General features: G+C 44.9%; 6 protein-coding genes and 1 long non-coding RNA gene across 17 annotated transcripts; 4 read left to right on the top strand and 3 right to left on the bottom strand.

The window, feature by feature from the left end:
* The first annotated feature begins 4,823 nt into the window (after positions 1 to 4,823).
* LOC127339326 (DEAD-box ATP-dependent RNA helicase 52A-like) lies at positions 4,824 to 10,004 on the top strand. Its single transcript, XM_051365192.1, has 6 exons — positions 4,824 to 5,201; positions 7,347 to 7,430; positions 7,581 to 7,823; positions 8,155 to 8,322; positions 8,427 to 8,540; positions 8,949 to 10,004. Exons 1-6 carry the CDS (start codon positions 4,824 to 4,826, stop codon positions 10,002 to 10,004), a joined length of 2,043 nt encoding a protein of 680 aa, XP_051221152.1.
* Positions 10,005 to 13,253: 3,249 nt separating this feature from the next.
* Positions 13,254 to 13,862, bottom strand: LOC127327451 (non-specific lipid-transfer protein 2). Its single transcript, XM_051354223.2, has one exon. It carries the CDS (start codon positions 13,758 to 13,760, stop codon positions 13,470 to 13,472), a length of 291 nt encoding a protein of 96 aa, XP_051210183.1. The 5' UTR covers positions 13,761 to 13,862; the 3' UTR covers positions 13,254 to 13,469.
* A 1,534-nt stretch (positions 13,863 to 15,396) lies between these two features.
* Positions 15,397 to 17,103, top strand: LOC127327450 (reticulon-like protein B9). The gene is made up of 5 exons (XM_051354222.2): positions 15,397 to 15,597; positions 15,704 to 15,884; positions 15,978 to 16,119; positions 16,240 to 16,309; positions 16,663 to 17,103. The coding sequence occupies exons 1-5, from the start codon at positions 15,450 to 15,452 to the stop codon at positions 16,827 to 16,829; spliced, it is 708 nt and encodes a 235-aa protein (XP_051210182.1). The 5' UTR covers positions 15,397 to 15,449; the 3' UTR covers positions 16,830 to 17,103.
* Positions 17,104 to 25,914: 8,811 nt separating this feature from the next.
* LOC127327449 (phytochrome-associated serine/threonine-protein phosphatase) lies at positions 25,915 to 31,167 on the top strand. Its single transcript, XM_051354221.2, has 10 exons — positions 25,915 to 26,195; positions 26,411 to 26,557; positions 26,652 to 26,719; positions 27,406 to 27,463; positions 27,661 to 27,771; positions 27,851 to 27,901; positions 29,408 to 29,551; positions 29,631 to 29,726; positions 29,809 to 29,880; positions 30,594 to 31,167. Exons 1-10 carry the CDS (start codon positions 26,115 to 26,117, stop codon positions 30,675 to 30,677), a joined length of 912 nt encoding a protein of 303 aa, XP_051210181.1. The 5' UTR covers positions 25,915 to 26,114; the 3' UTR covers positions 30,678 to 31,167.
* Positions 31,168 to 31,621: 454 nt separating this feature from the next.
* Positions 31,622 to 33,517, top strand: LOC127339318 (uncharacterized). Its single transcript, XM_051365186.2, has 2 exons — positions 31,622 to 31,763; positions 31,838 to 33,517. The coding sequence occupies exons 1-2, from the start codon at positions 31,626 to 31,628 to the stop codon at positions 33,515 to 33,517; spliced, it is 1,818 nt and encodes a 605-aa protein (XP_051221146.1). The 5' UTR covers positions 31,622 to 31,625.
* A 16-nt stretch (positions 33,518 to 33,533) lies between these two features.
* On the bottom strand, positions 33,534 to 38,747 carry LOC127327448 (probable E3 ubiquitin-protein ligase HIP1). Of its 2 annotated transcripts, none has more exons than XM_051354220.2 (5): positions 38,522 to 38,747; positions 35,554 to 35,727; positions 34,245 to 34,340; positions 33,990 to 34,139; positions 33,534 to 33,881 (listed from the first exon to the last, which is right to left on the bottom strand). In XM_051354220.2, exons 2-5 carry the CDS (start codon positions 35,692 to 35,694, stop codon positions 33,750 to 33,752), a joined length of 519 nt encoding a protein of 172 aa, XP_051210180.1. In that variant the 5' UTR covers positions 35,695 to 35,727; positions 38,522 to 38,747; the 3' UTR covers positions 33,534 to 33,749. The 2 variants fall into 2 exon arrangements, with proteins under 2 accessions (XP_051210180.1, XP_051210179.1); XM_051354219.2 differs by lacking the exon at positions 38,522 to 38,747 and adding an exon at positions 35,952 to 36,485.
* A 3,132-nt stretch (positions 38,748 to 41,879) lies between these two features.
* On the bottom strand, positions 41,880 to 47,578 carry LOC127327446 (uncharacterized). Of its 10 annotated transcripts, XR_011750722.1 has the most exons (6): positions 46,509 to 47,578; positions 45,963 to 46,293; positions 44,809 to 45,235; positions 44,658 to 44,719; positions 42,247 to 44,533; positions 41,880 to 42,139 (listed from the first exon to the last, which is right to left on the bottom strand). It is a non-coding gene; the product is annotated as an uncharacterized lncRNA (long non-coding RNA). The 10 variants fall into 10 exon arrangements; XR_007868553.1 differs by having other exon boundaries at positions 42,247 to 42,307; positions 44,466 to 45,235; XR_011750719.1 differs by having other exon boundaries at positions 44,658 to 45,235.
* Positions 47,579 to 70,011: the final 22,433 nt, after the last annotated feature.

The following is a 70,011-nucleotide window of genomic DNA, read 5'->3' as shown; positions in this document are numbered from 1 at the left end:
GTGTGGCTCGGACACTTCATATCATGTTTGTTTCATGCTCTTGAGCATTTCATCGAACACCTTGTGTGCATAAGAGGAACCAAAAGCAAACCCACCACCCCCTTGTGAATATTGTGAATAGAAGTAACACCAAATAGCTAAGTGAAGTGTGCTGAACCGCATTTATAGGGATGTGCCTTTAGTCCCGGTTGGCCTGGCCAACGGCCAACCGCGACTAAAGCCCCTCCCGTCCCCCAGCTGTCGACCGATCCCGCTGGGCCCAGACATTTGGTCGCGGGTCGCCTCCCGAACCGCGACTAAAGACCTCTTTAGTCGCGGTTCGATTATTTTGGGGACTAATGGGGGCGTATGGAAGCCTTTTTTTTACTAGTGATGTTACCATAACATCACACTTTTCAAGATAGAATAAGTCTACAAACTAATTAATACACTCATGCATGATACTACATCTAAATTAGTATGCATTATGAATGTACTAACATAGAGTAGTGTCATATGCATGACACTACTATATGTTACTCCCTACTATGACTAGTCTTACCATGCGGTAGCCAGCAGGAACGAGACACCCTCAGATAATAAATACCATACGTGTTTGATTTTTGAAGGAGAAGCCACTTCATCATTAATTAATGCCTACATCTTTCATTGCTACTCTAGTTGATCCATCGCGGCCCAGGCGATCGCGCGCTATCTATTAATTGATCCATCTTTAGCCGCTACTCCTAATACGACACATCTCTAGCTACAGAACTACTCTTAATTAATTGTACTACGGAGTACTGAAAACGCACAACAAGATACATACATGTACGTATACGTAAGTGCTGCATTACTCATACGTCTAATTAGAGCATCTCTAGCCGCGAGCCGCGTCCCCAAAGCGTTCCCAAAGTTATTTGGGACGTGTCGGACAAATTTTAGTTCCCAGCCGCGCCCCAAGGTTTTTCCTTCCGACGCGGTCCAGTATGGCGTCCGACGCCCTGAGCCCGTCCCGGTCCACAGGAGACGGTTCGGGCGCGTCGGACGCAACGAAAAGTGGGGCGCGAAGTGGCGGGACCGATGCGTCAGTAGGGCTGGAATTCGAGCCGAGCCGAGCCAGCTCTTATAAATTCGACCCTCTCCCGCCACATCGCGCCTCTCCCGCCACATCGTGCCTCTCCCGCTACGCATTTCTGCCCTCCCAAAAGAGTTCATCGCCTCTCTCGCCGAATCATTTCTCTCCCCCATCGTCACTACTCCCCCCCCCCCCCGCCGCCGCTACCCTCTCCCATCCATGGCGCCACCGACGGGCCCCAAAATAATGGCCAAGAAAGCGACCACCAAGCCACCGGGGAATGAGGCAACGACGAAAGGGCCAAAGGCGCCCTTCGCCCAAAGGGGACGGCGGGTGGTGCAGCAGGAGAAGAAGTCGGTGGCAGCGCGTGCGCACCAGAAGGCGTTGGCGGCGCGTATCGTCGCTACCAACGCGAGCCCATGGAGTGCACACATGTTGGGGGAATACATGGGGTTGTCACCGTTGCATGATGATAGAGATTGGGACAATTAGAGCTTGACAGAAACTATGTCCTAATTCTTAGGTATGCATGTAGTATTAATTCATGATTAATCAACGGTCCGGGTCTATAACTATGGAGATCTTTAAACTTGCATCGGTGGTTGGACTTTATGTCTTAATAATTCCCTTGTTTTCTCTTAATTGGCCTTGGGATCAATCATTAGTGGTGTAGTTGCTCATATACATGGCTGCACCTATCTATGGCTCCTCCACTCTAAAAGAAACACTAAAAATACTATACTAAGATTTACTCAGTGTGACAACCACACAAATGAAAAAGTAATTTGCCAAGACACTTACTCCCTTGAGTTACTTCCTTTTACTCCACCTCACCTCACTTTACTTATCTTGCATTAGTTTTACTTCTTGCATTTTATTTTAAGCACTTATAGTTTATAGTAAAAATCACTTCAAACACATACACACACCATATTTCTTAGCTTTGCATAGAAGGCCATATAAGTGGGTTATAGGAATTTAGAGAATATATAGTTTACCTCCAGCTCCTTGTGTGTTCGACACTCAAATACTTATCGAATTGTACTACGGTGATCGCCTGCACTTGGGGGTTATCAGTATGTAAGGTCAATGTGTAGAAACTCCGGTTGAACATCCTCCAAATGCGGTAACACAAAAACTCCAACTTGTGAGACGACCATGATGTCTATCTCATGTAGAAATTTATTTTCATTATTTCACTCAAGGCATCAGAAAAGAGAAATTGTTTGACATCCTTGAAGCAACAAGAGAAAAATTAGGCAAAAACACATAAGGAAGATTGTACAAAATATCATCCATATGTGTGCACACAAACCATTGGAAATAGAAACCGGTCCGCATATTTGTGGCAACACAAAACACATTCGTCCAAAAGATCAACAAAATATCATTTACACAACCGTGATTGCCAACAAACCAAATGAAAGAGAAATTGTTCAACTTATTTGAGGCAACAACAACGGTAAGAATCACATCATCATGCTTGCAAAGAAACCACAAGAAAGATAAATTGTTTGGCATGTTCAATGCAAAGCATGAGAAAGATATTAGAGCCAGACCTGATCTTATACTTACTTGTATTATGCTCTCAAGAGCTTTTTTGGTCAACTCGTGCTCAATCGAGATTGACCTTGTCTTTCTTGTACCTACACACAATAGGCAAATCAAAGAACATGTGTGCATGGTATATGAACACATCATCCATCATGATGTTCCATTTCTTTTGCTCATCACCATTAGCGTTAAGCAAAGCATCATAGTAGATATGGCGAATATGCGGGGTGAATATATGAACATGCTCAACATGGACAAATGCAAAATCTCCAAAATTTTAGAGAGCTAGGGGGAAATCTCATTCACAAGAATATTAACATTATTACAAACCAAGCATTGGAAAGAGAAAATTTTCATAATTTTGGTTGCACTAATGGGAGAATATTGCAAGCATGTAGTACAAAACATGTTTAAAGTTTTATCATTGGTGTGACATACCTAGGGAAAGAGAAATTGTTCGAAAAGGTTGATCAACAATATTATCAAGCAAAGCATCACATGGGAGAATGAAAGAAGCATATGGCATGACAATAGGATCGTCACTTTCATGCAAGCACTCACAAATCATCATGTCCACTAGTGGGATCATGACATCATCAACATCCATATATGTATCTTTGTAGTCTCGCTAATGTGAGGTAGGTGTTGTGGAAGTGGTAGGCTCCAAGTGGCCACCATGTTTATCTCCTTGCAAGCATGGTTTGGTATTATCATCTTTATGCACTATGTACAACTTCTCCATGTTCGGCGTCTCGTCATCCATGGAACCTATTTAAACACAAGAGAACACACTAGAGATAGAGGGTGAGTTGTTAGAAATCGAAGTGGCCTAACTTGACCTATCAATTACCACTCTCAACTCACTCGGTGTATCTGTCATGTCGGCAAAGTGTTGGCTCTTAATCTCACATATAGTGGATTCACTCATCTCACATATGGTGGGGGTCCCTCATCTCCATGGGAATGACATCGTTGATGTCCGAGCAACCTAGCAAAGAGGAGGACAACACAAGAAGAGCAGAAGTTAAGTTGTTAGAATCAAAATATCCACATTCAACTCATGTTGTTAGACACTGCGCTCACGAGGAAAGATGTATGTGTATGGTGGAAGAAAAAGTACACAAGTATCCGACCTTTAAAGGTAGTATCGGAAAATGGTTCAAATCAAGAGTAAAATTAAAATTATACCGGGGCGCACACACATACTCAAAGCACAAACAAAAGGCAAAAATCTATATATGATGGTAGGTAAGGACTTGGATAGCAAACCAAAAGAAAAGTCTATGCAAGGTTTTCTCTTGGAACAATAAAAAAGACCGATGTAGTGATGGATGCATGGTTAAAGCAGGAGTCCCAGCTTAGGGCAGTTTTCAAAACTTAATCCGCTCGTATTGTAGTATATCTTCTCCTGTAATACAATACAATACTTAATTAATTAAAGCAGAAGAAAACCCCAAGTTAAACAGAGGTGTTTGGGTCATCTACAACCCCAAACGGCAGGCCCTAATTGGATGGGTACACAACTTTGGAGTACCCATAGCGAGCTCTGGGGGTGTCAGAAAAGCTGTGAAGGGCCCCACCCCCACACCACGCCCCGCGCGGGAAGCCCAGCGCCGCGTCCACCAAAATCCGCGGCCGCGGCCGCCGCCACCGCTCCACAATCGCACGCGTTAATCCCATATCTGACGGGTAGGAACTACCACCAGTCCATACACCGAGTCTACACCAACTCCTGTACCTTCCCAGTACAGCTCATATCTCGACCATAACGAGACGATCGTACGGCTTGTATCACTAACCGGTTCATAGACCGGGTGTGCCTGTCTACGTTGCCAACCACTCACCCCACCCAGGCGGAACGGAATACAAATTCACCACGCCGGCCTAGTCGCCTTCTTCATCCCCTCCCTTCCCTTCCCTTCCCTTCCCATCTCCTTTCCCCATCCCCCCTTCTTCTCCGCGGAGTAACTAGGGTTTAGCGCAAGGAAGATACCCCGTGCACATGGCGATGGCTGTGCCCTTCGGGGTGGTCGACGACCCGACCGCCGGCGAGTGGACCACCATCAGTCGCTCCGGCCGCTCCAGCCGCTCGACAGGGCTTTACCCCAACACCGCCCCGGCCGCGCCCCGCCGCCCCGCGCTGACGTCGACAATCGAGTTCGCCAACGCCTTCTCAAGGCTCCAGATCCACGCCGACGGGGGCCGCAGCCCAATGGACAAGTACGACATCCTGGTGGAGGAGAGCGGCGAGGGCGCGCCCGCGCCGGCCGACGGGTTCGAGGAGGCAGGCCTCGTCGAGCCCGTGCTCCGGAACGTCGCGCGCTGCGGCTACGACATCCCCACCCCCTTCCAGCGCTACTGCATTCCTATCGTGCTCTCCGGAAGGGACCTCATGGCGTGCGCTCAGACCGGGTCTGGGAAGACGGCTGGCTTCTGCATCCCGCTGGTGAGCGCGCTTGTGGCGGCGGGAGGAGGGAAAGGATCCGGTGGTGGCCGCGCCGACAGGGACGCGTCCAGCTGCAACCACCACAACCGCGCCGTCAGGCCGCGCGCCCTCGTGCTCGCGCCCACAAGAGAACTCGCCGCGCAGGTATGGGCCTCGCCCTCTCTCTCCCTCCCTTCCTGTGCGCGTTCCGTAGGACGCCGTGTTGCTTTCGGGGACGCGTTGCTGTGCGCAGAGTCCATGTCCCCATGGTACGCGCGCGCCGAAAATTTCGCGTACATGTCTCTTGATCTTGGCGCGGCCGTTGTTAGTCCGTCGTGTTCCAGCCCGTGTTCGTGCTTTGCTTATGCGATTGGGCTTCCCTATGTATCAACTGTGTTCCATTTGTTAATTTTTCGTTGAACTGCGCGGGATTTGTGTCCGATTTTGTGCCATGTAGGGTCTGAACTCTGAAGTGGAATCCCACCCAAATCCCATTTGTAGTACTATTCGACTTTTGTGGTGTAGATTTTTGTCGCAGCATGTGTTCGTGGTTTGCGTATGCGATTGGGCTTGCATATGTAGAAATTGTGTTTCATTTTGTACATTTCTCACTACAAATGGGAGTGGGTAGTATGGACTTAGCGGGATCACACACTTGACACCTTAGTGCAATGGCCAGCATCCAAATGGGAGTGGATGTCTCTTGGTCTTGGCGCGGCCGTTGTTAGTCCGTCGTGTTCCAGCCTGTGTTCGTGCTTTGCTTATGCGATTGGGCTTCCCTATGTATCAATTGTGTTCTATTTGTTAGTTTCTGATTGAACTGTCCGCGATTTGTGTCCGATTTTGTGCCATGTAGGGTCTGAACTCTGAAGTGGAATCCCACCCAAATCCCATTTGTAGTACTATTCGACTTTTGTGGTGTAGATTTTTGTCGCAGCATGTGTTCGTGGTTTGCGTATGCGATTGGGCTTGCATATGTAGAAATTGTGTTTCATTTTGTACATTTCTCACTACAAATGGGAGTGGGTAGTATGGACTTAGCGGGATCACACACTTGACACCTTAGTGCAATGGCCAGCATCCAAATGGGAGTGGATGTCTCTTGGTCTTGGCGCGGCCGTTGTTAGTCCGTCGTGTTCCAGCCTGTGTTCGTGCTTTGCTTATGCGATTGGGCTTCCCTATGTATCAATTGTGTTCTATTTGTTAGTTTCTGATTGAACTGTCCGCGATTTGTGTCCGATTTTGTGCCATGTAGGGTCTGAACTCTGAAGTGGAATCCCACCCAAATCCCATTTGTAGTACTATTCGACTTTTGTGGTGTAGATTTTTGTCGCAGCATGTGTTCGTGGTTTGCGTATGCGATTGGGCTTGCATATGTAGAAATTGTGTTTCATTTTGTACATTTCTCACTACAAATGGGAGTGGGTAGTATGGACTTAGCGGGATCACACACTTGACACCTTAGTGCAATGGCCAGCATCCAAATGGGAGTGGATGTCTCTTGGTCTTGGCGCGGCCGTTGTTAGTCCGTCGTGTTCCAGCCTGTGTTCGTGCTTTGCTTATGCGATTGGGCTTCCCTATGTATCAATTGTGTTCTATTTGTTAGTTTCTGATTGAACTGTCCGCGATTTGTGTCCGATTTTGTGCCATGTAGGGTCTGAACTCTGAAGTGGAATCCCACCCAAATCCCATTTGTAGTACAATTCGACTTTTGTGGTGTAGATTTTGTCCCAGCATGTGTTCGTGGTGTAGATTTCGTGGTTTGCGCTTGCCTATGTACCAATTGTGTCCTCTGGAAGCTTTTGTTTCATTTTTATTAGTTGTATGAAATACACAGGAACAGCAGCATTTCAGAGGATATAATTGTCCACAATTGCGTATGTTTGGAAGCTTTTGTCCTCTGGGTTTGCATGGCCAATCTTGTTCTGTAGATTTTCTTTTGGCATATTAGTTGTATTGTGCTTAAGCTCTCTTGGACCATATATGTGGCCTGTGCTGTGCAGAATTGCTTCGTTCAATTTATTTTGCCCACTTTGTTATTTGGGGCACAGATTTGCTAAGATCTTGTCGTTGTATAGGATCCTGATTCATTCCCTCTTCTATTTTTTTCATGTTACAGTTTAATTGCACGTTTTAGAGGTACACATTTGTCTGTTGTTGAGTAAATCTGTCTGTGGTGTTACTTGCTGACTCATTTTACTGTTTTGTGTATCATATCCTCTGAAACGCTGCTGTTCCTGTTATTTCATTTTTTTTTTCAAATCTGGAGCATGTTAATATTCCTTTTGCTAATGATATCACCTTTTTTAGATCTATGAGGAGGCCAAGAAGTTCTCTCAGCAAACGGGAATTAATGTTAAGGTGTCATACGGAGGAACTCCAATAATTCAACAGGTGATTGCCAATTGTATGCTTCTCTATGTGAAGACTTTTTCTTAACTCTATAATGATTGTCTTTTCTTGATAGACCAATCAGTCTAACACTGATGTATGTTAATCTCATCTGTCTGTTTGCGTTGGTTTCTGTGCCTGCTTGTTTAGCAGCTACGTGATATAGAAAGAGGCGTGGACATTCTTGTTGCTACACCCGGACGCCTGATAGATCTTGCTGAAAGATCAAAGGTTTCTCTTCAATCAATCAAGTACCTGGTAATGGACGAGGCTGACAGGATGCTGGATATGGGGTTTGAGCCTCATATAAGAAAGATTGTCGATGCGATGGGTATGCCTGGCAAATCAGCAAGACAAACTGTGCTTTTCAGTGCAACCTTTCCACCACAAATGGAGGTAATGAATTTGTTCATTTACTTTTCATGAATAAACATGGATATGATTTAAGAATGGAACAACTGAATATTTTCATGTCTCTGTTTTCTGCAATACCAGAATGCTGAGTGCTGACTTCCTGTAACATACATTGCCACAAACATATGAGCAAGTGGATAGCACTTAGAATTTGTATGAAAAAATTATGTGATTCATTGATAAATTTTACCACCTCAGTGAATAATTGCATATGTATCAGCTTAGCATTATCTACATGGAAAAAATTGAACTGATGATATCCACTTGATTATGTCTATTTTGATATATGTGGCTAACAATTGCTTTTATCCAGATGCTGGCATTAGACTTCTTGTCAAATTACATACTTGTCACTGTTCGGAGGGTGGTTTCCGGTACTGATCTAATTACCCAGAAACTTGAGTTTGTCACTCACGATGAGAAAAAAACCTACCTGCTAAATCTCCTACAGGAGCAATCTTTCTGTTCATCTGACGGCAAGGTATCATTTGTTCCATTTTTGATGTAACAATTGGACTAGTTAATTGGAAGCCTGTCATGTGAGATTTATTCTGACATTAGTTTTTATTGTTTGTTTATCTGCAGCAGCCTCTAACACTAGTTTTCGTGGAGACAAAACGAGATGCTGATTCATTGAGGTATTGGCTATACAATAAAGGTTTCCCTTCAACTGTTATCCATGGTGACAAAACACAAGAGGTAAATTGTGTATGGATTGTTCTGTAATGGCCTAACTTGTTCCTTAGCAGCAATGTCAAACTGCAATGTCTACACATTATAATCAATATTTTCGTCTGAAATATATGCCATGATATGTCAGCATTGTGTGACTAGGACCAAGATTCAATTTCCATGAACACACTATATTCTTGCTTGAGTTACAAATTTTGTCCTATCTCTTGAGGACATATATCTATAGGTTATGCATATGTATGCCTCTTGTCAGGCTTTAAGTCTTTGCTGAAAATTTAAATCGTTTCATCTGCCTCTTGTGTTCAGTTGTTTCATCTAATTGTATAAATGAGCAAATAGTTTGTATCTATCATTACTGTATGAATGGTTATCTGTCTTATTGTAGACTGATATTTGTATCCTTGTTCTCTGAAGGAGAGGGAAAACTCGTTGATATCCTTCAAGTCTGGCTTGACTCCTATCATGGTCGCCACTGATGTAGTTTCATGTGGCCTGGATGTCCCAAATGTTAGTCATGTGATCAACTTTGATCTTCCGAAGAACAAAGAGGACTACGTCCACAGGATTGGAAGGATTGGAAGAACCGGGAGGGCTGGAAATGCTGGGTCTGCCACTTCGTTTTTCACTGAAAAGAATCACCCCATGGCAAAGGGACTGCTGGAACTGATGATTGAGGCCAAACAGAATGTTCCTGGCTGGCTAGAGGATTACGCAGGGAGGCCACAGATGAGCCATGGTACAAGACGTAGTTTCGCTGACATTGGAGGAAGCAGATTTGGCAGCGGAGATTATCGCAGCAGTGGGGATTATTCTGGCTACTCAGGTGGTGGTGGTGGCGGTGACAGCTACTCAGGTGGTGGTGGTGGCCGTGGCGGTTATGGTGGTGGTGGCGGCGGTGGCAGGAGCTACTCTGGCGGCGGTGGCGGCGGTGGCGGTGGTGGCTGGAGCTATTCTGGTGGTGGTGGCAACAACAGCTACTCCCGTGATGGTGGTGCGGGGGGCTGTAGCGGTGGTGGAGCCGGCCGGGGCGGCTCTGGAGCTGACCCACAAGGCATTCCCTTCACAAGGTGCTCCAGGCGTCGGTATGTTGGTTGTGCATTGGTTTGTTGCTGGCGCCTGGCAACCAGATACTGCACAAGCTGCGAAATGATTTTGTGTGACCAGTGCAAGTGTTGTTGCAACGAGGGCAAGGAAGATCTGAGGCAGTTACCTGTCCCTGTGGTGTCTGGAGACCACGCATCATATCAAGTCAACAAACGCTTCAAATTTCCCAGTGCCCCTGACATCCTTGTGGGGGTCTCTCGCAAGGAAAGCTCAATTAGGTACTGCTTTGCTGATGTTGGTGACGCCATTCACGCAGCTGATTCTGTGCTCTGCTCGCACATTTACGACATTGAAGTGGACGGGGAGGACGTGGTGGGCGTCCATTATACCGCCAACATGCAGGTTTCAAGCGACCAGCTGTTTTGAACAGCTTGATTTGATCATGTTCGTCTTTGGACTAGTAGAACATCGTCCCCCCTTTATTCTGTATTCCTCTTGGTATACCTGAACTGTGTTGTAGTAAGTTTGTATCCCTGATGACACTTATTTTTCTTTCGCTGCTATCGAATGATTGAGATTTCTGTTATTTGCTTCATATGGATCACGCTCCAAAACGAAGTCTACATGGTTTTTCTGTATATTTGGTGAAACCTCTGGTCCTGCGTACTTCTAAGATATTTTTCTACTCAATATCTTTTGTGTCTATTTTGTGAAGTCTTGACTACAATTCTCCTGTATGTATTCGCAAAAAAAAAAACTTCTCTTGTATGGTTGAGGGGTAGGGGAATTAATTAGGGATGAGGAAAGGGGATTGAGAGGCCCAACTTCCACATTTCTCTTCCCGGAGAGCAGGTAGCGGACGCTTTGGACGCCTAGGTGCCTAAGGCGGGCGTTTTTCTAAGGTGGAGGGGGAGCGCTTGGACGCTTAGGCGTCCCTAAGGCGACGCCTTTAAAACCATGGATACACAACTTAAGATCAATTTGCGTGTGCTTTACGGCGTTTGCCTTGCTAGCGTAATGATTCCCATCATTTTCCGTCCCAAAGAGGTCCATTACCACACTGAAAATATATACCAATGGAAAATTGTGAAACAATGGCTCCAAGCGCATGGCTATCTGCTCAAGAGCATGGCGTAGTGCTGTCTTCTTGATTTCAATTCGGATGTTATTGAATCCTTGCTTTTTTCTATAAATTTATCTCCGTGAAAATAGTGATGTCTCACTTCTACTTTGTACTTTTTCTAGAACTTTTTTATTTTATTTGTGATCACATGAATTTTGATTGTTCAGTGTTTAAGACAAATACATACACACCGGTGCCAAATAAATCCAAATGCAAAAGAATAGATGGATTTAGTTCTAATAACAAGATTCATGCTTAAAAATTGAGTAATCCAAACAGGTGGCCTGCATCATCATCCATGTAAGCAATCCAGGCCGCTGAGTTCTTTTGTGTGTGTGTGTGTGTGTGTGCATATTTTATATAAATAAAAGCAACTATTCAGGGCCAATTGGTTTCAAGCTGCACAGGTTAATTATGTTGCTCGTGATGCCTGACATTTCAGAAATATTAATACATGTATCTATCATTGTCTTTTGTTTCTCATATGCAGTTCCTTTCGTGACTGGTTTTGTTGCTCTTCACTCTTTCTGCAATGGAGAAGTAAAGCTGGTAAGACCCCTGACCTGACCAGCTTCCTACCTTGCTCTTTAGTTTCAACTTTAGTGTAATATAATAAATGTTGTTCCTGGATGGTCAACACGCACACTGGTATTTATGCTAGGAAGTTTTGATGTTGCTCTTAATACTTTACTGTAAAACGTGGTAATGTATCAAATACTTGGACATGGCGACTTGCAAGGAAGGAGTTATATGATAGAAATATTAGATCACAGTATGATGATCCACATTCCAGAGTTAACCGTTCCTAGAGTTAGGGAAAATAGTTGAGAATCTGGAGCTTACTTGTGGGGTTGCTATAGTGCGTAAAAGTCATTCTACCGGTGTTCACAGAGTGTTTGTGTTGATGCGGTCAGCCATGCTAAAGAATTCTCAATGAACCAACTGAGCTTTTTGAGCTCGCAAGTCTGGACTCCCTTAGCCCGTGATAAATAATCCTCGTACCGGCATGTGCAACATTAATACTCCCTCCGGTTCATATTACTTGCCGCTAATATGGATGTATCTAGAACTAAAATGTATCTAGATACATCTATATTGGAGGCAAGTAATATGAATCGGAGGAAGTACCAGTAAATTGCTTCTTCCTTTGTCGTGCTCAACTCCATAATAGTTACTTCCTTTTATTTAAGCGTAGAAAGTTTTGATGTTGCTCTTAATACTTTACTGTATGACGTGGTAATGTATCAAATACTTGGACATGATGTCCTAAACTCCATATGATTCTTTTACCATGCCAAAAAGATACACTTAGTTGATTCCAAAAAAAATCTGTTTAGTTAGGTTTGTGTTGCAATGCCATCTTGATGTGAAGTGAACTGGCAAGATTATTGTTCAAAGCATCAGATCAGGATTGAAACAAAAATTAGAGACTGCTAAACGTATCCGCATCTTTTTTTTACCATCAACTGAATATCTTCTCGCGGGCAATAAAAAACATACTATATTTCTTTCTTGAACATGTACCTACAAAAATCACATTTTCATTTCTGCAGGAAAGTATTATATACGCTCTTCTTCTCCGACAAACTTAAGTTATTACTTATCTGCTTACATGAATATTGTCATAAAGATGGAAAGAGACTTTCAGGTATCACATTCATAAAGAGTTCCTTAACCTGGGATTTTTTTTAAAATTTTACATGACAAGTAACACCTGTATTGCCTTGCATATTCATCTTACACAAAGAATACACTAAAAGTTTGCAGTAATCCCTCTTCCCAAATAAGAATTCTCACTATCATGGGAGCTCTGGCACTTTCTATTTCTGGTACTTGTGGAACTCATATGCAGATCAGTGACAACCTTGATGATCAACAAGTATGTAGCATGTCCCTCCCAGCAAAAGAACTTGCAAAGTGCCACTACATAAGTAGGTCTACTAAAAAAAGGTCAGTTGGTTGAGAAATGTGGGCCTGAAAAATTGTAGGAGTACCTTAGTTGAAATGATCTTGTAATATCATCTTCTCATAACCGAAGAAGTCCAGTGCACCAAAGTCTTCAATTTATTAACCAAGTGGTGATTCAGAGCTGATAGCGGTGCTTCTAAAGGTCCAGTAAAATAAGTTGTGAATTTTGACCTTGGTAATTTTTGTTGTTGTAATGGAAACCCAATTTGTCTATAGAGTAATATAGTGATAGAGGGGCGATAATGGCAACACGTATTCAGCTTGCTACACTGATCGTAGTTATCGCTTGGTGGTCCATTATAATTTTTATTAGTACTTTTGATGTTTTTGCAGTGCTGTTGATAATTATAGATCCGCGGTCGTTTTCGCAAAAAAAGAAAAAAACTGGGTACATCTTGAAGCAACGAAAATTTGAACCAACTGATGTAGTTCTGTCCAAAAACATATCTAGTGATCCATGTCGTTTCAAGGGACGATTGTTTCTCAAGTTAGCGGATAAAAATACCCAGCTTGTAAGCGCGTGGGATCACCATCAGAGAACATATCTAGCAGTACTGTACCGTGGTTTGGGAGTTTTTCCTACATAAATCGCACACATCATCATTGTTGCTGCATTTATTCAGGTACATACCGGTCTAGATACATCGATCGGGTAGCTAGACAGGGTGCTGGAGTACTGCTACTACAGCTGCAGCAACGACACGGATTCAGAAACAGGCAAACACTCACACATCAACACATGCGGCCGGCCAGTGGCGCGCTGTGCTAGCTCTCGTCTCGTCTCGACGGATCACGTCGACTTAGCAGGATGGGATGGGCACCTTGCAGGCGGCCATGACCTTCTTGCCGTTGGCGGAGTCGACGTACTGCTTCAGGTTGGGGTCGCGCGCGTACTGGCACATGCACGGCTGCTGGGCCTTCAACCTGCTGCAGCACGCCGCGCTCGGCGCCGCGTTCCCGACGATGGCGCCCGCGCACGGCGTCAGCTGCATCGCGTTGCACGTCGCCGCCTGCGCGCCCGCCGGCGCCACCATCAGCACCACCACCGCCCAGACGGCCAGGAAGGCTAGCAGGAGCTGAGCTGGCTTCATGTCGCCCCTCCCTGAAACTTTGACAGAAAAGAACACTAACGACCGACTAGCTAGTGGTGGTTTGTAGGATGCTGGCTTCAGATGGTGTGAGTGTTTGGACTGAGATGAGCGGTATTTATAGGCTTTCGATGAAGGGGGTGTCAGCGTTGCATTGTGAGCTCAGTGCAAGTGTAGACATGCCATGGCTAGTGCAATACAAGTGTGACCACTTGGCAAGAGCGCATTGCGTTTATGGAAGACATGATGATGAGCAGAAATGGTCCGCGCACTGCAATGCCACTCAGCAGTGCCAATTTTAGTCGCGCTGAAAGCAACTCAACTAGCACAACAAAGCTTTGCGCACTAGCTCTGCAACACACTGCAAGTGTCACACGTACGTAACAACCCCAGCAGAAAGCAGGTTATTAGGTGGAGTGCCCGTGATAAGGTTTTGTTAAGTTGGGCTGCCGGTGGTGTGATTATACCAGATTGTTAAGCTGGTTAAAGAACAGCGAAACGGTTGAGTTACTTTGGTAGTTTTGGTTACTCTGCAAAGCCAAGGAACATAAAACATCTGGCTAGGATGATAACCCCACGTGGGCTGGCTGCGCACTCGCATGTCTTGCCACTGAGTTAGAACTCAGTTCTCAAACATCTGGTAAAGAAGAGTTCAGTGTAAGAGTAAAAAGTGAAGTGATTAGTGATAGTAGGGTTTCAGGGCTTGGCATGTCCGCCTCACTGTTATGCTAAGTTGAGGACAAGCTTAAAGAAACTATACTTAAAAAATTAGTGTTCCTTTTTTGGCGAGAAAAATATGTAATTTGAACTGGCTTGTGCTGAGTGTATTATTTGTGATGAGCAGATATACGTGTTCAGAATGCTATAGAAAGAAAGTTCAAAGCGTGACTCATCAAGTGCTCCATTCTATTAAGCCAACAACCTGTCGGTAGTGGCGATGGCACTTCCTCAGCTCCTCTTATTAGGATCACATTCGGGGACACATAGGCCAAGCAATGCTTTGACAGGTACTTTTGTTGTGAAACCATCCAGTCGTAGTGGTTATAACCAAGGAAAAAAATAGCGCGCTATAGCAAAATAGCGTGGGTCTAAAAATACGCTATTAGCATGTTATAGCGTGCTATTAACGCGAATAGCGCGTTATAGCGCTGAAATAGCGTACCGTCGGCTCTCCAGATATGCTATAGCGTGCTATTGCGTTGGAATAGCGCGCTATTTTTTTCCATGGTTATAACTCAAGAACAAAGATCGAACAAACTGAACTCGGAATCCAGTTAAGTAGACATGCCCTGTCAGAGGCCAGACCCTGCATGAGAACCATCTCGTCTAAGTAAAGTAGAAATGCTTTGACAGAGCTGCACGGATGACAGATGTACAAATTAACAAGGTGCAAATGCAAGATATTGACAAAAAAAAGTTATCTGTCACTTCAAAATGAACAATAAAAAAATTGTGACTGTACGAGTGTGGCTTCAGGGCTCTAGCAAGGGATCTCATCGGTTCCTAGGAAACCTCTGTCGGAAGCAAATCTTGCCTCGGCATCCCCTCATTCCCCTGTGTCCTCTGCACGAAGCGATCCCTTCCTTCCCCGCCTAATTGTTCTAGCATCGATCAGAGTGCATATAAGATCAAGAACTTTTGCAACCTGCATGTCCAACATTAACCAGCCAGCAGAGACCTGCAAAATACCAGATGAAGAGCAGCAAGATGTCCGGAGCCGTGGTTCCTCACGTCCGGAGCGACTCCGAGTCCGACGATGACCGCCGGCCAGCGCCGGCGACGACGGTCAGGACGATCCGCAGGCAGCGGTCGATCCACAGGCTCCTCGGCGGCAGGAAAGGTGCGGCATTCGACGCACTGTCACCTGCACTTGTGGAGCTTTTCACTCTGAACCGGCTTCACTTGCCATGATCTCTGAACCGTTTAAATTCGGCATTTGTTTGCAGTGGCGGACGTGCTGCTGTGGAGGAACAGGAACCTGTCGGCGGGAATCCTCGCCGGCGCCGCGTTGACATGGTTCCTCTTCGACGTTGCCGAGTACAACGCCGTGACGCTGCTCTGCCACGCCGTGCTCCTCGGGATGCTCCTCCTCTTCCTGTGGAACGTCGCCGCGCCGCTCGTCGACAGGTCGCGATCACCACATATACACTGTCAAAAACATCGTAGTTTCGTGTCATGAAGAATTAGAGAATACCAATCTGAAAACTCGTGGTTTTCCAGGGCTCCTCCGCGTATCCCAGAGGTGATCGTCTCCGAGCACGCCTTCAGGGAAGCCGCTCTGACGGTGCACCGCAAACTGGAGCACTCTGTGGCGGTGCTCTATGACATCGCGTGTGGGAAGGATCTCAAGAAGTTCCTCACGGTACGTGACAGTAGCAGCTATTTTGATGTTAGCATATTCATTTTTTTTTTTGATGTTAGCATATTCAGCCCAGTGAATTACTCCTAATTAAGTCCATTTTTTCTTCTTCTGAAATGCAAGGTGGTTGGATCTCTGTGGGTGCTGGCCGTGATCGGAGACAACTGCAGCTTCACATCTCTGTTGTTCGTTGGTAAGTACCACCGAAAAGTTAACAAAAATAGAGATTAAACACATGATCAACAACTTTGTTGAATATAATGGTTGGTCTCTTGCATGAGATCGGTCTTTTGACTAAATTAGCTGGAGCATGCAATTTCACATGGTACCAGAGTTACAAGGTCCTGAATTTAAATACAAGGTTCTAGGTTTAAATCATGGCCCGTGCGAGAGCTTTAAAAAAAGATCCACCAACCTAGACGTGAGAGTAGGTGTTAAATATAATTGCCTAATCTCTTAGATAAGATTGGCCTTTTAGTTAAACTGGCTAGAGCATGCAATTTCACAAGATTAACATTTTGTGCCATGTCTCCCTTTCATGTTCAGGGTTTCTCTGCGCTCTCACAATTCCTGCGTTGTACGAGAGGTACGAGACCGAAGTGGACCATCTGGTGGCCAAGGGCGGTGAGGACCTAAAGAAGTTCTACAGGAAGGTGGACTCCAATGTGCTCAACAAGATACCAAGAGGCCCTATTAAGAGAAGAGTTAACTAGTACTCCCTCTGATTATCTTTAATCGATGTGATATATGCACGTACATAAATTACTCATGTGCATCACGCGTGTTAATCTATATATTCCGATCGGAGGGAGTACTAGGGTGTTTCATACGTTGCGTTCGGATGGAGTTTGGTTAACGGTTTGAGGGGGATTTGGACTCAGATGTCCTGTTCAGTTACAAGTTCGTGAGAACACTTGTGGTTGTTGATGAACTGTAAATGTGCGGATATGCTTGACGTAATGAGAGTTGAGTGATGTTCTTGAGGTATATTACTTTCATTTGTACATATAATACGAGTTTGGGAGTTCAAATCAAACTCCCACATTGTCTTATATTTAGTACTAGAAGAGCTTTGAGGTGTGGTGGCTTTATTTCTCTTATTTTTCTTGAAAAGAAGCTGAAGCGAAAAAAAATAGGTAGATAAAAATGTGTATGGATGCCGCTAAGTTTGTCGCGCCATATGCTTATGGTGCGATCGCCACGGTCGTTACGACATCCTCTGAATCTCCTCCTCTGGCCATCCATAGACCAATGTTGCCCCCCCTCTCCTACTGCCCAAATGCCACCTCCCAAATTTCCAGTCATCCATCGCAACCAGCGGTCCAATTGCGCTTTTCTCAAGCTTATGATGATCATCAATTGCCATCTCTGATTGTATCAGATAATAACAGCTTTCTTTCTCAAAAGATGCGGCGGGTAGCACTATCTATTAATTTGAGTCAAGAAGATATTGTGTTTACAATATGTACATGTGTGACATATTTATAGGCACACCCTTGTAGGGCCGGACCATCCTCGTGTGAACTGCTTCTCAAAACCTATCCTACTAGCAACTCATGGACCGACCACTCTATATTAAAATGTACATTTCCTTTGGAAACCGAGAAGGAGACCTATCAATTGGTAAGCTTTTGCCTTTTCTTCCAAGCATTCCGGCAAATAGACACAACTTTTCACTCATGTCTCTCTTCTCCTACTTAGAAGGGCGAGATTGGAGTAACATGTTCCATACTGCCCAATTGACGTAAAATCGTGCAGCCTTAGCATTGACATGCCACTTGACCATAAATTTACAAGCTCCCATACTGCATGTGTGGAGGGGTGGTCCTTGACTTCTTGCATAGTTGGTAGTTTACCGTCTCTAGTCATGCAAAGCTGACATGAAGGTTCATCGGGCTAGCCATGAATGGCCAACATGTGATGCTACGAGAATGTGCTTGTGTCGAAGGATCTAGGAGAAGTATTTGCATTCTAGAGCCACAACCTCTCGCTAGACCGCTTTCGGTTTAAACGTTTTATGGCATCCCATAAATTGGATCTTGTAGGCTAAACTTGCAGAGTAACTCCTGTACGGATTCGTAGCATAGAAAACGAAAAATTTCCTACCGTAAGAACTAATAACAAACCAAGATCTAATCTAGTGGATGGTAGCAACGAGATGAGATCATCATACCATCGAAGATCGCTAAGCGTTAACGAGATAAATCTAGTGGCTGATGTAGTCGATCACTTGCCGCTTTCAAAAGCGCGTAGAAGATCTTGACGGTGCCACAATCGGGCAGCACCTCCGCACTCAGTCACACATACTGTGTCGATGAAGATGTCCTCCTCCCTGTTCCAGCGGGCAGCGGATGTAGTAGATCCTCCTTGGAATCCCGGTAGCACGACGGAGTGGTGACGGTGGTGGTGGAGAACTCCGGCAGGGCTTCGCCAAAACCTTGCGGGAGATATGAGGAGGAAGGGCTAGGGTTTGGGAGAGAGGGGGACTTGGGACGCCGGCCTTGGGTGCCCAGGGTGGTGCGGCTGCTTGTGGTGGTCGGTCCCCTCCCCTCTCCTCCTCTATATATAGGTGAAAAACCTAGGGTTCCCCCAAAAACCACTTTGGAGTCCAACTCCGACACTTACCAAAATTGGAAACCTAGAGGAAGAGGGATTTCTCCCTTTCCTTACTACGTGGCCGGCCAAGGTAGTGGAGTCCACCATGGACTCCACCTTCCCACTTGGTGGCTCGGCCAGGGCTGGTGGAGTCCCCACCTGCCATAGTGAATTGTTCCGGATGATTCTAGAACCTTCTGATACCTTCCATAAATTCACCGGACCATTCCAAAATTTGGAATGTGACTTCCTATATATGAATCGTATTCTACAAACCATTCCGGAACTCCTCGTGATGTCATGGATCCCATCCGAGACTCTGCGCAATATTCGAACTCCATTCCATATTCCATATCTATTTAAAACGACATCGAACCTTAAGTGTGTCATCCTACGGTTCGTGAACTATACATACATGATCAAGACACTTCTCCGATCAATAACCAATAGCGGGACCTGGAGATCCATAATGGCTCCCACATATTCAACGATGACTTCGTGATCGAAAGAACCATTAACATACGATACTGATTCCCTTTGTCGCGCGATATTTTACTTATCCGAAGTTTGATCGTCGGTATCTCTATACCTAGTTCAATATCGTTACCGATAAGTACTCTTTACTCGTACCTTGATATGATGTCCCTTGTGAGCCAGTCACATGCTTGCAAGCTAGTTGGATGACATTCCACCGAGAGGGTCCAGTGTATATCTATCCATCATTTGGATGGAAAAATCCCACTATTGATCCACGCGCTTCAACCTATACTTTTCGAACACTTAATACCACCTTTATAACTACCCATTTACGAAGTAGTGTTTGATATCATCAAAGCATCCATCCAGTGTAGGTCATTAACATGATCTCATGGTCTAAGGATTAGGTTATTATGTATCTTAAAGCTTGTAGCAAAACAAACTTAATGACTTGATCATATGCTACGCTTACTATGGGTGTATGTCCATCACATCATTCACCTAATGGTATGATCTTGTTATTAATAATATCCAATATTCATGATCAGGAAACCATGATCATCTATTAATCAACAAGTTAGTTTAACAAGAGGCTTAGGGCTCCTTTGATTTGAAGGATAGGAAAAACATAGGAATAGGAAAGGTATAGGATTGGAATGGCATGTCTACTTGAATCCTATAGGAAAATGAAGTTTGTTTGATTGTAGCAAAGGAATTTTTCCATGAGGTATGAGCTAATGCTTTTTTCCTATAGGAATTACACTACAAGATTTCTATAGGAATTTTTCCTATAGGCTATGTTCCTATGAATCAAACAACATGTATAGGAAATTTTCCCATAGGAACCAAATCCTACACAATTCCTATGCAAATCCTTTGAATCAAAGGAGACCTTACTAGGGACTCTTTTATGTTTACAAAACACACAAGTATTAATGTTTCCGGTTAATACAATTATAGCATGGGATGTAAACATTTATCATGAACACTAAGATATAACAATAAAAGCTTCTATTATTACCTCTTGGGCATATCTCCAACAACTCCCACAGGAAATCCACAACAATGAATACATGTTGTCATGTCGGAAACCAACAACACCCCGTTCAACACCTTCCAAAAGGTCCACAAAATTCCAATAGTTGTGTAGGATTATCCATTTGTGTACTAAATTGAATCAAGTTGTTGTTCAACACGTCCTTTACCAAATATTTGTTCCATGTCGCAATCTTGAACAACCCAGGGCTAGAAAATGGAGCAATCCATCAATCATCTAGTTGCTAAATTAAAGGGATGTGTTCAACCATGACCCAACTCTATCTTGGTGGATGCATAAAGAGGATCATATCATTTTATTCACAAAAAAAAGGAGTTATGAGCCTACCCATGGGCACTGAGGATTGGTCCAATGGAAGCATGGCTATTGAAAGCGAAGCGCCCTTCCAAATCGATCTCTCAAAGTTAGGAATGCCAAGATCACCCAATTATTTTGGGGTACCACAATGTCTTCAAATTAACCAGAGCAAACAGTGTCCACCCCCCCTCTCAAAACATTGTTGTCCCCCTTCTATATTAATACACGTGAGATACAATCAAACCTATTGCCAGGCAATTTAGTTAGACACTTGAATAATCGAAAATATTGTAGGTCACCACGATAGACAAAGACTACTATAGGTAGGACATATCCTAGTGGATTTTTTCCTTCCCATCTATCCGAGAATCTTATGCAACTGATGAGATGTTGAAAGTCCACCTTTATAAGACATTTGAAGTATATCGGTAGGCCCACATAATGTCTTGGGAATCGTAACATGTTACCTAGGAAGACACTCAAAATGTTGGCAAGATCAATGTCCTCATATCTGATCAGGAATTACGTCGACTTCACCAAGTTCGAAGTGAGGTCGGTAACAACCCAAAGACCGGAATAGTGAAATTCAAGGCATGCAACCCTCCCCGACTAGGTTGTCACAAATGGCAACACTATATGTATAGATAGAAAACAAGAGACGTTGACACTTGATAAGTAAGTTGTTCATGACATCCTCTCTCGCAATGAGATTGAAGTTCTCCCTAAAAAGATCACTCTTTATTCATGAATCGCACGAGTTTCTTAACTCCTCCACCAACACTTGCACATTCCCTTATTCTCCTCTCCATCTCCTTATCCATTGTGGTTTCTTCCTCGTCTTCCTCCTTCACACACATCGATGTTGGAGCCTTCCTCTTCGTTGGTTAGTTTAGTGTCTATAGTCATACAAAGTTGGGATGAAAGTTCATGGGTCTAGCCACAAATGGCTAACATGTGTTGATACGCGAATGTGTTTGTCTAGAGGATCTAGGAGAAGTTTTTAGCATTTTAGAGCCACAAACCGCTCACTAAACTGCTTTCGGTTTAAACTTTATATGGCATTCCATGAACTGGACCTTGTAGGCTGAACTTGCGGAGTAATTTCCACTGGCAATTGACAACAATGAATATGTGTCTGCCATGTCGGAAACCAACAACACCCCGTTCAACACCTCCCAAAGGTCCAAAAAAATCCCAATAGTTGTGTAGGGTTTTTCATTTGTGTACTCAATTAAATCAAGTTGTTGTTCAAAACATCCTTTATCACATCTATTTTCCATGTCGCAATCTTGAACAACTCAGGGCCACAAAATGGAGCAATCCATTAATCATCTAGTTGCTAAATTGGAAGGGATGTGTTCAACCATGACCCAATTGTATCATCGTGGATGCAGAAAGAGGATCATATATTGTTTTTGCAAAAAAAAGGAGTTATGAGCATACCCATGGCCACTGAGGATTGGGCCAATGGAAGCATGGCTAGGGAACGCGAAGCCCCCCCAAATCGATATCTCAAAGTTAGAAATGCCAAGACCACCCAATTATTTTGGGGTGTCACAGTGTCTTCAAATTGACCAGGCCAAGCACTGTCCACCCCCTCCTCTCAAAATATCGTTGCCCCCTTCCATATTAATATACGTGAGATGCGATCAAGCCTACCGCCGGACAATTTAGTTAGGCATTTGAATGATCGAAAATACCGTAGGTCACCACGATAGACAATGTTGCTATAGGAAGGTCATATCCAAGTGGATTTTTCCCTTTACATCTATTGGCCGAGAACCTTATGCAACTGATGAGATGTTGAATGTCCACCTTCCTAAAACATTTGAAGTACAACGATTGGACCACGTAATGTCTTGGGAATCATAACACGTTGCCTAGGAAGACATTCAAAATATCAGAAATTACTCTGACTTCACCAAGTTCTAAGTATGGTTGCTAACAACTCGAACACCAGAATGATGAAATTCAAGGCATGCAACCCTCCCTGATGCGTAGAGAGAAAACAACACACAGTGACACTCGATAAGCAAGTTGTTCATGTCATTCTCTTTGGCAATGAGATTGAAGTCCCCCGAAAGGATCACTCTTTATTTTTGTTCATGAATAGCATGAGTTGCTTAACTCCTCCACCAACCCTTGTTCATTCCCTCATTCTCCTCGCCATCTCCTTATCCATTGTGCTTTCGTTCTCATCTTCCTCCTTCACACACATCGATGTTGGGGCCTTCCTCTTTTTTCGTATCAAACGATTTCTAAGCATTCACTCTCTATGGCTAGGGACGCACATACGAAACATGTATTTCTCGAAGGGAAATTCTTTTTTTTTTTGCAGGTAACTCGATTCAAAATTCAACATATGGGTATTTCAAAAGTAAGAAAAATCTATATCTATATCTATATCTATACCTAATAATAAAGGAGCTAACGTTTCCGTGGTTCGGTCCGTTGGTTTCTGCCAAAAATTTCGTCAACGCTTTTTTATGGACCGTTTTGCCCTCCCACCAAATTCCTTTATACTGCACTTGCCACGTACCGGTTGGTTGACCCTCAGACCCGATGGAATAGCTCATGCCGAACTCCCGTGGAGGAGCTTCCGCCCGACAGGACAAGCGGGCGCGCGGAGGAGACCGGCTCGATCTGGCGCCGCTGAAGCCTAGGACGGACAGGGATGTGGGCCACATCTTCGGCGGTGCTCTAGGACGGCGTCTTCATGCCGGAGGTGTCCTCGCGCCGAAGATCGGCTGGTGGTCTCTTTAGGTGGTAGGGCAGGAGCGTGCGACAATTCTTGGCCGGAATCCCATCGGTCTTGGCCATGATAGATGGGCGAAGAGGCAGGGATGACCTGGCCGTGAGGAATCGGAACGGGGCAGCGCCGGCTCGCCGAATTTTCCAAGCAGTGATGTACACGGAGGATAGAGAAGGGTGACCGGGGGTCGGACTGTCGGAGGAGTTGGCGGCTCACCTACCGTTGGAGGGGAGAGCGCGGGGGGCGTGGGTCTGATGTGAGGTGTGTACCGGTAGTCTGGCGATCGGACCTCATGGAGAAGACGAATTTGGGAGGGGCTCGTCGGATCTGGCCTGGTTGACTTTTTCTTAGACATGGCATGGTTGATTTGGGAAAGTAGATGCAGAGAGATTCGGGCTGGGGAAGGAAAAAATCACGAGGAGAACACCACGCCGGCGAGAATCACACGCACTGCTTCCATTCTTCTTCTCCAGCCGCTGCACCCGATCTCCAACTCCAAGTCGGTGAGAGCAATGAGCAGCTCAGCGGCCTGCCATCATGCCGCGGCCATGCTGTGTGTGCACGCGCACGAAGCTCGAAGATCAGCCGAGCTACTGCTCTATTCCGTTTGCAATTTGCTAGCTAGCTGATGTCGTTTGCTGCTAGGATGTTTGTAGCATTGTTTACTGCTAGCTAATGGTATTTTCATCAATTTTTGTTCTTGTCAATTTGCAGTGTCCCAATTAAATTATATATTTGGTAAATTTAATTTTTCGCTTCAAAGCTAGAAAATGAAATTTAAAAATTGAATTATATATTTGGAAAATTCAATCGATTATTGAATTTATTTATGTGCCAATGTTTATTTGTTATACGCATTACAGGGAGGAGCACTTCTCCCCATTGTTTCGTCTATTTTTGTTTCTACTCATATTTTTAAATAAAATTATAGCCATTGTCAGTAAAATATTTCCAACAAAATTATAGCATCTGCCACTACTTTAGTGAAAAAAAATCGCACTGTTCTTATCTCACAAATGCGAGAGCAGAGGGCTAACACCTCAGACGATACAGGTCGACGATTGGTAATAAGAAAGATAGAGAAATCATGGGGAGATACGTGAAGACGCCTCATCGTGTCGTTCTCATTCGATGGCTAAGCTCGGCTCCAAGTCAACGAAAACAACATGAGAGAACATGAAAATAACGATGCGTTCAGGAATGACTGAATGAGCAACCTAGGGAATGGAGGAAAAAGAAAAAGGTTGTACTGGTTCGCTTTTTTGCATTTGGTATTTTTGTTGACACGGAATTATCGTGCGAGCTGGGCGATGTGGGCCGGCCAAACAGCCCAATACACCAGCAAGAATCAATAGAGCCAATTCACGAGCATCAACTCGGTTCCTTTCGTAATTCCTATGTCTCGTGTCTTCTTATGTATAGTCCCACCTCGGTTTATCATAGGGACTTCACCGGTTCATATCCCAACAAATTGGCGTATTATCAGCAAGGTGTGTCTCCTTGATTAACAGATATATTTGGGTGTGAGCTATGAGCCCAAGGAGAAGAAACAAGCTCGCCCGTAGAGCGTGAGAGAGATGAGCAGTCGACTGATAACAGATGCCGCCGTGATGGAAAGCGAAATTCGCAGACGCAGACCGGCCCAGTAGAAATTTTAGAGAGGGAATGGAAAAAAGGAAGCTCCAAGTTTCGCTCGGGCCTACTAAGTATCTGGGCCTGTCTGGTCTAGCTGGGCCCGACACAGGTCCTAGGGCTAATCTGGAGGTGGTTGGGGATTAGATCCTGCTCTAGAGCGTGAGCACGGTACCAAGCGGTGGTTAACGAGAAGCTTGTTCTTGCTTCCATGGACGAAGGAGATGGAGTTGGCTATGTTAGCCAATCCCCTTATCAAGCGTGGCCATCGGCCTTTTGGTTGCCTACATGTTATCTTTTTCTCTTGGTCGGCCGTCGTGGCGAGGGTGAGGACATTGTTGGTCTGGGGCGTCGATCTTACAAATGGCATCGGGGGATTCCGGAGTCCACGAAAAGTGTGACTTCATCAACGAATCCTAACCGTCGGCGAGCGGCCGCCGCTATCTTAGGCCACGGGCTTGGCCCAGCTGCGGTCAAGTATGGTCATCTCGAGTTGGTTCGTCCGCCATCCAAGGTTCTTCTTCAGCACCGGCACGTTGGAGTCCGTTGTCTCCAATGCCCAAAGTGGTTTCGTCCCTCGCGGTGTTTGGAACGACTGCACCTAGCGGCAGAGCACAAGGACTCGATCGTGTTTCACGGGCCGACGCGATTTATCCTGGGGTGCAATTCATAAAAACCAAGGACATGTGCCTACATATTCGTGATTCGCTTAGGGACTTTCTATAAAATTGTACCATCCGCCTTTTTAATACAGTTTCCTGATCCTTCGACACCTTTTATCGTTTAAAAAAGTTATTACATGTTAATTTTCTTAGAATTAACATGTTTCACCGTTGATTCACTGGGAGTGTTCGAGTTTTTTTTCTCCCGGTGCAACGCACGGGCACTTTAGCTAGTATATATAAGGGAGAGCTGATTCATCTGACATGTCGGGACACATAGGATTTTATTTCGGGGACATGTGGGGAATTCCAAGCCGAAGATTTCGAAAGAAAAAACAATCCAAACCGAGAACTTCTCTTCTTCTTCTTAAAAGAAATTCCCACTCGCCGCCCGCCCTGTGCACACTCCGATCGAGTCAAATCGTCTCCTTCCACCAAAATCCAATCTCCAGTCCCGTCCATCCCGTCCGCCAAACCCTAGCCGGGAGCCGGAGTCGGCGCCGGAGATTCCCAGCCGCCGGGCGAGATGGATTTGGATCTGTGGATCGTCAAGGTCAAGGAGGGGCAGCACCTCGCCGAGCACGAGCTCCAGTCCCTCTGCGAATACGTACGACACTCTCTCTCCCCTCGCGATAGCCCCCCTCGTCTCCCAGTATAGCCTAGGTCTCGGGGTTCTCAGTGGTGCGCGTCTGCGTGTTGTTCAACGAGCTGAGCTGGGGGCGCGAATCCGTGGGGAGTAGAGGGGTGCGAGTAGTTGCATTTGCTGATTGATTTGGGTGTGCAGCTGTGGATAAATATGTAACCCGTGATGAAACCATTCAGGTGAAGGAGATCCTCATCGAGGAGTCCAACGTGCAGCCGGTCAACAGCCCCGTGACGGTGTGCGGGGACATCCACGGCCAGTTCCACGACCTGATGAAGCTCTTCGCCACGGGAGGCCATGTCCCCGAGACCAACTACATATTTATGGTCTCTGGCTCTGCTGGTCGTTTGGTGTCTTTGGGTTGGTTGGTTGTGGCCTCTCCCTGATTTCCTGAACTGAGTTTGTATCGCCTTCTTGCAGGGTGACTTTGTCGATCGCGGGTTCAACAGCCTTGAGGTCTTCACCATTCTTTTGCTCCTAAAAGCCAGGTATGCCATTGAATGTATGCTTGACCTAGCTGATGCAATGAAGTTTGAGCATGTTGGAGACTAAGTGCTGATGCAATGTCCACTTTGTTTCCTTGCTGTAACCAATTAAATGAATAAGATTTTCTCCGCAGATTTATCATTTATGGCTACTGATTTGTCTTGCACATATGTTGATTGAATTAGTTGATGAATGACGTTGTTTTAGCTTGTTGTCGTCTGTAATTCAGTATGCCGTAGTCAGTGATTCAATGCATGATAGTTCATGTGCAACTTGCTTTGCTAGAAGGGCTGTCTCTATAATTGCTAGCGCCTAAGTGACATTAGAATATTCAGGTAACTATACTTGATTGTCCTTTACTGTAGAACAGAACCACCGATTCATGCTTAATAATTTGCCCCGGCAGTAACATAATTGCTGACTCCATCTTGGTAAAACAACTGTTAGTACCGATTACCGAATACTCTGTTCAAACCCAGATTGGTTTGCTTTGTGCTCAAGGACTTAATTTCAGTTACCTCTGTATCAGAATAATTTCCCCTTTTTTGGCATCACAAGTTCCTTAGCACTTCCACATTCTGTGCCCCTGTTCCACCATACCTAACCAGTAGTCTTTGATTGTAAGCTCTAACCATTTGTTCAGGATAATTTATTTAGTATATTTATTGAATGTCATGACTGTCATTAGGTATCCTGGCCACATAACCCTTCTGCGAGGGAACCATGAAAGCAGACAGTTGACGCAGGTATACTCCTGTAGTCCTATACCAATAAACATATACTATTTTCTTAGTTTGTAGTTTGCCTCGTGTGCTTCCTTTCTAACTAGAACTAGAATATCACTTGTACTATATACATTGAAGGTTTATACAGGTTAACCTATACTATTGCAACTAAACTAATCCTATCGTGCATGTATCCTAATAGTTGTTTATTTCCTTAGGTGTATGGTTTTTATGATGAGTGTCAGAGGAAGTATGGGAATGCGAACGCATGGCGGTATTGCACTGACGTTTTTGATTACCTTACTCTTTCGGCAATCATTAATGGCTCGGTAAGTTTCTTTGGTCAAAGAAGCGAATGGCAAGTTCATATGATGCCAAGTCATACTTAGTGACATCTTGAATTGTCAGGTCCTCTGTGTTCATGGTGGCCTTTCACCTGATGTACGAACGATTGATCAGGTTAGGGAGTTGCTTCACTTTCGGCTCATATTTCATATGAAATCACAATTTAAGATATAGTTATTCACATTTTCCTGTGCTAAATTAATTCTTGTACTGCCTTTATTCAATGTCCCTTTGAGTAACTTTCTATGTTGTTCGAAGGGTGTACTAAACTACTAATCAGTAGCATCATCAGAAAAATATGGCTCTTAATGGACTGTGATATTCCGTGAGTTTTCTTCGTGTACTGGGTCCTGTTGTGGGCTTAGATCTACAACGGCTAACTATCGTGCAGAAGATAGCCAGGCAGTGTGGATGAGAGGGATTGAGTAGACATGGGTTGAGAAGAGAGAATAATCAGGGATAGATTAGATTGATTGTTCTTGCTTGTTTCAATCTTAGATTCATGACATCCTTATATAGTGGATGCTTAGACCCTTGACCTCTCCTAATACGATTGGACTTATTAGACCTTCCCTTATACAAGTGCACTCTTTCTTAATCCTATACCTTCCTAAAAGATTCTCCTCCTTTCTGCTGCAAGTCCATGCCAACCAGGTGACCATCTCCTTCTGCAATACAGAAGGAGAACTAGTGTTGCTTTGATGTCATGTACTCACGTCCACAACACTACACCCCTCTCAGACAAGCAGCTTGTCCTCAAGCTGCAGGGTGGCAGCCATGGCTGCAGTCCTAGATTATCCCATGTTATGAGAGATTGTATTGAGTCACAAATAATTACTTCAAAAAATATTTCTTGATAAGGATCCTGATTCTATTCTGTCCCTGTATCCAGAATCTAAACCCTGCTGAAAATGTGTACTTGGTGTCCTTGTAGATCAAATACATGGAAACATACATACACAGAAATTTCTCCCAACCATAATCGTCTCCAATTTGGATAAGAATTCCTTTGCCATGCAGTCCCCTTTCTGTTTCTTGCTTGAATTCCACTTTAGACATTTCAAGTACCCTTTCATCCCTCCAGGACCCTATCACAAGTTGATGCTTCATTCTCTGCATAAAGGGAAGGGATACCCGATGCAGCCAAAAAGTACAACCTAATTGATTTGTTGACCCAACATTATGGCCCAATTCAGAACAGGCCATCGAGTCAGCCCTCTGTGCTGTAGATAACAGGGGCGGCTTTGCTAGGGTTGGTACCGCCGCCATTCTTGCTCCTGTGCATAGCTTGTGCCATCTTGCATCTCCGGCTTAACCAAACTATGAGACAAATGCGTATGGCACGGCTGCTGCAATGAAGATATTGCTGCTTTGATGTCATGTACTGACGGCCACAACACTTCCGGTCAAGTCATCTTTGGTGAACTCATTTCTCTTCGCGTGATAAAAATAGACTTGTCATCCTTAGGTGGAAAGCGGTAGTTTCGTGATACTAATTATTGAGTACAACTGCCTGATTATGTGATTTTGCTTTCCTTGTTATATAGTTTGCCCAATGAAGTTCCAAACCAAAATTGGAGATCTCATTAATAGTTTTACAATTTCTTTTGTTGCATCCAGATGCGGATAATTGATCGAAATTGCGAAATTCCTCATGAAGGACCTTTCTGTGATCTAATGTGGAGTGATCCAGAAGAGATAGAGACATGGGGTGTTAGTCCCCGTGGAGCAGGTTGGCTTTTTGGATCACGGGTGACAACAGAGGTATATTGATGTTTTTTTTATTCTTGATTATCTATATGATGTTTTCACCCAGTACTGACTGCCTGTTGTTCTGATGCAGTTCAACCATGTTAACAATCTTGAGTTAGTTTGTCGGGCTCATCAACTAGTCCAGGAAGGCCTAAAATACATGTTCCAAGACAAGGGTCTTGTAACTGTGAGCTCTGAGTTTTCATATATTGACATGTTCTTGAACTTGTAACCAGTTCCGGGTGCTCATTTTTTTACTTATTTTCCAGGTGTGGTCTGCACCTAATTATTGTTACAGATGTGGCAACGTTGCTTCTATACTGAGCTTTGGTGAAAACATGGTAGGTCATTCGGTATTTCTATGTCTTTATGATTTTGTCTAGTTCAGTTAATATCTTCAACCTGCAATAATTTGCTATAGATATTTCATTTGCCTTCAAAACTTCAAAGAAATTGTTCCTGCTAAGGCTTTGATAGGTGTCAGTGGAAACTTTTACGGATAATATCAGTGAGATATACAGTAGCAATTCAATTGTTTTGTATATGAACTTAGGAGCTCCTAATAGCGTAGCCAGATAGAGAAAGCTTGGCAACTTAGTTTACTTCCTATTTTGTTCCTGGTTAATACATAGTAGTGTTGTAGTGAAATTCACAACAGTTGCTGTTATGATTGATGGAAGCCAGTTCTGTGTACTCTTGATATTGACAAACTAACAGTAATGATAATCTGGAAAAGGAATTAGTGCTGGGTAAGCAAATGAATATGGCATGACAAGAATAAATAAACCATTGGGCTACCAGCTTCCAAGCTGTACACTTGCCAACAAATGAACTGGTGCCTGCTATCTTTCCTTGATGAAGAGAACATAAATTACATAACAATAAAAATTTGCGACGACCTTCATTCAATTCACTTGTGTTACTGTAGTCTGTAGCCGATGTGTTAGTCTGTGCATACCATAATCTGAGTTATCTCATGAAAAATAGGGATTGGTTATGTTTTTTTTTTGTATTTCATAATTTAATTCTACCCTTTTTTTTACTCCATTGGCAGGAAAGAGAGGTCAAGTTCTTCACAGAGACCGACGAGAACAACCAAATGCGAGGGCCTAGGACCTCAGTCCCATATTTTCTTTGACCTCTTTTGTACATTGTGTTTTATGGTTTCTATTTTTCGTGGGCTAAAGATCAATCCAATAGGTGTGTTCATTGTTGTAGCTTCAGCTCATAGTGCAGTCTGATTATCTGATGCAATTGATGTCACCGGTTAATTTAACCCACTGTAAGATAGATTATTGGGCGCGTAGCTGGCAATGCCACCTGTTTTTTTTCATTCCTTCATCACCTATCTGCCCCTAAGTTAGGTTCAGTCTGCTGGAAGCCTGAACACATGGAGGAAGAGGAAGGGAAACTGAAAGAATACTGGAAACTGAAAGAAACACATGGAGGAAGAGGCAGGGTCATTGTGTGATTGTATCTTTGTTAGCATTCAGCTCAGGAACTCTGTTGATGTAGTTAAATTTTGTGATGAATGGTGAACATTCCGAGTTCTGTGACGCTGTTCTGTTTCTGTGGGATGAAGCATAATACTCATTCAGTAAAATGGTTGAAGGTGTTCTTTTCGTTCATACTGAATCTGATTGTGGGGCAGGGCTTGGCAATGCAAATTCATTGGAACGTAAGTAAGACCAAACTGAAAGGTATCTGACTGAGACGAATTTCCCTAGTTCACGCTTTTGCTTTGCAAAATCTTCTGGAAGCCTAGAAGTATGACAAACTGCTAATTTGTCTGAAGCTGTTACATTTCCAAATGCAACCTAGATCTCTTCTCCTAATTTCGTTGTCCATGTAATGCACGCTGTCAGCAAAGTAAAAAAAAAAAAATCGCCGCAGCGACACTGTCGTCTGAGTGAACAAGAAATGCTTGGTGCTGTAGCGAGTTCCTCTAGACTTTGCCGGACAGAAAGGTTTGGAATCGCCGTGCCTCTTTGTCACCACGTACCAGCACACCAACAAAGACGAAGTATTTAACCTGGCCACCATTGTTCCAAGCAAGAGAGTTTCATAGGAAGCTAGGAAAGTAGCAATGGAGAAAGCAAAAATAATGGAGCAACGCTATGGAGGCAATGATTCAGTGTCGGTTGGAGACGGCATGAGCATCTTCGGCGGCCAGAGCATCGACGTGAGGCGGCGAAGCAAGCTCAGGAGACGAGCTACACACAAGGTAAAACTTGTTCTCGAAGACTTCATCTTGCCAATCTCAGGAGACTGTATTGACATCCACTGTGGTACATGCAGAATGTTTCATATGACGTCGTGGATGTGGCAAGAGTCAGCTTGGACTGGATGCACCCACGTCCGGTCACGCCGGAGAAGGAGATGGCCAAGAAGCTGGAGCGGCAGGTCGACGTCAAGGCGGCGAGGCCTCGCAGGCCGGAGCTCCAGGGAACGCGCGGCAGCGGCAGAAGGGCGAACGGCCTCGTTGTCGACGTCGAGGGGGCGCCCGGCGACGGCGCTACGCCACGGCAGAGCAGCGGTGGCGCGAGCTACGCCGACGTGATGCAGGAGCTGGACCGCGTCAGGAGGGAGCTCCGAGAGCTGCAGCGCGAGGTGAAGGCCGCGAGGGAGGGAGGCACGCCGTTGGTGCCGGTGTCGGCGTCGCCATCGTCCACCACGACGAGCTCCGGTTCGGTCGTCGCTGGCAACGTGAAGGAACGTGACGCCGGCGAAGCGCACGAGGTGCCTGCCGCGGTTGAGGTCGCCGGAGCCGGCAGGGAGACGGAGGAGGCCACGAGGCGGACGGCGCGCGCCATGGTGCCCCGGCAAGGCGCGACCAGGGGCCGCGCGAGCGTGTCGAGCGAAGTCGAAGCGTGGCTCACCGCGGGGAGCTCCGAGTCGGAGTCGGACGAAGGGCACGAATACTCCTCTTCCTTGGGGTCGGTAGCCGTGGCCAGGAGACATGGACATGAGGTGCACGACGGTTGGCCGCCGCTGCAGGCGGCGGAGGCCGAGCTGGACATGGCGCGGGCAGAGCTGGAGTCGTTCAAGGAGGAGAGCCAGAGCCTCCAGTTCACGGCGCCCATGCTGCGCGCGCGCGCGGAGATGGAGCGCATCGCCGAGGAGATGGGCCGGCTGGAGGGGCAGGAGAAGAAGGCCGGCGCGCAGGTGCGGCAGCTGGACGCCGTGCTGGGCGACGCCAAGTCCCGGCTGGCGGCCGTGACGGCGGCCGACGAGATGGCCGGCGAGATCCTGTCGGACCTGAAGGCGGCGTTGCGGCGGGTGGACGAGGAGACGGAGGCGGCGGAGAAGGAGAGGGCGCTGACGGAGCTGGAGAACGGGTGCGCCGTAGCCGACGCGGAGAGCGTGGCCGCGGAGATCGCCGCGGCGGAGAAGAGGATCAGGGCGGCGGTCAGGGAGCTCGAAGCGGCGAGAGCGGGCGAGGCCGCCGCGACGGGGAAGCTGAGGGAAGTCGTGGAGAGCGAGAGGTGGGCGCGGGCGTCCACGGTGTCGCAGAGGTCCGGGAACGTGACGATCCCGAGGTTCGAGTACGAGTACCTGGCCGGCCGTGCCGAGGTGGTCCGAGCGGTGGCCGACAAGAAGGTGGCGGCGGCGGAGGCGTGGGTGGAGGCGCGGCGGGCCGGCGAGAAGGAGATGATAATGCGGGCCGAGGCGATCGAGAGGGAGCTCGGAGAAGACGATGGTGTTGCCGTAGCTCAGGCTGTGAACGACGACGAGGAGCAGCAGAGGCCGCGCGAAGGGCTGCAGCGCGCCCCGTCGACGAGACCCGTGAGGGCAACCGGCTCGTCGGCGGTGACATCAAGGAGGAAGACGATGGCGGCGGTGCTATCCACTTCGTCGTCACCAATGCATCGGAATCCACGAGCGCCGCCGTCGATCCGCGTCGAGAACAAGAAGATGAGGGTACTGATACCAAACTACCTGAAGCTCATCAGCGGGAAATTTACAGGTCGGAAATGAGACGCATTACAGGAGATGCCATCATGCCCAACAGACGGCACGAAGAACAAAAAACGTAGTTTCTATATGCACATGTGTGCCTGTATTTTTTTTACATCAACAATGTTTATATGCAGAGGCAGCAGAGGGCTGTACAAGTACAACTACACGGAAGAACAAACATGACACACCTTTCAGACATGAATGCATACAAGTACTGTACCGGAACAAAAAGTATGTGGCCAAGGGAATCTCATGGTTTTGAGACGGCCATCTTGCAAATTGGGCAAGCGTTCTTCCGAGAGAGCCACTGCTTGATGCAGTGCACGTGGTAGCCGTGCCCACAGTTCAGCCTCCCTATTTCGTCGCTAGCTTCATACTCTTCCTGAAAATTGAAATGGAATACATGTTCAGATTAGCTTGTCAAGCACCGATGCCAATGCTCATGTGAGAATACAAGCTGCCAAAACAGACGGGAGGAAGTTCATCGTACTTGACAAATGCTGCAGCTCCTATCTGCATCTGTCGAACAATGCTTGCGGTCGAACGCGGAGTGCTTGACCATCCTAAGGCCGCGAACGATCTCATCTTCACGTAGCCCTGTGCTCACATATCCAATCCTTTCCTCAAGGGCGAGTAGCTCCTGTCAAATGATGCAGTTGAGAGACAATGTACACTCCCCAAAATTAACATGGCAATGTGCAAATTAAAAAGACCTGTTGCACATGATGGACAGAGAAAGGTGTACCTCATAATTCATGTTATCAACGTCAAGGCGCCAATCCTGGTATTGATCATACATGCCCATTCTTCCCAACAATAGTCTCGTTCGGAACATCATTATCTGAATGTTGTAACAGACATCATGAGTTCATAGATGTTGGAGGAATGCATGCAGCGTATATTCAGCAACAGAAAAACTTGATGTAAAGAGCTCATGAGTGGGCTGGCAGTAGTGAAATTAAATGGGCCATCAAATCCAACATCCAGAGTAGAGCAAATTTGAAAGTCCAGAACTTATTAGTACTCAATTTTGAGTGAAATTTTTCCAAAGAGAAAAATTGTAATGACATTTCTCTGAATCAGCACAGCTGCAGTGGCATTTATCTAATTTAACATTTTATGAGCAGCACACTAGCAAAAAAAAAAGTAACACATTTCTCTGAACAAGAACCAGTTGGTATTATGGTGTATCTTAACACATTTCTCTGAACAAGAACCACTTGGTATTATGGTGTATCTTAACTTCCCGAAACCTAACACACCGGAAGCCAACCTTTTTTAACTCATACACATGCCAGTTCAACGTATCATCAGATCCACTTGAACAAAGAACAGGGTGGCAGATTCTTATAATCCTTGCTCTCAATTAAAATCCTTTGTTGAGCCTGCGCCATGCCAGAGGATCACGGTAAACAACAAAAATAACCGTGCATCCCAGCAACACGTCAGCTGGGTTAACCAAAAAAGAATCACAGCAACATGGTTGCTCAGTCCAGCAGAATGATTCAGTCAGCACCTGGTGTGTGTAACCAGCAAGGAAAGAGAAATCTGCATCGACACTCAAAGGGCCTCCTGCCTCACCTAACGTATCTACCCAATGACCCGTATTCCATCATCACCTGCTCTCGATCAGTGTCATGTGCCTCCCCCTCCCATGTCGTATCTGCTGCGTGCATGCGTGTCTTATAAACATAACTACACCAGCTAAGGGTAATAGACTATGTTGTATGTACCAATTGTAGAGCTGCAGCGTCTTCATTATTGAAGCTATCAAGCTTTTGTAGCTAACATAACTCAACAGGGTGGTGTACCATGTGAGTAATTGACATGCAAACGAACAAATATGACAAATCAGCATGGACCCCCTAAAACCACCTATGAAGGCTACTATAAGATTTTATACCCAATCAGAAATATTCTTTTGGAGGGCCAGCCAATCATGTATGAACTCAACAGTAATGTCAAGTAGGAGTGGTACTGTAATATTGTCGATAAGGTCGTACGGAAAGTAATAATGCATGGAATGCAAGTTTGGAACAGATGGTGTCTTGTACCTCTTCTTCGGTCCTGGCGTGGGAGTGGCTGAATCCAGTGATGTGGCGGTGGCGGCCTGAATGCAGGAGGTCGGCGTCATGGAACGGCATGTGGAAGCGTGGCGGCGAGTCCATGAACGACGAGGAGATGTGCTCCCGCATGGTCACCCTGCGAGCCCGGTGATCGGCAGCCCTCTGTAACCAGCAATCAATCAGAACGCAGAAGTCAATTCGACAGAACACGAACGAGATTCAGTTGGACTTCTGAAGAAAATTACTGACAGAAATTGGCCAGTTAGAAGTTAGAAACAGAATCCCAGAAAAGCAGTTCAAATTTCAGCAGTTGAGGTGCAAGCTAGGAGAAATCTGCAGAACTGAATCCAGCAGAGACAAGGAGAAGCGGGTCCGGCAAGCAGTACCTCCCTGTGTCGCCTCTCCCCCTCCCCGCGGCGCCCCGCGCCCGCCGGCTGGTGGTGTCGCGCCACGACGCAGTCCACCGACGACGCCTCGGCGGCGAAGGGTATCCCCGGCGTGCACGTGCACCACACGTCCCCGGCAACCCCTCCGCCCGCCGCAGGGCCGGCGCCGCCGCCACCTACCGCGGCCCTCGCGTTCCTCCTCTCCTTCCTCCTCGTCCGCCGGCTCCCCCGCCACTCGGCCTCCTCGGCCGAAGAGCGGACGGCCTCCACCGTCGAGGCAGCGACCGGCGCGTGGGCCAGCGACGCGGCGGCCGACGTGCACCCGAGCCCGCGCAAGGCCGACGCGAGCCCCTGCTTGCTCCGCGCTTCCTCCGGCCGCGGCGGCGGGGAGGAGGAAGACCCCTCGCCGCGCGCGAGGAGGACCCGCAGCGCCACCCGCCGCCGCTCCGCCGCGCCGTCGCGGGCCATTCGAACGGAGTTCCTCGGGCGCTCGTGCGCTTCTGCTTCGCGGTAGGTGGGAGGAGTTATTTCGGACGAGCAACCGAGCCGATGAAATACAAGTCGTCTAACCGTCTGGATGGTTTGTGACCGTCAGATCCGCGGGATTGCTCTAGATCGGACGGCTGTGGAATGGGCTATTGAACGCTGCATCGGTCTACAGATAGTCAAAGAAACACACGCCAATGATCCAAGGAAAATTCTTTGATAAAGACTTTCTTTCGCTAACCTGAAAAAAAACTGGCATGTTTTCACTAGTCAACATGATGTTTTTTTTGCTACAAATTTTGTCACGTGGAAAAAAAATTAAACAACTTCCTATTCCAAAACCTAGCGCAGCCTCCACCTTCGCATCCTCCTCGTTCCACCTCCTCAGTTCGGTCTCGTCGATGCCGAAAATGGTGGGGAACCCAATTTATGAGTGGTGTTTGTAATAAAAGTAGTGTTTTTAATAGAACAGGTTAGAGGTTAGGACTTTGATACCCGTCTTTTTTTACCCTCGCTTCAAACGTTGGAAGATTAAACAAATTTATGTATAGGCCTTCAGATCTTACTTGCTAGATCGATCTTGGATATTTTTCTCATGGCTGATGCGAGGAGGATTGTCCTCACAGTTTTTATTAAATTGCTACATCTTCGACAATGGTGATTCAGACTTTTCACTCCTTAGCAACGTCGGTTGGTTGTTTGGTTGATTTGAGGTGACATGTTAGTGTTGGTACTCTTACCAATGTTGATTGACTAGTTTAATGTCTGCGCACGTGTTGATCGCCAAAACCCACCGGCGGGCAGCGGCCTGTCAACACGGTAGAGCCGGGAAGAGCCTAGAGCTGCGGCTGGCTGAGACCCCTCCGAGCGACGGCCCGCAATGCTCTTCTGGTCACACGCGGCGATGCGAAGTGCAAGGGCGTGCCACCTGACCTATACCTGGTCAGGAAGGTGATGGGGATGCCTCGCTTAGTTCCTGCATGGCATACACGTAAACATTAAATACGAGCCTCGATCGGCTCTCAGGTTATCCTGTGAATCGGCTCAAAGAGCCGATCCACCCATGATTCGTACGGGGTGCACGAATACTTGGTGATCCTGCTTGATCAAGATAAAGCTAATGAGATCTACGACGATTTAGGGTTTTCACCGCATAATCGGATCATCCCACTCCAGGTTGGGCCTCGCGGCCACGCACGGTGCTCATAAGCCGATCCTAAACAAGGCCAAAGAACCAACAATGAAGTTGATCCGCGGAACATCCTGTTTAGGACTTGCGAACGCCACCCTACGTGCCACTGGATCCTCCCCCCCTTTGTAAGGCCTAACTATTGCAGATATTAAACTAATCCTTGCATAACAAGGAGCAATCGTAACGGATCAGATCTACTAGATGATGAACAAGCGGTGCGCCCCCACGCCTGAGATAGGCGTGAGGGCGGCTAGACATGCAAGGGTTGCACTACGTAAGCATGTTTATACGAAGAGCTATGCTAACCCTAACACATCTATGATAACTACGTTGCGCGCCATCAAAGACGCTTCAGTACGCGCAACGCATGAACAACGTGGAGCTTGTGCTGCCTAGATCGCAAGATGCGATCTAGGCAGCATGTCGCTTACCTGATTGAAACCCTCGAGACGAAGGAGTTGGCAGTGCGCCGAGATTGGTTTGTTTTGGGGTGAACGTTGTGTTGTTGTTTATTCCATAAACCCTAGATACATATTTATAGTCCAGCGGACTTTCTAACGTGGGAATATCCCACCGTGTGCGATACAAACTCTAAATCTTGATCTAAGATATAACCTACTATAATTAAAGATACACGGGCAAACTAGCCCAAATTCTCCGTGCAAGGCCGCTTCAGAGATCTTCCACGTGTAGTCTTCTAAGCCCATCTCTCTTACGGCCCACCTCTGGATTTGTCCAAAATCTGGTGATAACACATGCCCCCCTGGTTTTGGAAATAATTTCAGCATCCCAGGAAAGGAGTTCGAATTTCAGCAGTTGCGGCGCAAGCTAGGAGAAATCTGCAGAAGTGAATCCACCAGAGACAAGGAGAAGCGGGGCAAGCAGTGAGTACCTCCCTGTGTCGCCGTTCCCCCTCCCCGCGGCGCCCCGCGCCCACCGGCTGGTGCCGCGCCACGACGCAGTCCACCGACGACGCCTCGGCGGCGAAGGGTATCCCCGGCGTGCACGTGCACCACACGTCCCCGGCAACCCCTCCGGCCGCCGCGGGCCGCCGCCGCCACCTACCGCGGCCCTCGCGTTCCTCCTCTCCTTCCTCCTCGTCCGCCGGCTCCCCGCCACTCGGCCTCCTCGGCCGAAGAGCGGACGGCCTCCACCGTCGAGGCGGCGACCGGCGCGTGGGCCGGCGACGCGGCGGCCGATGTGCACCCGAGCCCGCGCAAGGCCGACGCCGGCCCCTGCTGCTCCGCGCCTCCTCGGCCGCGGCGGCGGGAGGAGGAAGACCCTCGCCGCGCGCGCGAGCAGGACCCGCAGCGCCACCCGCCGCCGCTCCGCCGCGCCGTCGCGGGCCATTCGAACGGAGTTGCTCGGGCGCTCGTGCGCTTCTGCTTCGCGGTAGGTGGGAGGAGTTATTTCGGACGAGCAACCGAGCCGATGAAATACAAGTCGTCTAACCGTCTGGATGGTTTGTGACCGTCGGATCCGGGTGGCGGCTCTAGATCGGACGGCTGTGGAATGGGCTATTGAACGCTGCATCGGTCTACAGATAGTCAAAGAAACACACGCCAATGATCCAAGGAAAATTCTTTGATAAAGACTTTCTTTCGCTAACCTGAAAAAAAAACTGGCATGTTTTCACTAGTCAACATGATGTTTTTTTTGCTACAAATTTTGTCACGTGGAAAAAAAATTAAACAACTTCCTATTCCAAAACCTAGCGCAGCCTCCACCTTCGCATCCTCCTCGTTCCACCTCCTCAGTTCGGTCTCGTCGATGCCGAAAATGGTGGGGAACCCAATTTATGAGTGGTGTTTGTAATAAAAGTAGTGTTTTTAATAGAACAGGTTAGAGGTTAGGACTTTGATACCCGTCTTTTTTTACCCTCGCTTCAAACGTTGGAAGATTAAACAAATTTATGTATAGGCCTTCAGATCTTACTTGCTAGATCGATCTTGGATATTTTTCTCATGGCTGATGCGAGGAGGATTGTCCTCACAGTTTTTATTCCGGCTGCTACATCTTCGACAATGGTGATTCAGACTTTTCACTCCTTAGCAACGTCGGTTGGTTGTTTGGTTGATTTGAGGTGACATGTTAGTGTTGGTACTCTTACCAATGTTGATTGACTAGTTTAATGTCTGCGCACGTGCACATGGGCTTGACTTTGCGGCTCAAACTAAAATTACGGAAAAATCTGTGTTGGTTACATGTATGTGGTTTGATATCTATTTATTTTTCTTCAATTGTCTTCGGAAAAGTACATATCATGGATAAAAAAGTTTTAAACCTAAAATTTTGCTCGTTTTTAGATTTTATCCTGTAATCGATGAAGACATCCCAAGTATCTCTACAAAGTACTATTTGCTACTATAAATATATATGGTATTGGTTATAAAAAAACTTAACAAAAAGTTTGCACATATAGGAAAATTGTGTTACATACAACAATGTCATGATTTATGAAGAGTATGACGATTAACGTAACACGCTGGTTACATCGATCATCTTGAAGTATCATGTTATGATTCTAGAGAAACAAACTTAACTCTATCCTGAAGTAGCATAACAATCTTGCAGACTGAGTTCTATTTTCTCGTTGAAGACTGCCATTAATTTGACGTCGGGATTTTGTCATTTTATCAGGAAGACAATCGTATATGCCTAATATTCTTGACATGCAAACTAACTTAAGCTTTGTGGATAAGGAGGAGTTAAGGAAAATGCAATAGTAGATAGGTGTGTCGTCTGATCATTGAGGTGATTGAGCTGTCCATGTCAGCTCTCCACTCCTCTCCCTTTCATCAACCAGCACACGGTGCACGGGAACGCGAGGCCAGTGCCAAGGCCATGCGTGAGCTCTCGCAACACGGCAAGCCAATCAATTGGCTACAACCATCCGTTGGACATGATGGCGGTGTCATATCCTCTCAAACTATTCTCGGGACAAAGTGTCAAATTCAGTCACCTTCTCAACCTGAAACTAACTTCGTCTCGCTCTCCACGCTGCAACTTGGTTGTCGGCCCAGCTTGCTGTTTATATGCAGTGAATTCCTAATCAACGACGCCGCCCCAGGAGTCCACGATGGCGATGAGCGAGTGAAGCGATTACTTTGTTAATTTTTGTTGGCGAAAATTTCGCTGATCTACTAATAATTATTAACAATAGTACAAATAATATCAAAAATAATATTTATAATTATAAATAGATATAGATATCTGAACCACCTAACGATGATTACATACACTAGCGCGAGCCGAAGATGCGCCGCAGTCATCGCCTCTCCATCACCAGACCCGGACAAAGCTTCTCGTAGCTAAGTTTGTTGTAAAAGACACCTGCTAAATCCCCAAAAGACTAGTGCACCATAGCACCAACCATCGTTAATGATAACAACCGTAGATCGGAAAACACTGATCTAAAATCACACCTACAAACATGAAAATCGAACGGATCCTAGGATACCCATCGGGCACACACGACTCCAGACGCACTCCACCGATGGTAGACGCACCACCGAAGCGAGGATAGAATGGGGAGGACCTTATTCTGACTTCAGTTTGTAGTTGTCATATCACTATTTCAAAAAAGACACTGAAAAAATACCTAAACAAAAAAGGAAACTCTCCCGCCGGCGAGAGACCATGGTCCGCCACACCAATGCCCCAAGGCCACCAAAAACAGAGCGAAACGACGACGTCGTCACTAGAGAGATGGAAACCCTAGATGGGTTTTAGAGCTGGCGGTCGTCTCTCTCTTTTCATCCTCACGTTACATTTAATTAACTAGTGCCACAATATACTAGAGGTGAGAAAGCATATGTGAACATATAACCAAACAACAAGCAAAAATACAAACTGCAGGCAACCAAACATCAAAGTTGCATTTCTCTTCCCGTGCCAAAAAGAGAAACACAGTGTGAACATGCAAACTAATTGCAAAACATGGCCAAGTCGCGTTTTACCAAAACTTTAAAGCACCAACCACGCTCTTGGTTGTCGGCTCAACTGGTTGTTTATACTAGATTTAGATGTGCGCCTTGGCGCACGATCCCGTGAAATCCACTTCAATTCGCAGTTTGTACAACAACGATGAAACCGAGGTGAGAAATGATAATATGGTATTGGCTTGGTACCTTAGCTCAGCAAATCTGATAGTCGAAATTCTATGGCAGTCCAGAGCTCTAAAATTACACTAACAGCTCAGGATCACAAGACAAACATAAGGATATAGATATATATGATCCACAGTAAGCTGGGATGGATAATAATAGTAATGAACCAGTAAGTAACGCAGCAATGTGGCCAAGAAATCCATGGCAAAGATGTAGGTCAATGCCACGCAACAGTTCTTGATCCAAGGAAAACATTTAGGCCTGAATATCAAGCCTTTCAACCTAAAAGTAGCACATTCTTGTACAAAGCAAAATAATCTCATGATCCTCTCTACTCGATCAGATAATAGCCATCATCAGGTAGTGGCTGCGTTGTTACGGCCACAAGCACATCCTCGTGCCTGCAAACATCATATAAAAAACAATCAGCAATCCAGTCATTCACCTGTTTCAAATAAGAGGAGCATCTATGGTAGTGGAATGATAGGAAAAATAGGACGACACCTACTGTTGCTGCATAGATAGGTTGAAGGTCAAGATTCACAGGTTTCAAAAAAGTGTTGGCATCACTAACATCATCAAATACAAATAAGAATTAATATAAGTGGCCATGGATACTGCAACAATTAATTAAAAAGAACAAACAGTCAGAGATGAATTAACCATGAATACTGCAAAATCAATCCAAAAGAACAATGAGCTAGAAATTATAACGGATACCAGTATGCATCAGCAAGAAAAATAAAGTGAGCCTTTTACCATTTTCAGATAAAGAAAATGATTCGGGAATACATTACCCTAGGAACAACAAATACTTATTCATCTAAGGTAACAATTACAAATTAACTAATACATCTACCAATTAATATGTAGAAACATTAGCTAAAATTTCACTGTGTTTTCAGAATAATTAACACCCTATGAAGAACAAATAATAATTATGCAAAGGAAAGCATTATAACTTGACCAAGACCTCGAACTATTGTGATAACAGAACACTTATGCAGAAATATTAGCTGAAATTCATTGCCTTTTCAGAATAAGCAGCGTATCACACTTGCCAATAAAAGAGTATTTGTATCGAGAAGTTGCATAAGTCACTTTTCCTAACAAAAGTGTACTGCACACCAAGACCTACCTATGCACTATCAAACATACCAGACCTACCTATGCACTAACAAACATATCTTTACACGGAAAAATTATGGCCACCCTGGTATTATTTTAGTAGTATCTTAGGACGAAGGAAAGATTTGTTTTTCCAGTAGTACTCAAAAAATCTTAGTGTTGCACATAATAGCAAGCTCAATTCGAGCACCAACATAGTACGAGCGACGATTTTAGAAGTAAACATAGTGTGAAAGGTAAGAGAATCTAAATAAGGTCAGTTAACATGAGCTAGACGAAGGAAAAAGATATGATCTCCACATTGTACCTGAACCAATGAATGATGCATATAATTTCTAAAGTTAATGTGCATGAATTTTTTCGAGGTGGTAATGTGCATGAATTTACACTTCAAAATAGAGTAATCAGTAGAGAGACAAATATAAAACCAACGAATGATGCACATAGAGTAATCAGAAAAAAAAACAATATAAAACCATGTTGATGAAAAGCAGAGTAGAAAATAGGAAACACCAAAGCTGAAAGTGTTTGAGCTGTTCTCCTTGCAGGACTTTATCTTATTGATACATTAAGAAAAACTTCATTTGAATCGTCTGACTCCTCTTTACCCAAGAAGCACGTGCTCGAAATAACCAAGCATGGGCTTTTCTTGTTAAAACGTATCTTGTCTAAAACAGTTTTGCAAATATTGAAACATGCATGATTTTGATATAAACACATAAAGTTTCTTTTTGTGAACATTTTTTATCTTATTTGCATTTTTCCGATTATATATGAATTAGTTATGATTTTCACAAACTGAAATTTTGTCTGAAAAATAGAGAACTGCAGAATACGGAATTAGTCCTTTAAACTCTCTGAAAAGGTCTCACTGACTGTTAGGAAGCACTGAGTTTAGATGTATTCTTCCTACCATCAGGCATCGTTTAGCACTGCCCCCTTGGAGAATGATCTGGTCATGGTGTTTTTGCCGGCATAGCAACCTTGAGCGATGGTGTGTAGTACAAACGAACTCTCAGTGCATGAATAACACCATTTTTCATATGTAAGCGGGCACTATCTACCCAGCAGAATGAAATGGGAAGCGAATTTAGACTGGAGATTTCGCCTCATTGGCATGAAAATATTTTTGGGAAATAGCATCTTCAGTATAAACATTGATAAGCTGGCACTATTTTTTCTTACCTTACACATACCTATGGTATTTTAAGACCAGGATAATTATAAGCAGCTAATAGAAGTGAGCTATTTACTTTATGTTAATTATTATTGCAGTGCAGATTTCCAAATATATGGCTTATAAGCAACTAATAGAAGTTAAAGTCTTATGTATGTAACACAGAAGATAAAAAATTTGGCATTCATGTCGCAACTGTAGGTCTGGACATGACAGATGCATGCCTTGCATGCCCTTAGATGAAATCAGACAAATTGCGAACAAAATAAATCATGGCAAGAAACAGATTGACCATCATATTAAATTATACAAAAAAAATGGAGATTTAACATGGCTATATATGTCAGGCAAAGTCAAATTAAGACCCTTTTTCATAAATCATGGATGTAAGGGCATGTGATGTCTTGTTTATGAGAAAATACCTTTCAAAACATTGTGAGATGTATGGGCAACCTGTCTAGCCTAGCTCAACTTTGCAAGTGGCGGCACACTAAAATCCAAATAGACATGGCAAATATTATCCACTAAAAAGTGCAAGTACTTACGGGCTTAAATTCGAGTATAATTTCCAAGGACCAAACCAAATGATTAAGCTATTGATAAAATATGCAAACCTGGAGCGATTTGTGGCAAAGCCTGAATTTTGAAAAAGATAGTTTGGGTGCTGCTATGAAATCTGCATGGGTAATGGAGTAAATCAAGATAAGAGAGATGATGTACTATTACAAATAGCTCAAATCACTACTTTGGACAATCAATTTGTACATTGAAAAATCACAATACACTTTGTGACCTGGCTCCAACCTTGTTCAGATAGCTCAAAATAAAGAGTACATATAGTTTCAGCACCAGTTTTTATCCTTTGGAGTTACCTGGTAAATGAAGTGATACAAGAAAAGGTAGTCTAGAAGTAAGCATAGCTGAAAGAAGAATCAAATATATTTTCTTCACTTGATACATCCCATCAACCTTCAGGATCTAAAAGTTTATCTAGTGTTACAATTGTCGCATTGCCTTTTTTATAAAAGGAGAGCACGGATTATATTCAATACATGAATAGCTAAGTAATTCTTCAGTACAAAGCCACTACTTTATAAGCGAATACATGTAGTCTGGGATTTCTTCTGTGCCATACCTCCTCTCCAAGTGAAATTTTTAAAGGAGAAACCAATCTTGATAAAAGATAATTACCCTGACATATCAAATTTTAACAGTTAATAGATAGTGTAAGTGATCAAGAGATTTATACGTACTGCAAAAAATAGAACATTAACTCTTCTAGCTACTTTGCTTAAAGTTCAGCAGTCTAAAATGAAGTAATTATTAGATTTAAAGCTAGAGATCCAAATTATAACTTCCCAGAATAGTCATAAGAACTTGAACACTGGCTACTTCTAAAATTCAGAGACTTATATGAGCTTCTGCACTTTCAATAAAAGACCTGCAAGCAGACCTAAAGAAATTAGCTTCCGACTAACATGAGGTACTTCACTATCAAAAGAAGAATATGAGACATGCAAGAAGAACCACAAGTCTACAACATCCCTGTAAATTACTTTAACAGCCCTACACACTAAAATTGCACATAAGAATATTTTCATGCAGTGCTCCCTGCAATGTCCTTTTGTGCTCCATTTTTATGCTTTACAGCTTAGCATAGCAGATAGTAAGTGAGCCTCTCTGTGAGCCGATAGTTTTTTTTTTCACTAACGGTGTAATGCATTAACTTTCACCATTGCATGTATTACAAAACCAACTGCATCAAGAATGGCATTTAGCAAAAGGAAACCAATAAGGGGATCAGAATACGTATATCTACTGGATCCTATTCAGTTGACCTGAGAACTCAGCACTCACCAAGAAACCAATCCTATTGCATGAAAACGAGATTGAGTTGATGTTCAGATCTTCACGCTTACCTCGAAATTATCTCCGATGTTGACAATGAACACGCCCTCGACTGGACTGACAGGAAACCAGATGTCATTCCTCTTGATCTGCACACCTTGCACATTATTTACTTGGAGCGCAAGAGAGCAGATCAGAATTGGAGTGTGGAGAGAAGCTGACGACTTTGTCCGGCTGCCGCATGCACAGGAGACAGGGACAGTAGTTCATCCTGAATGATTGTATCCCGCTGGCACATTTCTCAGCGATCGTTGGTGGTTCCAGTCCTAGATTCCTCGCCACGGTGACCAAAAGAGAATCCAGTATGTGCTTCACGGCGGTAGAATATTTATGCGTGTTGATCTGAATGAAATTCAGTCAGACACATGATGTTCCATCTAAGAATGTAATGGCAAGACTTACAACTAAAGATTAGTAGGCGATAGTGATACCGAGACCAGAAATTATATTTATAATTAATTTTTCCTAGCAAGTAATAGAAACACATTTTACTATAATTAAGTTGCACAGTAATGATACAAGTACAGTCGACAGGCAGTGAGCAATCAGATTCAGACCTGAAATTAGAAGGCTGGTTAGGCCAGAACTTAGGTGGCCGGCTGTGTGTACTGGTAAAGGATGTCATCCCAGTAAAGCTTCCGATCCTCCGAGACAACAAATCATTGACCATAATCTTCCAACTGCACTCGCTCCTTGGAACGCCGAGTTCTTCGTCTCTGACGGTAATTGGAAGAATCGCTGAATGTTGGCTTCATCCCCTCCATCTCATCGTCTGGAACACAACTGTAATAAAACACCAATTATTTTCCATCAGGATCAGTGGTCAACTTCTTATGATTTTCTAATTACCAAGACTAAGGAATCATCCACTTAAACCACAAATTGTACATAATTATAACTGAAAAATTCAACTGAAATACAGGCACACCAGGCAGCCGTGATAATTATAGAAATGTAGAATGCAAGGCTCCGTCGATGGCCTCCGCCATGGCCAACACTCTTCAGATGCTATGACCTGCTGCAAGTTCACATCTGATCTCTCACTTCTTGGCATAAGATGGAGGTGTGGTTCTGCAGCTAGAGGAGGGGCATGGTATGGGAGATGGAACGCTGCCGGCGGCGAAGATGGCGGCAGTGCGAGGCGACGACACGAGCGGCGGCCTGCGCTCTTTCTCCCAGCCACGACAACTACGCGAGGCCCCGTCCGGCTCTTTCCTCGCCGCCGTCCACCTCCGGGATGCGCCCCTGCAGCGCCTCCCGCCCGCCCGCCACCAAGCTCCCATGGTATGGTGGTGCTGGGAGGCCTCCAGCGATGTCGGCACGGGAAAACTCGGCGGTGGGAGCAGCGGTGCGGGAGAAATCGACGGAGGCGGCGGTCGCTCGGACATGGTTGTGTCCGGAGGACGCCGCCGCCGCTGCTGCTCTCCCCTACTGGTCCGACGAGGGGATGCGGCGGCGTGTGTAGCAGAGAAGGAGAGACGGCGGAAGGGTGGCGAGCTAGAGGAGGAGGAGAAGCGGGACGGAGGCGATTGGGCTGCGGAGACGAGCGAGACGACGAACGTGATTGGGGGAGGTCGCGCTGAGATAGGCGGCTAGGGTTTGGCAAGAGGCCTGGTTTTTGCTCTCTCCCGCGAGACGCCGGGCCAGGCGGGCTTTAGCTGACCCATGGATAAAAAGTGGGTCTGTGGGAGGGCCTCAGCGCCCTGGACGAACGGCCGGCCGAGATCGCGCCACGTCAGCTCGATCTGACGGCCCAAAATCCAAATCGCTGTGAAGCCCCCTATGGGGGGCATCATATACACCTTTAGATTCAGGAATTCCCGATTGTTGCTGGTCGTGACGCGGGTACGGTCAGTCATTGCCTGCCAGTGGCTGGCACTACCACTGTACACTGACGTGTTATCAGGATATGATGAGATGAGACCGGAGAAACTTCTCCATGCTATATCTCCCTACGAGTTCTCGTGAAGAACAGACAGAGAGACCGACGTCACGTCGCCGTCGTGCAGCGTTGCGCGATTCCGACGTGGATTTATCAGGAGTAATCGCTACGATCTTGATTTATCAAGATGGGTTATTTGCAAATTGCAACTTGCAGGGCTTCTTTTATACCGAACCTGCACGCGAGATAATTGCTAGAGTACAAAGGCGATTTACACAAAAATAACCCAAAACTGAAAGAAAAGCACAGACTGACCCCCCGGCGAAACTATTTCACGGATCTAACCCTTTTGTGTAGCGCCCCTCTCACGGGCGCCACACATGCCAATGTGGCGCCCCTGGCGCTGGCGCCACACACCCATCCGACGTGGCCCGTGGACGCTGAGCTGGTGACCCCGGTCCGACGTGGCAGCACGAGTGGCGCCGCTCTCGCCGGCGCCACACTTTGAAAGTGTGGCGCCCGTGGCAAGGGCGCCACACATTCACTTAAGTTTGGGCCGCGCGCGCGCCCCCAGCCCGACCCTTCTTCTTTCTCCTCCCTCTGTTCTTCTTCTCTCATCCAGGGCGCCCGGTTTTCTCTCTCCCCCCTCTCTCCCCCCACCAAATCAACCACCAAATCGTCAGATCTGTCCGTGGAGATCGTTCCCAACTCGTTGCTTGAGGTAATCTCCTCCGTTTCCCCTCTTTTCATCCATTGATTTTGTGTATTTGCTCCAATCTATATGTGAAACCCTAGATGTGGATTTGGTTGATTTGAGGGTGGAGATGGATTTGGTTGGATGTTAGGGTTGTTGAAGTAGAAGAAATGGTAGTGTGCTAGTTTGTATGGGTAGATTATGTTGATTATGGTAACTAATGAACACATGTGTGTATGTGTTCCCATTATGCTAGGGGGATGGAAAGAATTGTTCATGTTCATCATGTGGAGAAGGATGCTTTCTTGAAGGGAAACATAGAGCCGGACCCGGAAGAGGTTGACTTGGTGTTTGACGTTAGCCCTAGCTTTGCGGAGGTGGTAGCACAAGTTAGGGTTGAGTTGAATTGGAATGAGCCAAATGATGGTGTTGAGCTAGAGGGAAGGCATAATGTGGGGTTTGGAATGCACACCCGTTGGAAGATAATGCGTATCAACTCGGAGCAACGTTGGTCCATTTACAAGGAGACGGTGGCCGGGTCACAAGATAAGGCTTTGGAGTTGTTTGCAACCAAGACGGTTGAGGCTCGTATCGAGCTTGACCTTAACCGGCCCTCCTCCCCCGTTCGAGAGAGGACTCCTCCACCCATGAGCCAAGAAGAGGCCACCCAATCTCCCATTGTCCAATCTCCCATTGCCCAACAACCTCCGTTGGATAATGAGTACGATGAGCATGACGATGGTGATGATGGTTTCGAGATGAATTACAATAATATCGGTGATTTGGATAAATATTGGACGCAAGAGGAGATGGACCACTCCATTCCTTATTCCCGATGCTATGCGTCGGACTCGGATGATGATGGACCCGAAGAGGAGGTTGACGAGGATGGCTTCACGGCTAAGGAAGCCGAAAGAGCCGAGATCTTCAAGAAGGTAACCGGACGGGATATCCGGGTACCATTGTTCCGTGATGTTAGTCTTGCGGATGGAGCCGTGGTTGATGGTGGCAAAAGTTTACTTCTTGGAGCTAGGCCACTATCCAAGAGAGATGTGGATGGTAGGACGGCTATGATCTCTAAAGGGCTAACGTTTGATACATTCTTGGAATTGAAGATATGGTTGAAGGAGTTCTCCATTAAGCATCATCGCCCTTACATCGTTGTTCACTCGGACTTGAAGAAGCGGTACACGCTAAAATGTGTGGATAAAAGGTGCCCATGGGTTGTCCGTGCACGACCTTTCAAAAAAGGGCCCTCTTGGCACATAACAAGTTGTGTAGCCACTCACATGTGCCGGGGGCCGAAGCTTGATGGCAAGGATGCACGGGACCACCGTCAACTCACATCCGAGTTCATTGCATACAAGCTCTCGGCGGAGATCTCATCACTTCCTATCATGAGCATTAGGTCCGTGCAAGATACGGTCAAATCCCGGTTTGCCTACGACGTCAAGTACGGGAAGGCATGGAAGGCCAAACAAGCCGCATTCAAGATGTTGTACGGTGATTGGGAGGAAGCATACAACCGTATCCCTAGGTTGTTGTTAGCGATGGCCGCAACTAACCCGGGCATGGTGCATGTGGTGGAGCCTTCCGCAACCAAAATGACATTGCATGATGGTAAAAGAGTGAGGGTATTTCACCGTGCATTTTGGTCATTCGAGCAATGCACGAGGGCATTCGAACATTGTAGGCCCGTCATAGCCGTGGATGGTACCTTCTTGACCGGGCGGTACAAGGGCACACTATTGGTGGCAATAGCAAGTGATGCGAGCAACCGTTTAGTACCATTGGCTTTTGCATTGGTAGAGATTGAGAACAATGATAAGCGGCAATGGTTTTTCCATATATTGAGGACGAGGGTCATACCACCCTCAAAGGAAGTGTGTGTCATCTCCGATCGTCATCAAGGAATTCTCAATGCGGTGGAGGTTGCAATTCCCGGGCATGCTCCCTTGCATCACCGATGGTGCATGAGGCATTTTTGTGCAAACTTCTACCGGCATGCAAGAGCAAAGAGTTGTCTGACCTCCTTCAAGATTGTTGCCTCGCTTACTCTGAGCGCCGCTTCGCAAACCTATACAACGGCTTGCTGAAGCACAAAGACCACAACGCGGGTGGTCAAGAGTTTCTTCATAGACACCTCATATTTAACTCAAAGTGGGCAAGAGCTTATGATGAGGATGGGAGGAGATATGGCCAAATGACAAGCAACATGGCCGAGTGCTTCAACAATGTGTTGAAGGGTGTCCGTGCATTGCCCGTGACGGCAATCATTCAATACACATTCGAGAAGTTGAATGTCTATTTCCAGAACTACACCGATGAAACGGAGAAGGAAATTGCTAGGAATTGCGAGTTCCCTACGAAGGTTGAAGAGTTCATGGAATTTCAGGCGAGGAAGGCGGACTCCCAAACAGCTACATGTTATGACAATGTTGAATGGATTTACCAAGTGAATGAGCCGGGAGGCACCACACAAGGTGGTGTCCAACATGGAGGCCGGGCTTTCCGTGTGTCCCTAAAGACATGTGAATGCACATGTAGGAGGCCCTCTTTGCTTCATTTGGCTTGCTCCCACTTGCTCACAGCGGCACGCACTAGACGTGTCGACTACAATAACCCGCTCACCGTTCGGGAGTCCGAGTTCTCAATCGAAGCCACAAAGAGGACATGGGCTCCAAGGTTTTCTCCTTACTTGGATCAATCACAATGGCCGGAGTATCATGGAGTGCAAGTTTGGCCAGATCCGGAATGGAAGGTTGTGAAACGTGGAAGAAGAAAGACCAAGAGGTATCACGTAGATATGGATAGATGGGGTCATTCGGGAAACAAGTTATTCCAAGAGTCTCGCGAGCCAACTAATTGTGGATCATGCAATAGTAAGGGCCACAATAAAAGAAAGTGCACATCCGGCAGAAAATCAAAGGGCAATGATGGTAGCACAAGTCAAGCATCAAGTAGCCAACAAGCTTCAAATCAACCTCCAAGCCAACAAACCCCAAGCCAACAAACCCCAAGCCAACAAGCTCCAAGCCAACAAGCTCCAAGCGAACAAGCTCCAAGCCAACCGCGTCAAACTCCTCCAAGCCAACCGCGTCAAACTCCTCCAAGCCAAACGCGTCAACCTCCTCCAAGCCAAACGCGTCAACAAGCTCCAAGCACACAAGCCCAACGGCAACAAGCTCCAAGCACACAAGCCCAACAGCAACAAACCCCAAGCACACAAGCCCAACGGCAACAAGCTCCTACGCAACAAGCTCCAAGGCAACAAGCCTCAAGGCATCAACCACAATGGCGACAAGCTCCAAGGCAACAAAGGATTCACGTAGGGCTTAGTAGAGGTGGCCGTCGCGGTGCTAGTATGCTACGATACCTAGCGGGGCCTTATCCGTATGTGTCTCCAAGTTACTAATTGCATTGTACTTTCTATTTTCATATTCCATGACTAACTTTGGTTTTTCAATTTGGTTTACAGGTATGGCAACTCAACCCACCAAGGGGAAGGGAGCATGGGAGGGCAATGAGAAGGAGGAGTCCGCTTGGGAGGAGGCGGTAAGGACGGTGCGGAAGAAGGAGAAGGAAGAACTAGAGAGGAAGAAGAAGGAGGAGGAAGACAACAAGATGGCGGAGCATGCCTGATGGCGTGTAACTCACACGTTCGTTGGGAACCCCAAGAGGAAGGTATGATGCGCACAGCAGCAAGTTTTCCCTCAGAAAGAAACCAAGGTTTATCGAACCAGTAGGAGTCAAGAAGCACGTTGAAGGTTGATGGCGGCGGGATGTAGTGCGGCGCAACACCGTGGATTCGGCGCCAACGTGGAACCCGCACAACACAACCAAAGTACTTTGCCCCAACGAAACAGTGAGGTTGTCAATCTCACCGGCTTGCTGTAACAAAGGATTAACCGTATTGTGTGGAAGATGATTGTTTGCAGAAAACAGTAGAACAAGTATTGCAGTAGATTGTATTTCAGTAAAGAGAATTGGACCGGGGTCCACAGTTCACTAGAGGTGTCTCTCCCATAAGACAAACAGCATGTTGGGTGAACAAATTACAGTTGGGCAATTGACAAATAAAGAGAGCATGACCATGCACATACATATCATGATGAGTATAGTGAGATTTAATTGGGTATTACGACAAAGTACATAGACCGCCATCCAACTGCATCTATGCCTAAAAAGTCCACCTTCAGGTTATCATCCGAACCCCCTCCAGTATTAAGTTGCAAAGCAACAGACAATTGCATTAAGTATGGTGCGTAATGTAATCAACAACTACATCCTTAGACATAGCATCAATGTTTTATCCCTAGTGGCAACAGCACAACACAACCTTAGAACTTTCATCACTTGTCCTGTGTCAATGCAGGCATGAACCCACTATCGAGCATAAATACTCCCTCTTGGAGTTACAAGCATCTACTTGGCCAGAGCATCTACTAGTAACGGAGAGCATGCAAGATCATAAACAACACATAGATATAACTTTGATAATCAACATAACAAGTATTCTCTATTCATCGGATCCCAACAAACGCAACATATAGAATTACAGATAGATGATCTTGATCATGTTAGGCAGCTCACAAGATCCAACAATGATAGCACAATGGGGAGAAGACAACCATCTAGTTACTGCTATGGACCCATAGTCCAGGGGTAGACTACTCACACATCACTCCGGAGGCGACCATGGCGGCGTAGAGTCCTCCGGGAGATGAATCCCCTCTCCGGCGAGTGCCGGAGGCGATCTCCTGGATCCCCGAGATGGGATCGGCGTTGGCGGCGTCTGCGGAAGGTTTTCCGTATCGTGGCTCTCGCATCGGGGTTTCGTCACGGAGGCTTTAAGTAGGAGGAAGGGTAGGTCAAGAGGCGGCGCGAGGCCCAGACCATAGGGCCGCGCGGCCAGGCGAGGGCCGCGCCGCCCTATGCTCTGGCTGCCTCGTGGCCCCTCTTCGTCTTGTCTTCGGACTTCTGGAAGCTTCGTGGAAAAATAGGCCCCTGGGCGTTGATTTCGTCCAATTCCGAGAATATTTCGTTACTAGGATTTCTGAAACCAAAAACAGCAGAAAACAGCAACTGGCACTTCGGCATCTTGTTAATAGGTTAGTTCCGGAAAATGCACGAATATGACATAAAGTGTGCATAAAACATGTAGATAACATCAATAATGTGGCATGGAACATAAGAAATTATCGATACGTCGGAGACGTATCAGCATCCCCAAGCTTAGTTCTGCTCGTCCCGAGCAGGTAAAACGATAACACAGATAATTTCTGGAGTGACATGCCATCATAATCTTGATCATACTATTTGTAAAGCATATGTAGTGAATGCAGCGATCAAAACAATGTATATGACATGAGTAAACAAGTGAATCATAAAGCAAAGACTTTTCATGAATAGCACTTCAAGACAAGCATCAATAAGTCTTGCATAAGAGTTAACTCATAAAGCAATAATTCAAAGTAAAGGCATTGAAGCAACACAAAAGAAGATTAAGTTTCAGCGGTTGCTTTCAACTTGTAACATGTATATCTCATGGATATTGTCAACATAGAGTAATATAATAAGTGCAATAAGCAAGTATGTAGGAATCAATGCACGGTTCACACAAGTGTTTGCTTCTTGAGGTGGAGAGAAATAGGTGAACTGACTCAACATTGAAAGTAAAAGAATGGTCCTCCATAGAGGAAAAGCATCGATTGCTATATTTGTGCTAGAGCTTTGATTTTGAAAACATGAAACAATTTTGTCAACGATAGTAATAAAGCATATGTATCATGTAAATTATATCTTATAAGTTGCAAGCCTCATGCATAGTGTACTAATAGTGCCCGCACCTTGTCCTAATTAGCTTGGACTACCGGATCATCACAATGCACATGTTTTTACCAAGTGTCACAAAGGGGTACCTCTATGTCACTTTGTACAAAGGTCTAAGGAGAAAGCTCGCATTGGATTTCTCGCTATTGATTATTCTTCAACTTAGACATCCATACCGGGACAACATAGACAACAGATAATGGACTCCTCTTTTATGCATAAGCATGTAACAACAATTAATAATTTTCTCATTTGAGATTGAGGATATATGTCCAAAACTGAAACTTCCACCATGGTTCATGGCTTTAGTTAGCGGCCCAATGTTCTTCTCTAACAATATGCATGCTTAACCATAAGGTGGTAGATCGCTCTTACTTCAGACAAGACGGACATGCATAGCAACTCACATGAAATTCAACAATGAATAGTTGATGGCGTCCCCAGTAAACATGGTTATCGCACAACAAGCAACTTAATAAGAGATAAAGTGCATAATTACATATTCAATACCACAATAGTTTTTAAGCTATTTGTCCCATGAGCTATATATTGCAAAGGTGAATGATGGAATTTTAAAGGTAGCACTCAAGCAATTTACTTTGGAATGGCGGAAAATACCATGTAGTAGGTAGGTATGGTGGACACAAATGGCATAGTGGTTGGCTCAAGTATTTTGGATGCATGAGAAGTATTCCCTCTCGATACAAGGTTTAGGCTAGCAAGGCTTATTTGAAACAAACACAAGGATGAACCGGTGCAGCAAAACTCACATAAAAGACATATTGAAAACATTATAAAACTCTACACCGTCTTCCTTGTTGTTCAAACTCAATACTAGAAATTATCTAGACCTTAGAGAAACCAAATATGCAAACCAAATTTTAGCATGCTCTATGTATTTCTTCATTAATGGGTGCAAAGCATATGATGCAAGAGCTTAATCATGAGCACAACAATTGCCAAGTATCACATTACCCAAGACATTTATAGCAATTACTACATGTATCATTTTCCAATTCCAACCATATAACAATTTAACGAAGGAGAAACTTCGCCATGAATACTATGAGTAGAAACTAAGGACATACTTGTCCATATGCTGCAGCGCAGCGTGTCTCTCTCCCATAAAGTGAATGCTAGGATCCATTTTATTCAAACAAAACAAAAACAAAAACAAACCGACGCTCCAAGAAAAAGCACATAAGATGTGATGGAATAAAAATATAGTTTCAGGGGAGGACCCTGATAATGTTGTCGATGAAGAAGGGGATGCCTTGGGCATCCCCAAGCTTAGACGCTTGAGTCTTCTTAATATATGCAGGGGTGAACCACCGGGGCATCCCCAAGCTTAGAGCTTTCACTCTCCTTGATCATGTTGCATCATACTCCTCTCTTGATCCTTGAAAACTTCCTCCACACCAAACTCGAAACAACTCATTAGAGGGTTAGTGCACAATAAAAATTAACATATTCAGAGGTGACACAATCATTCTTAACACTTCTGGACATTGCATAATGCTACTGGACATTAGTGGATCAAAGAAATTCATCCAACATAGCAAAAGAGGCAATGCGAAATAAAAGGCAGAATCTGTCAAAACAGAACAGTTCGTATTGACGAATTTTAAAATGGCACCAGACTTGCTCAAATGAAAATGCTCAAATTTAATGAAAGTTGCGTACATATCTGAGGATCATGCACGTAAATTGGCTTAATTTTCTGAGTTACCTACAGGGAGGTGGACCCAGATTCATGACAGCAAAGAAATCTGGAACTGCGCAGTAATCCAAATCTAGTACTTACTTTTCTATCAACGGCTTTACTTGGCACAACAAAACACAAAACTAAGATAAGGAGAGGTTGCTACAGTAGTAAACAACTTCCAAGACACAAAATAAAAACAAAGTACTGTAGGTAAAAAAACATGGGTTGTCTCCCATAAGCGCTTTTCTTTAACGCCTTTCAGCTAGGCGCAGAAAGTATGTATCAAGTATTATCAAGAGACGAAGTGTCAACATCATAATTTGTTCTCATAATAGAATCAAAAGGTAACTTCATTCTCTTTCTAGGGAAGTGTTCCATACCTTTCTTGAGAGGAAATTGATATTTTATATTACCTTCCTTCATATCAATGGTAGCACCAACAGTTCGAAGAAAAGGTCTTCCCAATATAATGGGACAAGATGCATTGCATTCAATATCCAAGACAACAAAATCAACGGGGACAAGGTTATTGTTAACGGTAATGCGGACATTATCAACTTTCCCCAAAGGTTTCTTTGTAGAATGATCAGCAAGATTAACATCCAAATAACAATTTTTCAGCGGTGGCAAGTCAAGCATATTATAAATTTTCTTAGGCATAACGGAAATACTTGCACCAAGATCACATAAGGCATTACAATCAAAATCTTTAACCTTCATATTAATGATGGGCTCCCAACCATCCTCTAGCTTTCTAGGAATAGAGGCTTCGCGCTCTAGTTTCTCTTCTCTAGCTTTTATGAGAGCATTTGTAATATGTTGCGTGAAAGCCAAAATTATAGCACTAGCATTAGGACTTTTAGTAAGTTTTTGCAAGAACTTTATAACTTCAGAGATGTGGCAATCATCAAAATTCAAACCATTATAATCTAAATCAATGGGATCATCATCCCCAATATTGGAAAAAATTTCAGCAGCTTTATCACAGGTAGTTTCAGCAGTTTTAGCAGTTTCAGGCAGTTTCTCGCGCTTTGCATTAGAAGTGGAAACATTGCTAACACCAATTCTTTTATTAGTATTAGTAGGAGGTGCAGCAACATGTGTAGCATTAGCATTACTAGTGGTGGTAATAGTCCAAACTTTAGCTACATTCTTCTCTTTAGCTAGTTTTTCATTTTCTTCTCTATCCCACCTAGCACGCAGTTCAGCCATTAATCTTATATTCTCATTAATTCTAACTTGGATGGAATTTGCTGTAGTAACAATTTTATTATGATGATTCTCATTAGGCATAACTTTCGATTTCAAAAGATCAACATCAGCAGCAAGACTATCGACTTTAGAAGCAAGTATATCAATTTTCCCAAGCTTTTCTTCAACAGATTTGTTAAAAGCAGTTTGTGTACTAATAAATTCTTTAAGCATGGCTTCAAGTCCAGGGGGTGTGTTCCTATTATTATTGTAAGAATTCCCATAAGAATTACCATAGCCGTTGCCATTATTATAAGGATATGGCCTATAGTTGTTACTAGAATTGTTCCGGTAAGCATTGTTGTTGAAATTATTATTTTTAATGAAGTTCACATCAACATGTTCTTCTTGTGCAACCAATGAAGCTAATGGAACATTATTAGGATCAATATTAGTCCTACCATTCACAAGCATAGACATAATAGCATCAATCTTATCACTCAAGGAAGAGGTTTCTTCGACAGAATTTACCTTCTTACCTTGTGGAGCTCTTTCCATGTGTCATTCAGAGTAGTTGATCATCATATTATCAAGAAGCTTTGTTGCTTCACCAAGAGTGATGGACATAAAGGTACCTCCAGCAGCTGAATCCAATAAATTCCGCGAAGAAAAATTTAGTCCTGCATAGAAGGTTTGGATGATCATCCAAGTAGTCAGTCCATGGGTTGGGCAGTTTTTAACCAGAGATTTCATTCTTTCCCAAGCTTGAGCAACATGTTCAGTATCTAATTGTTTAAAATTCATTATGCTACTCCTCAAAGATATAATTTTAGCAGGGGGATAATATCTACCAATAAAAGCATCCTTGCATTTAGTCCATGAATCAATACTATTCTTAGGCAGAGATAGCAACCAATCTTTAGCTCTTCCTCTTAATGAGAAAGGGAACAATTTTAGTTTAATAATATCACCATCTACATCTTTATACTTTTGCATTTCACATAATTCAACAAAATTATTAAGATGTGCAGCAGCATCATCAGAACTAACACCAGAAAATTGCTCTCGCATAACAAGATTCAGTAAAGCAGGTTTAATTTCAAAGAATTCTGCTGTAGTAGCAGGTGGAGCAATAGGTGTGCATAAGAAATCGTTATTATTTGTGGTTGTGAAGTCACACAACTTAGTATTTTCAGCGTTGGCCATTTTAGCAACAGTAAATAAAGCAAGCTAGATAAAGTAAATGCAAGTAACTAATTTTTTTGTGTTTTTGATATAGCAAACAAGATAGCAAATAAAGTAAAACTAGCAACTAATTTTTTGTATTTTGATTTAGTGCAGCAAACAAAGTAGTAAATAAAACTAAGCAAGACAAAAACAAAGTAAAGAGATTGAGAAGTGGAGACTCCCCTTGCGACGTGTCTTGATCTCCCCGCAACGAGCGCCAGAAAATGTGCTTGATGGCGTGTAACTCACACGTTCGTTGGGAACCCCAAGAGGAAGGTATGATGCGCACAGCAGCAAGTTTTCCCTCAGAAAGAAACCAAGGTTTATCGAACCAGTAGGAGTCAAGAAGCACGTTCAAGGTTGATGGCGGCGGGATGTAGTGCGGCGCAACACCAGGGATTCCGGCGCCAACGTGGAACCTGCACAACACAACCAAAGTACTTTGCCCCAACGAAACAGTGAGGTTGTCAATCTCACCGGCTTGCTGTAACAAAGGATTAACCGTATTGTGTGGAATATGATTGTTTGCAGAAAACGAGAGAACAAGTATTGCAGTAGATTGTATTTCAAGAAAGAGAATTGGACCGGGGTCCACAGTTCACTAGAGGTGTCTCTCCCATAAGACAAACAGCATGTTGGGTGAACAAATTACAGTTGGGCAATTGACAAATAAAGAGAGCATGACCATGCACATACATATCATGATGAGTATAGTGAGATTTAATTGGGCATTACGACAAAGTACATAGACCGCCATCCAACCTGCATCTATGCCTAAAAAGTCCACCTTCAAAGTTATCATCCGAACCCCCTCCGGTATTAAGTTGCAAAGCAACAGACAATTGCATTAAGTATGGTGCGTAATGTAATCAACAACTACATCCTTAGACATAGCATCAATGTTTTATCCCTAGTGGCAACAGCACAACACAACCTTAGAACTTTACATCCTTTGTCCCAGGTGTCAATGCAGGAATGAACCCACTATCGAGCATAAATACTCCCTCTTGGAGTTACAAGCATCTACTTGGCCAGAGCATCTACTAGTAACGGAGAGCATGCAAGATCATAAACAACACATAGATATAACTTTGATAATCAACATAACAAGTATTCTCTATTCATCGGATCCCAACAAACGCAACATATAGAATTACAGATAGATGATCTTGATCATGTTAGGCAGCTCACAAGATCCAACAATGATAGCACAATGGGGAGAAGACAACCATCTAGCTACTGCTATGGACCCATAGTCCAGGGGTAGACTACTCACACATCACTCCGGAGGCGACCATGGCGGCGTAGAGTCCTCCGGGAGATGAATCCCCTCTCCGGCAGGGTGCCGGAGGCGATCTCCTGGATCCCCCGAGATGGGATCGGCGTTGGCGGCGTCTCTGGAAGGTTTTCCGTATCGTGGCTCTCGATGCGGGGGTTTCGTCACGGAGGCTTTAAGTAGGCGGAAGGGTAGGTCAAGAGGCGGCGCGAGGGGCCCAGACCATAGGGCCGCGCGGCCAGGGCAGGGGCCGCGCCGCCCTATGCTCTGGCTGCCTCGTGGCCCCTCTTCGTCTTGTCTTCGGACTTCTGGAAGCTTCGTGGAAAAATAGGCCCCTGGGCGTTGATTTCGTCCAATTCCGAGAATATTTCGTTACTAGGATTTCTGAAACCAAAAACAGCACAAAACAGCAACTGGCACTTCGGCATCTTGTTAATAGGTTAGTTCCAGAAAATGCACGAATATGACATAAAGTGTGCATAAAACATGTAGATAACATCAATAATGTGGCATGGAACATAAGAAATTATCGATACGTCGGAGACGTATCAGTGCCCGTATGCAAAAACAGTATGACGAATACATATTGTTCCACAAGAGGAGGAATGCCAAGCTGAAGGCCGAACGGGACCGCGAGGCACGGATAAAATTCCTGAGGAGCTGCCAACTTGAGCAAATTGCGAGGGAGAGGGCCAATAGGATGCACCTAGAGGAGGTGGCTAGGGAGGCTGAACGCATCAAGGAGGAGAGAGCTCAAGCGGAAGCTGCAAAGACGGAGGAGCGCCACCACTTCTTCGATTCGGTCGTTCAGTTGGCTCGTGACTTAAGGGAGAAGGAAGAATTGGCTGAAGAAGCTAAGAAGAAGAAGGCAAGGGGGGAGGGCGCCTTTGCGACGCAGTGATGTCCCTTTGGCTATGTTCTTGTTGTCGAACCTTTATGTTGTGTGAACCTTGATCTTCTCGAACCTTCGTGTCGTTGAACCTTATTGTAATTGAAACCTTGATGTCGTCGAACCTTATTTGTCATTTGAACCATTATGCTGTGTCAATGTGTGGTACATATTCAGTGCAATGTTCTTGTTGTCAAAACTGTTGGAATATGGTAGGATTTTCATGGTTTTAACACAAGTCAATGTGTGGCGCCCTTCCCACTGGCGCCACACATGCTAGTGTGGCGCCCGTGGCATCGGCGCCACACATGCCAACTTATATGAACTATTGGGTCGAAAACATACAGGGGCTCCGGACGGTAAGTCCTTAGCCGTTTTGGCGAGGCTCTTTGTGTGGCGCCCTTCCCACTGGCGCTACACATGCTAGTGTGGCGCCCGTGGCATCGGCGCCACACAAAAAGCCTCGCCAAAATGGCTAAGTCCCAGACGATTTGTCTTACAGTATGTTTTGGGCAGTTAGACATGGATGTGTGGCGCCGATGCCACGGGCGCCACACAGTGCAGTGTGGCGCCTGTGGGAAGGGCGCCACACATTGACTTGTGTTAAAACCATGAAAAATCCTACCATATTCCAACAAAACTGCCATCATGTCAAAAGCTATGTCATACACACATCATATCAACAGCCATTTTGTACACACATCATGGACATAACATCATCATACCTAACATCGTAGCACATAGTTTCATACAATTTAAGATAGCATTCAAACAACACGAAGCAACGAAGATAGAGTTGACAACACTCGACGATCTAACTATCGGTGTCGGAGCCGGATTCGCCGGTGTGGGGGTAGTGCACACGGCAGGCGGTGTCATCGAACACCTTGACGATCATCTCGCCGTCCCCCTCGTACAGGAAGGTGAGCTGGCAGCCGGGCTCGAGGTGGAGGTCACGGGCGAACTTGTCCCACCCCGTGTGCAGGTACATCTTGCCCTGCCCGTCGAACAGGACCTCCACGGACCAGCGGCAGAAGTTGCAGCTAGCCTCCCGTAGCTGCAAGTGCGCCGACTCGTGGCCGTCGACGAACTCGGCAAACTTGTCCGGTAGCCGCTTGATGCCGAGTGGGTCGTTGTCGATGCGGAGGAGGAACTCGAAGCAGCGTTCCTCATGCGAAGACGAGGAGGATGCAGGTGACGGTGACCGTGGGGCCCTTGCTGCTCCACCGCGGCGGCCCCTTCCCCGGCCCGGGGGGCGCCCAGGACCGCGGCGGCCCCGTCCCCGGCCACCGGGACCCGCCATCCTACATGTTTACATTTTTCAACCATATTACGATCCATTCCACTAACAAATATGAGTTACTCCATCACAAATACTAGGCATACATGTGGATTCATACACATACATACATAGAGTTCATACACATACATGTGAAATTTCATATGTAGATTTCTACAAATCTATGGTTCAAACACATGCATACATGAGGCTACCATCTCCAACACAAACAATACAATATAGAGTGCACAAAAGAAAAAAAACATATCTAGGGTTCATGTCCAAATATAGCCCGATCTATGAAATTAGTGGATGAATGGAGAAGATTTGAAGGAGATTACCTTGACAAATGGATGGGGAACGATCTCCACGGACAGATCTGACGATTTGGTGGTGGATTTGGTGGGGGGGAGAGGGAGGAGAGAGAGAACCGGGCTGGGGGGAGAGGAAGGAGAAGAACAGAGGGAGGAGAAAGAAGAAGGGTCGGGCTGGGGGCGCGCGCGCGGCCCAAACTTAAGTGAATGTGTGGCGCCCTTGCCACGGGCGCCACACTTTCAAAGTGTGGCGCCGGCGAGAGCGGCGCCACTCGTGCTGCCACGTCGGACAAGGGTCACCAGCTCAGCGTCCACGGGCCACGTCGGATGGGTGTGTGGCGCCAGGGCCAGGGGCGCCACATTGCCATGTGTGGCGCCCGTGAGGGGGGCGCCACACAAAAGGGTTAGATCCGTGAAATAGTTTCGCTGGAGGGTCAGTCTGTGCTTTTCTTTCAGTTTTGGGTTATTTTTGTGTAAATCGCCGAGTACAAATAAGAATCGTATAATTATTTACTTTGTTTCGAGAGTTAATTCAGTGCTAAAACAAACATTTTTCTCTCTCGTACCGGTTTTGTTATTCCTCGGGCGAATTGTTACTAAATTGGTGGCAAGACACCATCTGACATGAATACGATGGGATGAACAGATATTCACTAGATGTGTTTGACTTTCGATTGAAGTCTATTAGGAAATATTGACTATTTACCAAAACATTTAGAGACTTGCACACATTAACGTTACATTACCCTTAAGGGATAGTAAGACATTATAAGACCCAAAAATGTCTTTGGCTCCTCAGCTCAAGTGATTCTTTCCTTCCACAAAGCTAGTCGGGCCGCAGGCCGGGCCTCTTCGTTAAACGCAGTTTTCGGGCTACCTAGGCTTGGCCCAGCATAGCTGTTGGGCCATAGACCTGGGTTTTTCGAGCCAGGCCTTAGGCCGGTATGCCCATGAACATGCATGATATCAAGTAGTGAGTGAAAAAAAGTGAGGTGAAGAAAATTAGAACCTATGAATAATGACCTTTGTGTAACTTTTATTGTTATCAAGAAGCTAAACTACTCTTGTTTGTTTTAATCTTTCATCTGGTATGCTATTCCAATTTCGCGTTATCAAAGGAAGTACGTTTGAAAATAAAAGCTCAGTTGATGTCGTTGGTCATCGATCGAACATTAAGATCCGTGCTAGATTTTAACTTTTTAACTACGAGACCACACAAAACATTTGTTGCATGACATGAATTTTATCACAGTGAACATTTCTTTGGGCTTGTAAGAGTAAATAACGAGGGGAGCAAAACATTTCCCTGCCTACAACGTAACTGCCCACGCATTGTCCGGACCAAGCGATACTGGTGCTGACCCCAACAGCCCACCGCCAGCTTCGCCTCCTATCTTATTCCTCACCACCGCCGGTGATGACCGTCGGGCAAGGCCCATGGCCAACGGTGATGGCGAGATTCCTTTTCACGGTGATGGCCTTGTAAGGGTGATACGTCCAAAACGTATCTACTTTCCCGAACACTTTTGCTATTGTTTTGCCACTAATTTGTGTATTTTGGATGCAACTAACACGGACTAACGCTGTTTTCAGCAGAACTGTTCTGGTGTCTCGTTTTTGTGCAGAAATCCAACTTTCAGGAAAATCCTCGGAATTTATGCGAAAGGTCCTATTTTCCCAGAATACTGACGGAGCCAGAAGGGCAAGCCAGGTGGGGGCCCGAGGGCCCCACACGCTAGGCCGGCGCGGCCCAGGAGGGGGGCGCGTGGCCCTAGTGTGTGGCGGCCTCGGCTGGCCCCCGACGCCCTCCTTCGGACTACTTATTGCCTTCGACCTAAAAACGCACGGGGGAAGTCGAAAATCGCCAGAAGACATCCAGTACGCCGCCACCGTCGCGAAACTCCATCTCGGGACCAGAAACTCCGTTCTGGCACCTCGCCGGGACGGGGAATTGGGGGAGATCATCGCCATCATCATCACCGACGCCTCTCCATCAACCAGCCATGTTTCCCCATCTATGTGTGAGTAATTCCCCCGCTGTAGGCCGAAGGGGATGGTAGGGATTGGATGAGATTGGTCATGTAATAGCATAAGATTGTTAGGGCATAGTGCCTAGTGTCCGTAATTGGTACTTTTATGATATTGTTGCAACTTGTTATGCTTAATGCTTGTCACTAGGGCCCGAGTGCCATGATCTCAGATCTGAACATGTTATCGATTCATTATGATATTCATTGTTTTATGATCTTACCTGCAAGTTGTATACACGTGTTGCTGTCCGGAACCCGAGGCCCCAAAGTGACAGAAATTGGGACAACCGAACGGGATGGCGGTGATATGAGGATCACATGTGTTCACGGAGTGTTAATGCTTTGCTCCGGTGCTCTATTAAAAGGAGCACCTTAATTTCCAGTAGATTCCCTAGAGGCCCGGCTGCCACCGGCTGGTAGGACAAAAGATGTTGTGCAAGTTTCTCATTGCGAGCACGTACGACTATATATGGAACACATGCCCATTGATTGATTAGTACTTGGATACCGTTTTATTATTATCTGCAAATGCCCTGCTTTGAATGTTACATGAGTTTCTCTCATCCATGCAACGCCCGTTCATCCATCCCTGTGCCTACAGTATTTTAATCCTGCTGTTTACTATAATCACTATTGCTGTCTTTGTTACTCTGCTGCTGTTATTTCACTACTGCTACTGCTATAAAACTGTTACTACTGATAAACTCTTGCGAGCAAGTCTGTTTCCAAGTGCAGCTGAATTGACAACTCCGTTGCTAAGGCTTTCAAGTATTCTTTGTCTCCCCTTGTGTCGAATCAATAAATTGGGTTTTACTTCCCTCGAAGACTGTTGCGATCCCCTATACTTGTGGGTCATCAAGACTATTTTCTGGCGCCGTTTGCAGGAGCATAGCTTTATTTGGAAGTTCACTTGGATTGATATTGTTCGCTGCAAATTCTCCATCATGGGTAAACCTCGCGATCCTAAAGTCTCCATATTACCATCCACTACAAGAAAAGGTACAACTCTGAGTACCTCTGCTGCTCTTGATTCACCATCTGTGATTGATAAACTTGTTTCACCACCACATGCTTCACATGCTGGTACTTCTGCTAGATCTGAAAATTCTTATAATATTGATGATGCTTCTGCTGTGCTTGATGATAGTGGTTCATTGGGATCTTTTCTAGATGCTACAATTGCTAGGTCTAGACAAATTGAAAATGCTGAAACTCCTAATGAAAATACTGCAACACCTGTTAATTCACCTGAGTCTGTTGAATACTCTAGTGATGATCTTGATGAGGATTATGTAGAACTTGATGATGATTTTATTGATAAATGCAATGCTACTACTGATGCAAGAAAAATTAAAAAGTTGCTTGCGTAACATCTTTATTAGATATAAACTGTCTCCTGATCCTAAATTTGCTACATCTCCTATAAACATTAAGGATAAGGATTATGATTTTTCTCTTGATCTATCTCATATATCTATTGTGGAGAAAACACCTTTTTGTGGTACTGAAAAAGAAAGTGATGTAGAACACATGATTGAGCTATCGACTTTGAGTAGCTTGTTTTCTGATGATGTTAAGAAGCGTACTTACTTTGTTGCTAAAATCTTTCCATTCTCATTAAAGGATGACGCTAAAACTTGGTATAATAATTTGCCACCTGATTCTATTAATAGTCCAAAAGAATTGCTTGATGTTTTCTTCCGGAAATACTTTCCTGCTAGTGCTCAACATATTGCTTTGCAGAGAATTTATAATTTTGATCAGGAAGATGGAGAGAAATTGCCTGAGGCTTGGGCTAGATTTTGCTCTCTTATTAGAGCTCGGCCTGACCATGATTTGGAAAAGCATGATTTACTTGATATATTTTATAGTGGACTAACTATTGAGTCTAGGGCATACCTGGATAGTTGTGCTGGTTGTGTTTTCAGGAAAAGAACTCCAGGCGATCTTTGAAGAATTATTGGCGAGAATAGGCCGGAATCATGATGATTGGTCTACACCTGAACCAACCCCGACACCGATATTGAAGAAGAGGGGTATGATTAAATTAAATGATGAAGATATGAGGGAAGCCAAGAAATCTCTTAAAGAGAAGGGTATTAAATCCGAAAATGTGAAGAATTTACCTCCCATAGAAGATTTATGTAAGATCACTCCCCCTTCATCCATGATTGAGGTACACTCTCTTGAACACTTTACTAGAGAAGATATTCCGTATTCAAAACCTCCTGCTCAATGCTTAGATGAGTTTGATAATTATATTGTTAAGCAAAGTAATTTCAATATGAGAGTAGAGAATCATTTAATGGAAAATTCTCGAGCTATTGGTGAATTGCATGGTATTGTGGAGAGAACCTCCAATGATGTTAAGATGCTTGTTAAACATTTTCAAATGGTTCAAACTCAAATTGATCAACTCACTAAAGTGCAAAATGACTTGTTAAAAGATAATTCTAAAGAAAAGCATACTTATGAAGTAACAACTAGAGGCGGTGTTTCTACCCAGGATCCTCTATATCCTGAAGGGCATCCCAAAAGAGTTGAACAAGATTCTCAACGAACTGAAACTAGTGCTCCATCTAAGAAAAAGAAAAAGAAACATAAAACTGTTGTGGAATCCTCTGAGCCTGTTAATGATCCTAATAGTTTTTCTATTTCTGATGCTAAAACTGAAAGTGGTAATGAACATGATAAAGATAATGATAAGAATGATGCTTATGATAAAGAAGAGGTTGAAGAAGAACCTGAAAAGCATGCTAAAAATAAGAAGTATACTAAAGAAGATTTCATTGCTAAGAAACATGGTAGTGAAAGGGAACCTTGGGTTCAAAAGCAAATGCCTTTTCCTGCTAAGAAACTAAAATCAAAGGAAGAAGAACACTATAACAAATTCTGTGATTGGATGAAACCTTTATTCCTGCAAATACCTTTGACTGATGCTATTAAATTGCCTCCTTATTCAAAGTATATGAAAGATATTGTCTCTAACAAAAGGAAAATTCCTAATGAGGAGATTTCCACTATGCTTGCTAATTACTCTTTTAATGGTAAGGTTCCAAAGAAGCTTGGCGACCCAGGTATTCCGACTATTCCTTGTTCTATTAAGAATAATTATGTTAGAACTGCTCTATGTGATTTGGGAGCGGGTGTTAGTGTTATGCCTTTCTCTCTTTATAAGAGACTTTATTTAGATAAGTTGATACCGACTGATATATCTTTGCAAATGGCTGATAAATCTACTGCTATTCCTGTTGGTATATGTGAGGATGTTCCTGTTCAAGTTACTAATAACTGCTTGATATTAACTGATTTTGTTGTGTTGGAAATGCCTGAAGATGATAATATGTCTATTATTCTTGGGAGACCTTTTCTTAACACCGCAGGGGCTGTTATTGATTGCAATAAAGGAAAAGTTACTTTCAATGTCGATGACAAGGAGCATACCGTTTATTTTCCCAAGAGGATTGAGAAAGCATGGGGAGTTAATACAATTTCTAATGTGAGAACTATCAAAGTGGGAACTATTGATTGTCCAATATATGAGCCTAAAGAAGAATATCAAACTCTTGTGATTGGATCCATATCAATACAATAGACGGTAACATGATTGATTTGAGGTTTATTTCTTCATATGCTATGTAAAATTTATTTGCTGGCAAGACTTGATCAACCTTGTTAACAAATTCATTTTATATGCATAGAGGAACTAAACAACATCTCTTTCTCCCTCCACTTGTTCTACTTGCTGTAGCACTTTTGTTTTGCAAAGTTCTTTAGTTAATTAGAGATTTCAAAAAAAAAAATTCCTGCCCAGTAATAATAATTTTGACACCCAAAAATGTGCATTATTCAAAATTTTCAAAAATTCACAAAAATTATACCATTGGTCCTATTTTTCGACGAGGCACCTGGGAACACCTGGGGATGACCAGTGGGGCACCCCAGGGTGGCACCCCACGGGCCGGCGCGGCCAGCAAGGGGGGCGCGCCACCCTGGTGTGTGGGCCCCTCCTTGCCCCACTTCTTCATCTCTTTCACTCATTGCACTCTCACTCCCGAAAAAACTCGCACCAGGTTCCTCTCACTCGCGTTTTTGCTGAAGAGCTCCAGATTTCTCGATCTCTTTGCTCAGCCCAGATTTCTGTCTGAAATTTGGCACATTTGCTCTTCGGTATGTGACTCCTCCAACCATCCAAGTAGAATTTTGTTTGGTTGAGTATATCTTGAATATTTTGCTGCTGTAGGTAACATGTTTAGTGAGCTTGCATGCTTGTTCTAAGTGGTAGAAACTAGTTTTGATGCATGATTAGTACTCTAGCAAGTTCCTATGGTAGTTTCCCTCAATTATATGTCACCAAATCAAATTTTATATTGTTTGTTGAAAAATTTCAGAAAAGGGGGATGGAGAACTTTAACTTTGGAGAAGTGTTCCAAGGGGAGACAACAAGCACGGGGAGGCCCTCGAGGTCATCCACCCGATTCAGGCAATCCTATAATGAGGATCTCATCGCACCAAGCTTCGCACCCGAGGAGGACAATGGAGTCCCCAATGCTGCATCCTTCCCATGTTATGACTTTTTGAGTAATGCAGACCTGTTGGATGATTTCTTGACCCTCGTCGGTAGGGCGGGTTTAACCACCTATGTGGGAGATGAGAGTGAGCAATACTACACGCTCACTAAAATCTTTGTGGAGAGCTTCAAGTTCAACAATAAGCACTTTCGCCCGACAGTTGCATTCAAGATCTATGGTAAGCCTATTACTATGAAGTTGGAAATTTTTTGTGCTGCATTGGGTATTGCCCCTGTAGGTACAGCAAGGAAGATCGAGGATAACCCCAAAGAATTGCTGGAGCTCTATCGAGGGATCACCAATGATGATTGTCGCACCATTCAGCGTGGCAAGATAAGAAACATCCAACTTCCCGCCATTAAGTATTTTGCTTATTACATCGGTACTAGCATTCTTGGTAGGGAGAACACTAGTAACATATCTAGCTATCACCTTGGTTTCTTAATTACTGCACTCACTGGGGACACGCCTTATCATCTTGGTGCTCTTGTTGCTCGCCGCTTGTCTAACAAGGGGCCTATATTTGGAGGAATTATTGCTTCGCGCGTTTTAGCATATTTAGAGCTTCCTCTTGACCCTACTGATATAAAAATAACTCCTATGAGGCTCGATATTGCTGCTATGAAGAGTCACCAATTTGTTACGGCCGACTCTAGTTTAGATAACATTGTCTATAGAATATTGTTTGCTGACGGGGAAGAGAGGGAAATCCTTTTGCCGCAGCTAGATTTGTTTAGTATTGACAGGAAACCATGGTCGCGCTCTAAGGAGGAGGTGGATGAGCAATTGAAGATACAAGGCTTCCACCAGCAGCATGACTCCGAGGACGCCGAGCCCTCTTATGACTACACCGTCACGTATCCGGGTGCTTCTTCCAGCACATACCCGGAATATGATCCATCTTCGTCGTACTACGGAGGTGCTACTTCATGGGCACCATGGGATTGATCTCCACTTAGGCCAAAAGCCTAAGCTTGGGGGGAGGTATACCGGCATCACTCATTCTTTGCATATTATGGTTTCTGGATACTTGTATATACTTGTTTAGCTTCTTTAAGTGGTTTTCTAATAAGAGGGAGATGATATTTGGGGAAGTGCTGCCAGAAAACAGATTCTGGGCTGTTACTAAAAGAATTCGTGTGCACAGCCAGAACGTTATTTTGAGTTGCA

This window comes from Lolium perenne, chromosome 1 (assembly GCF_019359855.2).
Source record: "Lolium perenne isolate Kyuss_39 chromosome 1, Kyuss_2.0, whole genome shotgun sequence".
In the NCBI taxonomy this organism is placed as follows: Eukaryota; Viridiplantae; Streptophyta; class Magnoliopsida; order Poales; family Poaceae; genus Lolium; species Lolium perenne.
The sequence above is the reverse complement of the archived record's forward strand: the minus strand, read 5'-3'. Positions and strand labels throughout refer to the sequence as shown.

What these genes read in the sequence shown, in the direction of transcription:
- LOC127339326 (XM_051365192.1), top strand. Translation starts at nt 4,824, where the DNA reads ATGGACAAGTACGACATCCTGGTGGAGGAGAGCGGCGAGGGCGCGCCC. An exon ending in GAACTCCAATAATTCAACAG is followed by an intron (nt 7,431 to 7,580) that starts GTGATTGCCAAT and finishes CTTGTTTAGCAG; the next exon opens with CTACGTGATATAGAAAGAGG. An exon ending in TCTGTTCATCTGACGGCAAG is followed by an intron (nt 8,323 to 8,426) that starts GTATCATTTGTT and finishes GTTTATCTGCAG; the next exon opens with CAGCCTCTAACACTAGTTTT.
- LOC127327451 (XM_051354223.2), bottom strand. Translation starts at nt 13,760, where the DNA reads ATGAAGCCAGCTCAGCTCCTGCTAGCCTTCCTGGCCGTCTGGGCGGTG.
- LOC127327450 (XM_051354222.2), top strand. Translation starts at nt 15,450, where the DNA reads ATGAAGAGCAGCAAGATGTCCGGAGCCGTGGTTCCTCACGTCCGGAGC. An exon ending in ATCTCAAGAAGTTCCTCACG is followed by an intron (nt 16,120 to 16,239) that starts GTACGTGACAGT and finishes CTGAAATGCAAG; the next exon opens with GTGGTTGGATCTCTGTGGGT. An exon ending in CACATCTCTGTTGTTCGTTG is followed by an intron (nt 16,310 to 16,662) that starts GTAAGTACCACC and finishes TTTCATGTTCAG; the next exon opens with GGTTTCTCTGCGCTCTCACA.
- LOC127327449 (XM_051354221.2), top strand. Translation starts at nt 26,115, where the DNA reads ATGGATTTGGATCTGTGGATCGTCAAGGTCAAGGAGGGGCAGCACCTC. An exon ending in CGGCAATCATTAATGGCTCG is followed by an intron (nt 27,772 to 27,850) that starts GTAAGTTTCTTT and finishes TTGAATTGTCAG; the next exon opens with GTCCTCTGTGTTCATGGTGG. An exon ending in AAGACAAGGGTCTTGTAACT is followed by an intron (nt 29,727 to 29,808) that starts GTGAGCTCTGAG and finishes CTTATTTTCCAG; the next exon opens with GTGTGGTCTGCACCTAATTA.
- LOC127339318 (XM_051365186.2), top strand. Translation starts at nt 31,626, where the DNA reads ATGGAGAAAGCAAAAATAATGGAGCAACGCTATGGAGGCAATGATTCA. An exon ending in GGAGACGAGCTACACACAAG is followed by an intron (nt 31,764 to 31,837) that starts GTAAAACTTGTT and finishes TGGTACATGCAG; the next exon opens with AATGTTTCATATGACGTCGT.
- LOC127327448 (XM_051354219.2), bottom strand. Translation starts at nt 36,419, where the DNA reads ATGGCCCGCGACGGCGCGGCGGAGCGGCGGCGGGTGGCGCTGCGGGTC. An exon ending in ACGCCAGGACCGAAGAAGAG is followed by an intron (nt 34,341 to 35,553) that starts GTACAAGACACC and finishes TACAACATTCAG; the next exon opens with ATAATGATGTTCCGAACGAG. An exon ending in GGAGCTGCAGCATTTGTCAA is followed by an intron (nt 33,882 to 33,989) that starts GTACGATGAACT and finishes TTCAATTTTCAG; the next exon opens with GAAGAGTATGAAGCTAGCGA.